General features: G+C 43.2%; 1 gene segment (V, D, J or C); it reads left to right on the top strand.

Annotated features, from left to right (window-relative positions):
• Window positions 1–7801: 7801 nt before the first annotated feature.
• Window positions 7802–50791, top strand: LOC144671271 (Ig kappa chain C region, A allele-like). The segment is given in 5 exon segments: window positions 7802–7944; window positions 45164–45514; window positions 45836–45856; window positions 47540–47646; window positions 50009–50791. Coding segments are annotated over 5 exon segments (549 nt in total).
• Window positions 50792–68449: the final 17658 nt, after the last annotated feature.

Genomic DNA, 68449 nt, shown 5'->3' with positions numbered 1-68449 from the left:
ATCCAGACTTGGAAATATATCGCCGTTGCTTCACTGTCGCTGTGTCAAAATCCTGGAATCCCCTCCCTAACAGCTCTGTGGGTGTACCTGCAGGACATGGACTGCAGCGGTTCAAGAAGGCAGCTCGCTACCACCTTCTCAAGGACATTACGGAATGGGCAATAAATGCTGGCCCAGCAGGCGAAGCCCATATCCCGTAAACGAATATATAAACATAACTGTCTACAAGAAGGACTGCAGCAACTCAACAACTCTTCTTATGCAGCACATTCCAAACCTTCGAGCTCTAACACCTAACAGGACAAGGGCAGCAGACGCAAGGCGACACCACCACCTGCAAGTTCCCCCCCAAGTCACACGGTATCCTGACTTGGAATTGTACGCCGTTGTTCACTGATTCTGGGTCAAAAATCCGGAACTCCCTTCCCAATTGCTGTGGCGTACGGACATCGCATGGACTGCAGCGGTTCAACGATGCGACTCACCACGGCCATTTTTCAAAGACAATGAGCGATTGGGAACAAATGCTGGACTTGCCAGCGACGCTTTAGTCTGAGAAAAGAATAAAGAAAATCAATGATTGGGTAAAATAAAATGGACTATATATTCTGCTCTATGCAGAGCAATAAGAGCCACTAATCTTGTTCTAACATTTGAGGATTTGCACCCAGATGGAATTTTGCAGGTTTTCCATTGATGTTCGATGGTTGCCGCACGTCCTGGTAGGAAATGAGCACAGCGCCTTTATTTCCAATGTGAATGAAGCACAACATTCACGTTTATCGCCGCAAGTGTAACTTGTAATTATCTTAACCGTTTCTGGCCCTTTCTGTTTCCAGAATCATGGTTTGTTATTTTATTGATATCGATCCATTTTCCTGCTCTCTTTCCCTTAAGATTATGTCATTACATTCTGAGAATTAAAATGTTACATGGATATTCAGATGTTAAGGAAGCCGCGATCATTTATGAACATATGAAGTGAAGGGTTACAGGAGACTGATCGTACCATCATGCCTATACCCGCACTTCCAAAGAGCATTCCCCCGTTCCCTTTGGAAGGTTTCCATTGAAGCGGCTTCCACCCACCGCCCCCCGGTCAGAGTCTACTCCAGTGTCATAACCATGCGCTGAGGAGGATTCTGCACGGCGGTCACTCTGATTCTTTTGCCAATTCCCTTTAATCGGTGCCCTCTGGTAACCGACCCTTTACCAGTTGATACAGTTTCTCAATATTTTATCATCAAAACACTCCAAGGCTTTGAACAGGTCTTTCAAATCTCCTCGCTGCTCGAAGATGAACAATTCTACACAAATAGTTCATCTTTAATCTCTTCTGTATATCACCGATCATTCATGCAGTGCAAAGGCGGGACATCTCTCCAGATAACTCTCTCTCTGGAACACCTGCCCCGACGGCGGGTTGAGCTCATGTTGAAGACAGTTAAAACACTTGTCTAACACATTCTTGCTGCCTTTTGAATAGTTTTCAAAGCGAAGTGAAGAATTTAACCCTTAATGGCTCCTTTAGCAGATTAGAAATGAAACTGCGTCTGCCGCAAACAAGGGAGCATTTTGACGCTTTTACAAGAATCATGGAATCATACAAAACCGATCAAGACCATTCAGCCCATGGAATTTAGCCCGGTTGTTGGAAAGAGGAATCCAGTTTATCCCACATCATCCTCCTCCCACATTGCATTTCTTCATGTTACCCATTCGGCACATCCCCCTATTCCTTTTCTCTCTCATGCTTTTGTCCAGCTTTCCTTTAAATGCATCTATGCTGTTCACCTTAATCGGCTCCCATGGCAGCAACTTCTACATTGTCCCCATGCTCTGGGTAAAGACACTGCTTCTGAATTCCCTACTACATTTCTTAGTAATTATCTTACATTGATGACGGCGAGTTTACATCTTCCCTATTCAATTGCGGACATCTCCTGCTCATTCCCAAATTCCCTCCATTTAGGTTCCTCTTCAAGATTTTATTTAGTGCCCTTTTGAAACTTATTGCTGAATCTGCTTTCATCGCACTGTCAGGCAGTTCATTCTCCACGATATAACTCACTGATTTTAACAGATTCTCCTATCTAACACTTCGGTACTTTTGCCAATGTTCCTGAACATATGTTGCCTGTCAAAACATCTGTGCCTGATCATCCACTCCCGGAAACGGCCTGTCATAAATAAAGTAAGATACTAGGATGCTGCAAATCTGAAATGAAAACAGAAGAAGTTGCAAATGCTCAGCAGGCCAGGCAACATCTGTGACGAGAAACAAAGTTAACGTGTCAGGTCGGACGATGCCAGAACTGCTGAATATTTCTAGTATTTTCTCACACTCAGGAAATGGCAAGTCTCGTTCTAGTCGCCAATGAGACAGGAAATCAAATTGGCCCCTCCCATCCGTCTATTTTACATTCGGGACATGGGGACAGCGAATCCAACTCAGTGCTCAGAACTTCAGATATTCTACAGTAAAACGGCGCAGTAAATTTCACGCAGTAAATACACGGACCTTTTACCATCCGGAGGTGTCTGTGCCTCAGCTCTGGTTCCTGTTTCTGGTGTTGGCGGGTAAGGTGGGGTTGAACGGAGAGTGTCAATGATCCTCACTGTTATTTCTTCGTATGTACCCCTTTGGAATAAAGAACCCCTTCCCCACCCCACCCGAACCCCGCCCATACCCGGGGATTCATTCATACGCTTTGAAGATGTGGAATCTCTGCTTCTGCTTAGAGGCAAAAGCCTGACACTCTTCGGCACTGTCTCTTTTTCTCTCTCCCTCTCTCTATTCTTCTCATCGCTTTCTGGTTCTGTGCCCATATCTGTTTCCCTCGCTCTCCTTATCTCACTCTCCCCAATTCTTTTTGTTATTGGTTTTTCATCTCATCGTGTTTCTCCCTTTATCTGTCTCTGTCCGTCTCATCATCTCTCTCTCTCCCTCTATCTGTCTACCTCTCTCTCTGTCTATGTTTCTCGAACATTATCTGTCTTTCTTTATACAGTTTCACCACTCTCTCTCTCTCTCTCTCATTCACCCCGCCCTATCCTTCAGGCTCACTTCTTGTGCTATTTCAAGAAGTGGCAAAATTAACATCTCTGTCTTTTCACAGTCGGTTTTACAGATGCTGAGGCCGTGCAGATCCAACAGACTCCCGCTTACATATCCGGTTCCCCAGGCACTCCAGTCAGTATCGAGTGCCTTTACACAGAAGCAAGTGCTGGCAGTTATTTCTACTGGTACCGATGGCACCCTGACCGTGAGCCTGAGAATCTTTTCTATTCCAACACCGATAGCAGGGTCACTCCCTCCGATAAGATGGATGGTTTCCCCGCGAGAAGACCCGTCAAGATCCACTTTCCCTGGATTCCTCCGGCCTGCGAGTGCGTCCGTCCGTCCGTCCGTCCGTCCGTCCGTCCGTCTTTCTATCTATCTATCTATCTATCTATCTATCTATCTATCTATCTATCTATCTATCTATCTATCTATCTATCTATCTATCTATCTATCTATCTATCTATCTATCTATCTATCTATCTATCTATCTATCTATCTATCTATCTATCTATCTATCTATCTATCTATCTATCTATCTATCTATCTATCTATCTATCTATCTATCTATCTATCTATCTATCTATCTATCTATCTATCTATCTATCTATCTATCTATCTATCCATCTATCCATCTATCTATCTATCTATCTATCTATCTATCTATCTATCTATCTATCTATCTATCTATCTATCTATCTATCTATCTATCTATCTATCTATCTATCTATCTATCTATCTATCTATCTATCTATCTATCTATCTATCTATCTATCTATCTATCTATCTATCTATCTATCTATCTATCTATCTATCTATCTACCTATCTATCTACCTATCTATCTACCTATATATTTACTATTTACCTATATATCTTCCAGAGATTGGTTAGAACACACTCGGAGACATGTGCATCATTCATGTCTCCATGTACCTAGGTTACAGCACATTCGGAGTGTTGTACACAAATCGGGTCCCAATGTGCATTGGTGAGACCACAGTAGGCTTAATGCACAGAATTCAGGCCTCCACGTGCCTTGGTTAGACCACAGTCGGAGAGATGTACATAATTCAGGTCTCCATATGCCATGGCGTGATGCTATCCGGACAACAGTGCACAATCTTGGCCTCAATATAGCAAGATGAGACTATCTTTGGAGCAATTTGCCGAAGTGCTGGCTTTTTTCTTCCTTGAGTAGACCACATTTAAAGGATGTTCTGGCCCATAAACTCAGTAAAGCCGGAATAAGCTGGGATCTTTCTCTCTACCCAAGGAAACAGCGAAGGGTGACAGGTAAAATTCGGTAACATTCTTAACAAATTCGATGGGATATACTTAGAGAAGATACTTGCACTTGTGGGGCAAGTTCAGAACTAAGAACCATAAATAACAGGTAGTCATTAATCAAGTCAAGAAGTAATTAAGGGACAATGATGAAAGCGTGGAACTCGCTACGACAGGGATGTGGTTGAGTTGAATAGCTCAAGTGCAGTCAAAGAGAAGCTGGATAAACAGAGGGGAAAGGAAATAAAAGGAGGTGCTTATAAGTGAGATGAAGTGGGGCAGAAAGACTTGATTAAATCTGTCCGTCCAAATGGCCTAATTTCGCTTTATATGCGAATCCCTGCAACAACCGTCAGCATCCGACGCAATGCAGCAAATTGGAAACCGAATGTAACCCCTGGAAGGACTTGAAAGTAAGCCTCTCATTAGTTAAACTGCGAATATCCCAGGGCCTTATGGGGGCATATCATAGCCACCAGTGGGCGATGCAGAGCCATGTCAACGTGCGTCCCTCGGTTTTGATGTGAAGTGTTAAAAAATTGAGGAATTGTTTCCTCCAGCTCCAGCCATTAGCTTTCGGAAGCATGGCAAGGCCTCAAGCAAAGAAGGAAAGGATGTTCTCCAGACCGGCCCGCCTCCGAAATGACATGGGAGCCAACGAGGAAGGAAAGAAAGATTAGCCCCACCCGCCTGAACATTCACAATGTTGGAGGAGGCAACTATAAATTCCACCCCGCGTCCAGAAAATTGAAGTATTGAAAAAACAGTGCTCAGTGAACTCACACGATAAAAAGGGGTATTTCTCTCTCCGGTGATGGCTGGGGCTGAGCTCTGGGTTGTGCTGCTGGTGATAACGGGTAAGCTGGACCTGGATGTTGAGGATATGGAGATAAAAACAAAAATACCTGGAAAAACTCAGCAGGTCTGACAGCATCTGCGGAGAGGAACACAGAATAACGTTTCGAGTCCGTATGACTCTTCACCAGAACTAAGGAAAAATAGAAACGTGGTGAAATATAAGCTGGTTTAGGGCTGTGTGGGGGAGGGAGGGGTGATGGTGGTGGGGCGACAGGTAGAGCTGGATAGAGGGCCAGTGATAGGTGGAGATTGCCAAAAGATGTCATACACTAAAGGACAAAGGGGTGTTGGCGGTGATGATATTAGCTAAGAAATGTGCTAATGCCGATGGAATATGGTGGTGTCTGTGTGTATGTTTAAGTGGGTGTGCTTCTCACTCTCTGCCGTTCTCTGTCTCTCACTTTCGCTTTTTCTCTATTTCTTTCACTTTCCATCTCCTTTTTTCCCTCTCGCCCATTATATATCTCTGCGCTTCCCGCTCACCCATCTTTATCATCCTCCCTCGCGTCTTGCGCACCAGTATTTCTCAAAAGCGCGTTTCTATGTAAATATTTTCCCTGGATTTGCGTGCCTCTCTCACTCTCCTTCTCTGTTTTACAGATATGGCGGCCGTGCTGATCTACCAGGCTCCCGCTTCCATATACAGTTCCCCGGGCACTCAAGTCAACATCGAGTGTCTTTGCAAAGAAGCAGATGTTAGCAGCAATTTTTACTTGTACCGATGACACCCTGACCGTGAACCTCAGGACCTTTTCTATACCAACGTCGCTGGCATGGCGAGGAGGGCGGTTTCACCGCGAGGGCACCCAACAACCGCTTCTTTTATCCGGAGTCCACCGGCTTGCGGGAGGATCAATCGGCCGTGTATTATTGTGCCGGAGTTTTCACTGTGACCCAGAAGAGTTCAACAAAAATCCTAAAGGGGTCAAAATGAAACTGTAGGAGGTAGAAATCTATTTCTGTCCGTAAGTGCTTTTGTGTGTCTCTCTCTTTGTCTCTTTATCAATCTATCTTTGTGTGTATGCATACATGTCTGTATGCACCCATCAATCTCTAGTTCTGCCTATACATTACTGCCCCTGTAGTTTTCAGTGGGTGGTACATCATCTTTGTTATATTATTGATATCGATTGATCATCTTGTTCTCTTTTCCTTCAGATTATGTCATTACATTTTCAGGATTCAAATGTTACACGGATGTTCTCATGTTCTTCTCGTTAAGGAAGCCGCGATCATTTAAGAACATATGAAGTGAAGGGCTACAGGAGACTAATCGTACCATCATGCCTATACCCGCTCTTCCAAGAACTTTCCTCCGTTCCCATTTGAACTTTTATATTGAAGCTGCTTCCACCCACCACCCCCCGGTCAGAGTCTATTTCCGTGTGATAACGATGCGCTGAGGAGGATTCTACTCATCGGTCACTCTGATTCTTTTGCCAATTCCCTTCAATCGGTGCCGCCTTGTTACCGACCCTTTATCTGTGGATACTAATTCTTCATATTTAATCATCAAAACACTTCATGGTTTTGAACACGCCTTTCAAATCCGCTCACTGCTCTAAGGGGAACAAATCTATAGAAATAGGAAATAGTTAATCTTTAAATCGTTTAGAATGTCCCCGAACATTCATAGAGCGCAAAGGCGGGACATCTCTCCAGATAACTCTCTCTCTGGGACACCTGCCCCGACTGCGGTTTGAGCTCATGTTGAAGACTGTTAATGCACCTGTCTAACACATTCTTGCTGCCTTTTGAAGTGTTTTCAAAGCGAAGTGAAAAATTTAACCCTCAATGGATCGTTTAGCAGATTAGAAATGAAACTGCGTCTGCCGCAAACAAGGGAGCATTTTGACGCTTTTACAAGAATCATGGAATCATACAAAACCGATCAAGACCATTCAGCCCATGGAATTTAGCCCGGTTGTTGGAAAGAGGCATCCAGTTAATCTCACACACCCTCTTCCCACATTACATTTTTTCATGTTACCCTATCGGCACATCCTCCTATTCCTTTTCTCTCTCATGCTTTTGTCCAGCTTTCCTTTAAATGCATCTATGCTGCTCGCCTTAATCTGCTCCTGTTGTAGCAACTTCTACATTGTGCCCAGACTCTCGGTATAGAGGCTGCTTCTGAATTCCCTATTATATTTCTTATTGCTTATCTTATATTGATTACGGCGAGTTGACATCTCCCCTATTGAATTTCGCCCATCTCCTGTCAGGCAGCTCATTATTCACGATATAACTTAGTGATTTAAGCAAATTCTCCTGATCTGACCCTTTGGTACTCTTGTCCCCTGCCAAAACTTTTGTTCCTTATTAGCCACGCCCGGAAACGACCAGTAATAAAATAAACAAGATACTCAGATGCTGCAAATCTAAAATGAAAACAGAAAAAGTTGCAAGTACTCAGCAGGCCAAGCACCTGTGAAGAAAAACACAATTAACACGTCAGGCCAGACGATGCCTGAACTGTAGAATATCTCTAGCAATTTCTCACGCTCAGGAAATGACAAGTCAAGTCCTGGAAGCCAATGAAGCAGAAAAGCAAATTGGCCCCTCCCACCCGACTATTTAACATTCGGGACATGGGGACAGCGAATCACACTCAGTGCTCAGAACTTCATATATTCGATAATAAAGCGGCGCAGTAAATTTCACGCAGTAAATACACGGATCTTTCACCGTCCGGAGATGTCTGCGCCTCAGCTCCGGTTCCTGTTTCTGGTGTTACCGGGTAAGGTGGAGTTGAACGGTGAGGTGTCAGTAATCCTCACTGTTATTGCTTTGGAATTAAACCCCCCCCCCCACCCTCCCCCGACCCCCTTCACCACCGCATCCGTAGCGGACCCCCACCTGGGGGTTTGTTCATACGCCTTGAAGAGACAGAATGTCTGCATCTGTTTAGATGCCAAAATCTGCCTGTAACTGTCTCTTTCTCTCTCTGTCTCTATTCCCCTCATCGCTTTCTCGTTCTGTGCTCGCCCGTTTCCCTCACTCTCCTTATCGCACTCTAAACATGTCTTTTTGTTGTTGGTTTTTCAACTTTTTGTGTTTCTCCCTCTGCCTGTGTCTCTCCGTCTCAATATTTTTCTCTCTGTCTCCTTATCTGCCTATATCTCTTTCTCTCTGCCGACGTTTATCGCACTTTAACTTTATATATTTTAACCATTTTCTCTCATTCACTCCGGCTTATCGTTCACGCTCACTTATTGTGCTATTTCAAGAAGTGGCAAAATTAACTTCTCTGTCTTTTCACAGTCGGCTTTACAGAGATGGCGGCCGTGCTGATCCAACAGACTCCCGCTTACATTACCGGTTCCCCGGGCACTCCAGTCCGCATCGAGTGCCTTTACACAGAAGCAAGTGCTGGCAGCTATTTCTACTGGTACCGATGGCACCCTGGCCGTGAGCCTGAGAATCTTTTCTATTCCAACGGTGTTGACATGGTCATCCCTTCCGACGAAGTGGACAGTTTCAGGGCGAGAAGACCCGACAACACCCACTTTTACCTGGATTCCTCCGGCCTGCGGGCGAATCACTCGGCTATGTATTATTGCGCCTGGAGTAAACACAGCGACTCACAGAGACGAAAGAGCTCAACAAAAACCCCAACGCGGCCAGAATATAAGTGTAGAAGATAGAACTACCTTCCCGTTTCTTCTTATCTGTCTGTTTGCCCGTATGTCTTATTTATCTATCTGTCTGTCTGTCTGTCTGTCTGTCTGTCTGTCTGTCTGTCTGTCTGTCTGTCTGTCTGTCTGTCTGTCTGTCTGTCTATCTGTCTATCTGTCTATCTATCTATCTATCTATCTATCTATCTATCTATCTATCTATCTATCTATCTATCTATCTATCTATCTATCTATCTATCTATCTATCTATCTATCTATCTATCTATCTATCTATCTATCTATCTATCTATCTATCTATCTATCTATCTATCTATCTATCTATCTATCTATCTATCTATCTATCTATCTATCTATCTATCTATCTATCTATCTGTCTATCTGTCTGTCTGTCTGTCTGTCTGTCTGTCTGTCTGTCTGTCTGTCTGTCTGTCTGTCTATCTATCTATCTATCTATCTATCTATCTATCTATCTATCTATCTATCTATCTATCTATCTATCTATCTATCTATCTATCTATCTATCTATCTATCTATCTATCTATCTATCTATCTATCTATCTATCTATCTATCTATCTATCTATCTATCTCTGTCTGCCTATGTGTCTCCATGTGTCACTGGGTGTCTCCATGCCTGTCTATCTACCTGTCTATCTTTATATCCAGCTGAGTATCTATCGATCTGCGACATGTATCTGTCATCAATCCATTTCTCTCCTCTTCTCTCAATACCGATTTACAATCTAAAGTTAGATATCACATTGCAACATTTACATAAGTGACATAAATCATGTTTTGTTGTTTTATTGATGTTGATTCATCTTGTTGCTCGCTTTCATTTCAGAGGATGACGATGCATTTTTAATTATTAAAAATTCTGCATCACCGCCGTGATGCTCTTGCCGTTAATGTAGCCTCTATATTTTAACCACACACTACAAGGTAGGATAAATTGATTATTGGTGTTAAGGAATTAAACATAGCTCCGGATTGTGCCAGTGGACATTTCCCACGATCACCATAACCATCCGAATAAGTGGTTATCTCATCCGATATTCGCGCTATTGCACTAGCGATGAGGTATGTGCAGATTATCATGGAATTATGGAAGGATGTGGTACGGGGGTTGGGGTAGCTATTTTCTTCTTCCTGCCGGTATTGGCTCTTCGAAAGAGTCATGAAGCGAGTTACGATTCTATGACCACACCCCGCTAGCACTAAAATCACTCCCCATCATCAATGTTTTGCCAATTAAACGTTTCTGTTGAATCTGCGTCCACCAATCTTTCATGCAGTGCGTTCCAGGTGATAACAGTTCGCTGTGGAGATTGATGATCTGCCACTCTGCAAAATTAGCCAATTACCGTACGCCCGCAGCCTGTGGTTTCTTATCATTCCTGACGGCAGTTCGAACATCTGTTGAAAACAGTGAACCAAGATACTCAATTGGACACTCGGTTCCTCGTAGAGAGTTTTCAAAACATCGAGGGGCTCATTCCGGAGAAGTATTCAACCCTTTAATTCTCCGTCAGAACTCGGGGAATTAATCCATTTTGTCCGAAAAAAGAGCACTTTTAACGCGTCAAATAGCATTATGCAATGATAAAGCACGGAACAAGGCTATTCGGACCAACTGAGCCGGGGTCCGTCCGCTTGAACGATCTATCCAGTTGGTCCCACGTGATCCTCCTCTCAGTTCTCTTCATAACACCGCATCAGTCACTCTTCAGGTTTCTTTCACTCATCCCCTTATCCACCTTCCCCTCAAATCCATCTATGCTATTCACCTCAACGCACTGCCAGTGGTAGTGGGTTTCACATTCACACCACGCTACGAGTACAGAGATTGTTTCTGAATTCGCTATTAGATTGATTAACGGGTATCTTATATGAACAACTCCCAATCGTATGGCCTGCTCATTCCGAACCGCCTGGCATTTAGCTGCCCCTTCAAATTTTCCTCCAATTCCCTTCTAAAACTTGCAGTTGAATCGACATCTGTGACCTATCAGGCTATTCACTCTGTGTTATAATAACTCAGTGGCTTAAAAATATTCTCTTGATCTAACTCTTGCAGGTGCTCCTGTCAATGAAACCAATTTCTCCTTAAGTTCTCCAACAGAAGTGCATCTAATGTTATATAGTCCCATTAGCTTGCTCTGTCAATCTCTACCATATAACTGAAGTGCATCAACTTTGACAGCGTTCTGGGAAATCTCTCTTCAGCCTCGTTGCTGCAAGATTACAACTTTCTCTAATTTCTCCTCATAACTGACGTCACTCATTCCTGGGATCATTCAATGTTAACTGAACGAACCAAGATCTGGCTTGAATGGATAACATACAGCGACACTTCAGTCCGGAACTGAGGGACAGCTATATTTTCGGAGGGACACGATTGGAGGAGAGCTGCACTGTCGGAATAATTAAAGCGAGCCTTTGGCTTCCCTCCCACAGGCAAAGCTGCGAAGAACAACAGCGTTCTGCTAGTATCCAGATTAATATTTCTCCTGAACCAAATTCACTAGAAACTGGTTATTTGCTAACTGTCACTTTGCTGTAGTGATAGCAATTAGATTTAGTGATAGAGTTAGGTTTGTAGATACAAATTGGCTGCGGCGTTTTATGAAATACAAAAAGTGGCTGCACTTCAATAAGTCCATCGCTGGAGAAAGCATTGTTCGTCCCGAGGTCATGGAATCCGCCACAGAAATGTCTGCAGGAAGGAACCATTCGGGATATCACGCTCTGGAATGGACAGCCCGCCAGCAGAAGCTCCTTGTTTATAAGCTATATGCATTTGGCAGCGGGCGCTCAGTATGAAGAGGGTTTCAAGAGAGGATTTGTTATTTCGAGGGTTATAGAAAATAAGAAATTTACCATGAAGATCGACAGCGTTAAACGCATGGACCAGGCGGTATATTTTTGTGCTGCTGCTGATATGCAACAGCGGCTCATAGTTATTAACAACTGAGGCAAAACCTCTTCACACAGGCTGATCTCATACTAATGTAATGATACAACGGATTCAGGGAGCTGTACTCAGAACGCATTGGATTATTACAGTGCTTTATAACCTTAAAACCTTCTGGTGAAGACACGATAGCGGGCGATAAATGCAAACTGCTTCCTGACAAATCCAACATGGGATTCAGGAGAAACGTATTTAGCAGTGACTGCTGCGAAGGTAGAAAATGGACAAACGTGCCAGGCGCTTTTCGGGGAAACCTGGATCAGCAAACGAGTGTGACAAGTATGGAAGGATCTGCTGATAGAGAAATGAGGAAAGTGTTGGAGGAGAATCCCGTGGAGCATAAATAACTGAGGGCCCGAATGGCCAGATCTGCGAGACATATTACGTACAATTCTATGGACCCAGCATCAACATCTGAAGGGGAGGAAGGAGGATCAATTTCAGAGCGCTCACATCCCAAGGGCAAAAAAGGAAAGAATCAGCCACCAACCAGTTGGAAGGTGGTGGTTGGGGACCTGATTGTCAGGGATACAGAGACGCACTTGCTTTACTGTTCACATGAGACTCGTGCTCTTCGCTTGTTGTGTGATGCAACACCGCAAGCAACAGTCAGTCCATTGCGCCTGTGCCAACTCTTTGAAAGATCCATCCACATAGAACTATCTGTTACAGCGCAGGAGGCCATTAGACCCATGCTGGCTCGCTGCAGCATTAGCTCAGTTAGTCCCACTTCCCCTACCGTTTGCCCACATATTCGGAGAGGCCGTGCCATAGTGGTATAGTCACTGTGCTAGTACTCCAGTGTCGCCGGGTAGCACTCTGGGGTCCCGCGGGCGAATCACAACAAAAAAAGCTTGGAGCTAAAAGTCTGATAATGGCAACAAAACCATTGCCATTTTTTTGTTAAAACTCATCTGCTTCACTGCTGCCCTTTAGGGAAGGGATCCCGCAGCCGTGGTCTGGTCTACATGTGACTCCAGACCCACAGCAATATGATTGACTTCTAAATGCCCTCTGGACAACATGGATGGGCAATAAATGCTGATCTGGACAGCGACGCCAACATCCCATCAACGAATAAAAAAATCAATTCAAGTTCCTGCCAAATGCTCTTTTGAAAACCACGATTGGATCAGCTTCCACCACATTCTCAGGCCGGGCATTTCAGAGGCTAGCCACCCTGCGTTAAAAAAAGCCTTTTCTCGTGTCGCTGTTGCCGCTTGCATTTAATCGGTGTCCTGTGGTTATCGCATGGATAAAAGGCATGAAGGTACGGTAGGTATTATTTGCGGTTGGCACAAACGTAGGTAGGGAAGTAATTTGTCAAGAGTCTATAAAGAGATATAGAAAGGTGAATGTGCAGAAAATTAGCAGAATGAGTATAATGTGAGAAAATGTGAATTTAACCACTTTGGCAGGATGAGTGGAAAATCAGTTTATTACGTGAATAGAGAGAGCCTGCAGAGCTCTCCAGTACACAGAGATCTGGGTGTCCTGGTACACGAATCACAAACAATTGGTGTGCAGGTACAGTAAGTGATTAGGAAGGGAAATGGCATTTGGGGGTTATTGAACAAAGAAGAACAAAGAACAAAGAAAAGTACAGCACAGGAACGGGCCCTTCGGCCCTCCAAGCCTGCGCCGATCACATTGCCCGTCAACTAAAACATTTTGCACTTCCGGGGTAAATATCCCTCTATTCCCATCCTATTCGTGTATTTGTCAAGCTGCCTCTTTAACACCACTATCGTACCTTCTTCCACCACCTCCTCTGGCAGCGAATTCCAGACACTCACTACACTCTGCGTAACAAACTTGTCCCGCACATCACCTTTATAGTTTTCTCTTTATAGATTTATAAATTCGAAAATTGCAAGGCGAATCGAGTATGAAAGTAGGGAGGTTATGCTGCAGAGTGTTTAGTCCGTGTAATCCTCTTCCTCATAGAGCAGTGTAGGCTGCTCATGGACCAATTTGTGATCAGGAAGTAAATAAAGGACAATTGAGCGCTGGGGGTGGGGAGGGGGGTGGGGGTGGTTTGTGGGGGCGGGGGGTGTTGGGGGTGGCGGGGGAAGTGCAGACAGGAAAGTGTAGGCCGACAACCAGATCAGCCATGATATTATCAAATGGCGGAGCAGGCTCAAAGGGCTGAATGCGCAGTTTATACTGCCCCTCATCATTGATTCCAATAACTTGCCCACCACCGAAGATTGGTGTATAATTTTCTGGTCTGTCCCTTGTACCCTTTTTAAATATTGGTAAAATGTTCGCAGACCTCCAATTCTATGGGACGTCCCCTGTATCTAGTGAGGATTCGAAAATGACCTTCAAAGCACCCGCTATTTCGTCCCTGGCTTCCTCTAACAGCCTGGGATGCAATCCATCTGGCCCTGGTGACTTATCCACCTTCAGGGATAGCAGTCCCTTTGGTGCTTCTTCTCTCACTATGCTTATTGTATCTAATATTTCACACTCCTCCTCATTAACTAGAATGTCTGCAGCATCCCTCTCCTTCGTGAAGACGGAGTCAAAGTACTAATTGAGAAACCTGCCCACATCTTCAGCGTCAATGCACAAGTTACCGTGTACATCTCTGATAGGCCGTACCCTTTCCTTGGTTATCCTCTTGCTCTTAATGCACTGGTGAAACATATGTGGGCCTTCTTGATTTTACCAGCCAATATTCTTTCGTATCATCTTTCCTAATTTCCGTTTTTCTTCACCACTGTACTTTCTACGCTGCTCTATCCTGCATTAAGCTCTTTCTTTCTGCTTTGTCTTCGAGATGTTTCGAGATAGCCAGTGGGCTCTAGGTTTGGCAGCAGCACCCTTTTTCTTTGGAAGACTTGTCTGCATGTGCCCATAAAATCTCGTTTTTTAACGCCTTCCACTGATTTGACACGCTTTCCCTCCTAGTAGCCGTATACAGTCCACTCTCACCAGTTCAACCTCTCAGCTTTGTAAAATTTTCCTTCCCCCATTTAGAACTGTTACTCCTGTTCTTCCTTTGCCATTTTCCATAATGGTGCTAAATCTAACTTTATTATGGTCACTGTCTCCACTCACTCACTCTATATGAGTGTGCATTCAATATCCAGTGACAACTTTAATACTTTCCAAAATAGAGGAAATAGTCCCTGGAAAAAAACAGAGAATCTTACAAGGCAGAGGAAGCAATTCGGCCCATCGTGTTTGTGCCCGCTTTTTCAAAGTTATACTCATTTCATCTCACTCTAATATGCATTCCCCAAAGGGCGCAATTCTTTCACTCATATTTCGAAATCGCTTTTCGGAACTAAAGCATAGTCTGATTACACCACCCTTTCAAGCAGTAGGTTGGCTGATTGCAATAACTTGATCTTCACGCCTCTCCTCCCAACTTTTCCGAATCACCTTCAATCCGAGTCCTCTGTTTTCCGACCCTGGAAACAGTTCCTGCGTATTCACTCCATCAAAATCCTTCATGAATTTGAACACCTCCATCAAAGCTCCTCAATACATTCCCTGTTCCGAGGAAGGCAGGCCAAATTTCTACATTTCTACTCCCACTGTGGTATGATGGAAACTTCTTATTTCAGTATGTCTGGTGTGGCTTTCCACTCGACAGCCCGCTGAGTTGCTGAGTGGACAAAGGAGGTTTTTCCGAAATCTTCGATACCCACCTCACTTCAGATATCTCTGCATAAAGCGTTACATTTTAACCCTTCCAATCATTGTGAACAGCTCCAACTCTTGCAATAGGTTGCATATTACAGGACAACCCCGTGCGCTTATTTTTCTTACATTCACATAAAGGAAAGAGCCACTCCCTTTGGATGAGCACGGGAGAAGATCTGCCGGGTGCTTTTGCAATGACGTCACTTCCGCCCTTGCGCAGGGGCAATACGACTGCAGTGTTGGAGAGCGCGGCGAAGCTGCAAGTGTGAAAGGACATTTAAAACCCTGCACCATGCTGTTCACCTAGATCTACTGCGGGTGCTGCTTCCAGTTTACTGTTCTCTACTCATAGGGCCATTCGTGCCCGGCTGAATCTGCTTTAAACAACATAAATTATTTTTGCTGCAGAAACGCTTATTATCAGTTAGGTAATTTAAAGCATTTGTTCTTGTTTTCCGCAGTGGATTGTTTTGTTCTTAGACGTGCCTTTTCTGAAAGGCTGGTTGAAGCAGACTTGGATGAATTCCTGAATGGGGGAGATTTGCAGAATTTTGATCAAATGCCTAATTGAAAATCTTCTTCAAAGATTTGGCACAGGCACGATTACCGAATGGCCTCCTTCTGAGCAGTATCATTCTACGCTTCAATAAATGCCTTCCTTTTCAGACTAATTGCTCCTTTTTATTTAAAGAAAATGTATCCTTGTCTTTTGCATCCCCATTAACAGAACGTTGGAAGGTCCTCGACAGTCGATCCGGGCATATTGCGGATGTCAGTGAGCCGAACAAATGATTCTCGCTTCAGGGTGCAAGGAATTTCAATCGAGGCAGGGTGACCGCAGTGCAATGTGGGGAGCCGGCAAACCTTTGTCCTTCCCCATGCAATCGGCACTGAGCTCACGGGACAGAAATTTGGCGCCACTGCTGTTGTGCTCAGCGGATACTGAAAGTTAAGAGATGGCCGTTACGTGTATTGGCTCAGCGAGCTAATCGACAGTGCTGTGCATTGCGTGTTTCGGAAGAAATTCTTTCTCTATCCTTACGGTGGCAATTAATCTTTGATTCTTTGTGTTTCTCATGCTCCTCCTTTGCGGGCTACAGGGATGGTCTCGTTTCACTGCGGTGGAGCCGGTTGTCAGTTGTGGAGGGAAATACACTTTCCAGATTGACACCGGGGGTAACTATCTGTATTGGTGTCGCCAGCACAACAGAGCAGCTTTGAAACTCGTAGTGACCTCGGTTGGCACGTCATAGGTCACGTCTGCAGAGGGCTTCAAGGATTGGTTTAAAGTCACCAGACCCAACTTGAAGCCCTGCAGCATGTAAGTACTGAGCGTGGAGCCGACGGACACAGCATTGTATTACTGAACTGCTACGGATCTCAGAGACACAAGGTGTAGGACTTGTTCAAAACTATATCACTCTGGAATAGTGAACCAAAAAATCGGAAAACTCAAGTAATCCGCGTACAGAAACACACCTGTTCATTGATTAAGCTTTGCCCGTTATCCAATAGACCATTGAGTATTTTAATTAATCTAATAAATCCTCAGCCCCTCCTGACAGACAGTTCAAAATCCAAGTCTCCACTTCAGCATTATCGAAAGCAGAGGAAATAGACCCCAGCGAATCATAAAGGGAAAAGGGAGGCAAATCTGTCCAGCGTGCCTGTGTCATTATTTTGAAAGAGCTGCTTATTTTATTTCACTCGAATACTCTTTCCTCAAGGGGCGGCAAAAATATCCCGTTCAAATATTTTTCTAAACCCCGTTTGTAACCTCGTTTGCCTTTTTTCTATTCCCTCCACCTTTTCAGGTACTGCATTACGGATTGTAATAACACGATGACTGAAAAACAAAACTATTCAATAACATTTTCTTTGATGAATCACCAATAGTCAGTGCCCTCTCTTTGCCAATGCTTCTGTCTCTGGAAACAGTTTCCACTTATATATCCCATTAAAACACTTCATTGTTTTGATGGTCTCCATCTCATGTCCTCTTAATCTCATCCTTTTTAAAAATTCATTCACGGGATGTGGGTTTCGCAGGCTGAGAGAGCATTTATTGCCGAGAAGGTGGTGGTGATCTGCCTTCTTGAAGCGCTGCAGTCCATGTGGTCACAGTGCTGTTAGGGAGGAAGTTTCAGGATTTTTACCCAGTGACACTGAAGGAACGACGATATATTTTCAAGTGCCATGAAGATATTAATGTATCTAATGTTATTATAACTTATTTTTAAACTGGACTTGTAGTGGAGTCTGGCGGTTTGAGTGTGAGTGTCTTAATTGGATTAAAGCCAGCTAGTCTGGGTGCTTTGATGTATTGTAGTTTTGAGATGTTAAACAGTAAGGTCGGGGGGACATTTGCATTTTGTTGAATAAACCATTCAAATACTGGGGTGAAATCTTGCCCCTAGCTAAGGGACACCGAGCAATATGGTTACATTACGAATAAAATTCTTTCTGTGAATTAGGTTTTATTGTTAGAAGAGGTGGAGTTCAAAGGGCCTGGTGATACAATGAGAATTTACATTCAAAGGGAAGGCTAGGTGTATACAGAAGAGTTTTGTGTGTGGGTCAGAGGCATGTGAGACCTAAGCCGCCTGTAAGCCAACAACTGTCTGCGGGGGAACAAATTGAAAGGAACATAATTTTGAATTCGTAAAATAAAATGTGCTTTGCCTGGAGTCTGATTACGCCTATAGGTTATTGTTGCCTTGGAGGAGATAACCTGGAGTGATTAATTTGGGGATTTGTTTAATAGATATTATGGTAGTAATTTGCAGACTTGTGTCTGTGTTTAATACCTTGTTAAATTAATAAATATTTAATTTAATTTCTGTAAAAACCTCTTCACAGAATCACAGAGTGCAGAAGAGGCCCTTCTACCCATCGAGTCTGTGCCGACATGTGAGAAACACCTGACCTTCCTACCTAATCCCATTTACCAGCACTTGGCCCATAGCGTTGAATATTATGACGTGCCAAGTGCTCATCCAGATATGGTTTAAAGCATGTGAGGCATCCCGCCTCCACCACCCTCCCAGGCAGCCCGTTCCGGACAGTCACCACCCTCTGGGTAAAAAAGCTTTCCTCACATCCCCCCTAAACCTCCTGCCCCTCACCGGCTGATGGTCCCATTGTTCCCCCTCCCCCCGAAATGATTGGCTGGTGGTCTGTTTGTTCCCCGCAATTATTGGCTAATGGCTCCATTATTTCCCCCCCTCCAATGATTGACTGATACTGCCAGTGTCCCCAAATGATTGGCTGCTGACTCGTTTGTTCCACTCAATGATTGGCTGCTGGTACCATTGCCCCGCCCACTCCCCCCAAATGATTGGCTAATAACTCTCCCATTGTTCCTCTCCCCGTGGTCGGTTGTTGGTCCCATTGTTCCACTCCACTTGATCCCTCTTGAGGCATGATGGCTTTCATTCCTGAATTCAGAGCTGCATCTCAAACATACCAATTGAAAATGTAGGTTATTACAGTTCTTTAAAGTTTCCCTCTGGGGTTTTAAATAACACAGCCTTTACCAACTGCTGTGTCATAACACAAGTCAGGATGGTGAGCGACTTGGAGGGGAACGTCCAGGTGGTCGTGTTCCCATCCATCTGCTGCACTTGTCCTTCTAGATGGCAGTGGCTATGGGTCTGGAAGGTGCAGTCGAAAGAGCCTTGGTGAATTCTTGCAGTGCAACTTGTAGATGGTGCACATTGCTGCTACTGTGCGTCACTGGTGGAGGGAGTGAATGTTTGTGGATGTGGTGCCAATCAAGCAGGCTGCTTTGTCTAAAGCAGTTATACTTAGCACAGAGGAAGAAGCTTGAAGTTGTTGCGAGTCAATCATGTCAATCCCAGGACATTGCTTCTAGAGCACCACAGCGTGGTGTCCAAGGCACAAACACCTTCAGCTGCTTCAACAATGAGCTTCCTTTTAGCGTAAGGTCAGAAGTGGGAATGTTCGCTGATGATTGCACAATGTTAACCACCATTTGAGATTGCTCAGATACTGAAGCTGTCCCTGCCCACATAAAGCAAGGCTTGGACAATATTCAGGCTCTGGCTGATCAGTAGAAAATAACATCCACGCCACGAAAATGCCTGACAATCACCAGCTCTAACAAGAGATATTCGAACCATCGTCCCTTGGCATTCGGTGCCTTTACTACCTCTGACCCCCCACTATCAACATCCTGGAGGTTGCCATTGAATAGAACCTCAACAATACTCAAGAAGCTCGAGACCGTCCAGGACAAAGAAACCTGTTCTTGCTACCCCATCCATCATTCAAAAATTCACCCCATCATCTGCGAATGCACAGTGGCACTGGTTTGTATCATCTATATAATGCAGTGCAGCAACTCATCAAAGCTCCTTCGGCAGCACCTTCCAGTAATTTCCTAGGCCTACAATCTTCAGATGCTTATCAATGACCTTCCTTCCTTCATAAGGTCAGGAGTGGGGATGATCCCTGATGATTGCACAATGTTCAGCACCATTTGCGACTCCCCAGATAAGGAAGCAGCTCATGTCAAAACGCAGATGGACCTGGGCAATATCCAGGCTTCAGCTGACAAGTGGTTAATAACTTTCACGCCACGCAAATGCCAGGCAATGACCATGTCCAACGAGAGAGGATCTAAACTTCACCCCTTTATATTCAATGGAATTACCATCGCTGAATTCCCCACTCTTAACAGCCTTGAGTCGCCTTTGACCAAAAGCTGAACTGGACTGGCCATATAAATACTGTGGCCACAAGAGCAGGTCAGAGGCTAGGAATATTGCGGCGAGTAACTCACCTCCTGACTCTGCAAAGCCTGTCCACCATGTACAATTCATAAGTCAGGAGTGTGATCAAATATTCCACACTTGCATGGATAATGCAGCTGCCACAACACCCAAAAAGCTTGACAGCGTCCAGTTCAAAGCAGCCCGCTTGGTTGGCACCCAATCCACAAACATTCACTCCCTCCACCACCCATGCACAGTCGCAGCAGTGTACACAATCTACAATATTCACAGCAGGAATTCAGTACTGCTCCTCAGACAACACCTTCCAATCCCACGACAATTACCATCTAGAAGGACAAGGGTAGCAGACCCATGGGAACACCACTACCTGTAAGTTCTGCTCCAAGCCACTTACCATCCTGACTTGGAAATATATCGCCATTACTTCAGTTTCGCTCGGTCAAAATTCTGCAAACCCCTTGCTAATCGCACTGTGGGTATACCTACATCACAGTGGTTAAAGAAGGAGGCTCACCACCACATTCTCAAGGGCAATTAGGGATGGGCAATAAATGTGGGCGTCCAGCAACGCTGACACCCAGTGGAAGAATAAATATAAAATAACATGGGAGGAGGCCTCATTTGAAAGCTCCTACAAAAAGCCGGCAGGGGCAGGATTAGTCCAAGGGCCACCCTCTGAGCTGTGTCAATCTATGGCTCTGTAAGTGCTTCGGGAGTTTGGGCTGAAAATGTTTCTCTTTTCTTACTGTGGAAGATCATTTTTGATCTTACTTCTTCCCTATGTTCCCCTGTAAATGCTGACAGACATTGCGGAGCCAGGAGATGACTTACCGGCCGCAGAATTCCCAGCCTGTGACCTGCTTGTGTTTCCACAGTATTTATATGGCTGATCCAGTTCAGTTGGTTTTCAAATGTTAATCCCAGGGTGTTGACAGTTGTGGATTCTGCAATGCAGATGCCATTAAATGCCGAGAGGAGATGGTTAGACTCTGTCTTGTTGGCGATGGACATTGCCTGGCACTTGTGTGGCTCGAATGTTCGTTGTCACTTATGAGACCAAGCCTGGATATTGACAGGTCTTGCTGCATATGCAGGAGACCTGCTTCTCTATATGAGGACTTGGAATGGTATTGAACACTGATCATCAGCGAACGCCCCCACTTCTGACCTTATGATGGAAGGAAGATCATTGTTGAAATAGCTGAAGATGGTTGGGTCCAGGGCACTATCCTGAGGATCTCCTGCAGTGATGTCTTACGACCGATGCGATTGACCACCAACAACCTCAACCATCTTCATTTGTGCTAGGTATGACTCCAACCAATTCACAGTGACTTCAATTTTGTTAGGACTTTTTGATTCCATCCTCTTCCTTCAGGTACCATACCCTCAGTGGACGTTAGCGCCCATGGACTTCCATTGGATTGGTCAATGTTTATGCTTGGCAAAGTCCTGCAGTGGTTTGCCGTTGCCTCCTGCAGAATTACCGATCAAGGAACACGCCAACCCTTGCCGCCTGCCATCAAGCATTTTGGCAAGATTTACAGGTTGATAATCGACCTGTTCGGCCATGCTATGAACTTACCTTCTGTGGCCACCTTGATGCCATACTAGATCGAATTCTGCCATGATAACAAAGGCAGTGACTCGCATTTCACCTCTTGAGTTCAGTTCTTTTTTCCATGTTTGGACAAAGGCTGTAATAAAGTCAGGAGCTGAGTGGCCTTAGTGGAACCCAAAATGAACACTAGTGAGCAGGCCATTAGTGTGTAACTGTAGCTTGATAGCATTGTCGACAAACCCTTCCATGAATTAGTTGCTCATTGAGGCTAGACCAATGGAAAGATACATTGTCAGATTGGATTTGTGCTGCTATCTGTGGACATGGCATGCACGGGCAATTTTCCACATTATTGGCATATGTCTGGATAGTAGCGTACTGGAACAGCTTGACTTGGGGTGCAGCTAGTTAAAGGGCACAATTTTCTCCACTCCTGCCGGGATGCTGTCGGGGCGCATAGCCTTCACAGTATCTGATGCCTTAGTCCTTTCTTTATATCGTGTGGAGTGAATCGAAGTGGCTGAAGGTTAGCAAGTGTGATGTTTAGGAACTCAGGAAGAGGCTGAGATGCATCATCAAATCGGCACTTCTGGCTGAATATGATTGCAAATGCTTCAACATTGTCTCTTACACTGATCTGCTGGGCTCCCAATCATTGACAATGGGGATATTTGTGGGGCCTCCTGCAACAATTAGTTGTTGAATTGTGCGCTATCATTCACAACCGGTTGGGACAGGATTGCAGAGCTTAGATCTGGCCTGTAGGTTATGGGGTAAGTTTCACTTTTGGGATTCAAGTAGTCTGTCTTGTAGCTCCACCAGGTTGACACCTCATTTTGAGGTATGCCTGGCGCTGCTCCTGGCATATTCTTGTGCAGTCTGCATTGAAACTGGTTTGATCCCTTGGCTTGATGGTCCTGCTAAAGCGAGATATAACTCTTTGAAAGAGCTGACTTAGTCACGATTGGCTGAATGACTTCCTTGTGCTGTATTATTCTTGAGCTCATGTCTATTGGAAAATGCAGAGAAATATGCTGGAATCCTAGTTCTTTAGACTTTTCCTGATGTTGCTGCATTAACTAAATCCTGTATCGATGCAGGATTTGATCCTGGGTGAAGGGAATGTCTTATGCAGAAATGAGCAGGTTGGGTGTATACTCATTAGAGAGTAGAAGCTTGAGATCTTCTTGAAACATATAAGATTCTGAGACAGCACTACAGGGCAGATGCTGAGAGGATATTTTCCTTTGTGTGGTAAGCCAGAATAGCGTGGCACAGCTTCAAGATATGGGGGCTCATTGAAAATGCAATGAAGTGGAATTTCATCTCTCAGAGGACCGTTGATCTTTGGGATGACCATGCCCAGCAAGCTGTGGAGGCTGGGTCATTGGATGTATATAGGGCTGAGTAAGACTTATTTTTGATCTACGTGGAAGTTAAGTGTTTTGGGGTGTTTGTGGGAAAGTGGATTTAAGGCCACCATCTGGTGAGCCATGATTCTGCTGAATGCCTGAGCAGGCCCGTGGTGATGAATGGCCTATCCTGCTCCTACTTCTTATGATATTATGATTTTATGAGAATTGAGGTAGATGTAATAGCTGCATTGGTGGACAGCCTTCAAATTTCTAGAGATGCTGGAATGGTTCATACAGATTGGAAGATGGCAAATGTAACCTCAAGGGGTTAAATCATGATTTAAGAAAGGGAGGAGAGAGAAAACGGCATATTAGCATGGCATCATCTGGTGCTATTCTAGAATCTATAACAAAGGATATGATAACAAGTCACTTAGAAAATAATGGTCGCATTGGGAAGAGTCAACATGGATTAAAAATGGGAAATCATGTTCAACAAACCTGTTGGAGTTATTTGAGGATGTAACTGGCAGAATAGATGAGGGAGAACAGATGGATGTGGTATATTCAGGTTTTCAGAAAACCTTTGATATGATCCTACACAAGAGGTTAGTAAACAAAATTAAAGCAAATGGAACTGGAGGGAATATACTGACATGGATTGAGAACTAGTTAATGGAACGAAAACTGAGAGCTGGAATGAATGCGTCATTTCCAAGTTGGCCGGCTGTGGCTAGCTGAGTAAGAGGAGACCATAAGACATAGCAGCAGAAGTAGACCATTCGGCCCTTCGAGTCTGCTCCGCCATTCAGTTAGATCATGTTTGATATTATAATCCTCTACTCCACTTTCATGCCTTTTCCCCATATCCCTTGATTCCCTTACTGATTAAAAATTCTATCTTTATCAGCCTTGAATATACTTAACGACCTAGTCTCTACAGGCCCTCTGTGGTAAAGAATTCCACAGGTTGACTGCGCTCTGAGAGAAGAAATTCCTCCTCATCTCTGCTTTAAGTAGCCGCCCTCTTACTTTGAGACTATGCCCTCTGGTCCTAGGCTCCCCCACAAGTGGAAACAACCTCTCAGCATTTACATTCTCGAGCCCCTAAGAATTTTATATGTTTCAATAAGGTCACTCCAATAAGTACAGGCCCAACCTACTCAACCTCTCCTCATAAGAAAATATGAGAAAATATGATCCACAAGGATCAGTGCTTTGGCCCCAGCTATTCGCAATCTATATCAATGATTTAGATCTGGGGATTAAAGGTAATGTTTCCAAGTTCCCAGATGAGAGAAAACTAGATGAAAGTGTGAGTTGTGGGGAGGATGCAAAGACGCTTCAAGAGGATTTAGAGAGGCTAAGCGAGTGGGCACACATTTGGCAGATGGAATACAATGTGGAGAAATGTGAAAATATCCACTTTAGTAGGAAAGATTGAAACACGCACTGTTTCTTAAATGGTGAGAGGCTGGCAAGTGTTGAACTCCAAAGGGACCTGGCTGCCCTGGTTCACGATTCATTGAAAGCTAACATGCAGGTGCAGCAAAGCAATTAATAAGGCAAATGGTATGTTGGCCTTCATTACAAAAGGATTTGATTACGAGAGTAAAGATGTCTTATTGCAATTATATAGAAGCCCTTAGTGAGGCTACACCTGGAGTATGTGTGCGGTCTTGGTCTCCTCACCTATGGAAAGGTATAATTGCCATACAGGGAGTGCAACAAGTTTCACTAAATTAATTATTGGGATTGCCATAAGAGGAACGATTAAATAAGCTGAACATTTCTTCTGTGGAGTTTAGAATAATGAGGGGTTACCTCGTTCAAACATACAACATTCTTACAGGACCTCGACAGGGTAGATGCAGGAAGGATGTTTCCCCTGGCTGGGGCGGGGGTCTAGAACCAGGGGACGCAGTCTCAGAATAAGGAGCAGGTCATTTAGGACAGAGAAGAGGAGGAACTTCTTCACTCAGAGAACCTTTGGTGATTCTTTTGAATTCTCTTCCCCAGAGGGCTGTTGATTTTCAGTCGTTGAGCATGTTCAAGAAGGGAATCGATAGATTTCTACATATTAATAATATCAAAGGACATGGGGATAGTGCAGGAAAATGGTTTTGAAGTCGAAGATCAGTCATTGAATGGCGGAGCGGGGTCGAAGGGCTGAATGGCCTACTCCTCCTCCTGTTTCTTATGAGGTCCCACCACAATACATTCATTCTGAAAATTGCTCTTTATACTCATGAAGACTTCTGGCTAATCTGGGGAAATTTCTCTTTTCTATTGATAAAGCTCGAATTGTCCATTATATTTTCAGAATTTATATTCCGCATTTTCTCCATTAGCATCGTCGCTTTCCTTTCCTGCACCGCCCCTTAACTGTATTTTGTCACGTACTTTGCCTAACTAAAGCAGTGTAGGAGCTCCGAGGCACTGGAAGCTTAATTTCAATTTTAATGCTGCACTAATATCGAAGGGCCCAATGAGTGAACCAAGACGATCACTGGTGTCACGATGAACCTTAAGAGTAAATTGTTGCGAATTTATCTCAGATTTCGAGCCTCATAGTTAATTTGTCAACTGTTCAAACCCCAAGCCAATCCTGCACTCAGTTCAGCGCCGTAGTGTGGCTTCCGCCATTCTGGGAGCCCCTCTCCCCATTTAGGAAGACAGGAATTGTTAAACCAAGAAAGATAACGATGCATTACCTTCACCTACTGCTACCTTAGTAGTCCAATTAAAAAATAATAATGGTGTTGCTATCTGATCGTACACCACGGATGCTTATGGGTTATCTTCCTGGGCTAGTGCTCTAGAAGTCTGCAATAATGATCTTGGGTAGGAGTTCAAATCCCACCACAACATCTTGTGAAGTTAAATGCAGTTAATTCAGTAAAATGTTATGAATGCCAGTATCAGCAATGGCGACCATCAAGTGACAGGATTGGCACAAAGAACGTCACCTGGCTCATTAATTTCCCTTTGGAAAGGAACGCTATCGCCGTTATCATGTTTGGCCTTCACTTGACTCCAAATTGATCAGGCATGTGAGAGACACGTGATTCCTAACTGCTCCGAGTTATGTGCTAGCATACCACTCAGTTTTATTCAAGAAAGCAGCTTCCTACCACCTTCTCAAGAGTGATTAGAGATAACCAATAGATGTTACGATGAACCTGAAGTACAAAATACTGTCAATCTCACGCCCACACCCCATGAGTGAATAAAAGCGAAAGAAGCTTTCTCTATCAATTGGCGCTGTAACATATCGAGGCATGAGACGATGAAAGTGTCAAACGGCAAAAATCTTTTCAAACCAGAGGCCCAACGTCACTCAAACATGCTGCACATGTTACATGCAATGACTTAGCTTAATCATCTACTGCAGTACGAGGTGTTCCTTTCTGAAAGGAGTCTTTCAAATTTGTATTAATATTATCTACACTCATCATCTTCCCTGGGAGTCTATTGGGAAGTATTCGTGGTCTCTCCGGGAAGAAGACGAATTGTAGGCATCACCGACCTTTTCAGATAATCACCATGCTATCATTGGCACAAGAGGAAATAATTCTTTGGCGTTCTGGCAAGATTGATTATATATGCGGTGTGCTCAATCTTTCTTCTAAGATAACCCCTTCATCCCAGAAACCAACCTGGTGAACCTTACCTAAACAGCCTCCAATGCAAGTATATCCCTCCTTAAACAAGCAGACCATAACTGTACACAGCACTGTAGGTTCAGTCTCAGCAATGCCCTGCAGAGTTGGCTCAGAGTTGAAGATAAGTTATTATTGTCAAACTATGAATGTGACTTTATTCCGTCATATAGAGCTGAATGATCCAGAGAGAACAAATGTAATGGGGATTTCAATTATCCAATTCTGCTCCCTCCAACTCCACCAGAGGGCGCACGTCACAAACCGGTTCTGCTGGCAAAAATGAATTTTCTATATCTGACTGCATTCCACTTGCAGTATTGGGCTCTAGTGAGAGTTATGTCATCACCTGCTGGTAAAGTAACAAGAATAAAATTCTATCGGCGTCTCCTTTATTAAATCTTTATTTTAAGGCATGACCGTGTCTTACTTCTCTAATTTCTACAGCGCTTTTAACACATTCTGTACGCCCTATTGCTCACATACAATGAAATACTTTTTTGAAATGCATTCGCTGTTGTAATTTAGGAAACATAGAAGCCAATTGCTGAACTAGAAACTCCCACAAAAGACAACTTGATAGTGACAAGACGACCTGTTGCAGTGAATATTTAATAAATATCGTCCCAGGATCCCGGCTTTAATGCATTGAATCTTCTTCGAAATGGCGGCCTTGGTTTATTTTCAATCTGAAGATGGGACTTCGGTTTAACATCTTAGTCACAAGAAAGTTACCCAGTCCTATGCCTTCCCAAAGTGCAGCATCTCCCTCTGTACTGCGCTTGGAGTATCAGCTTTGATTGTATGCTCAGATCTCTGCGGTGTTCCTTGAACCCACAAATCGCTGAGTGAAACGTGAGGCACTAGCCAGTGAACCACCGCTGCCATAGAAAGACACATCTGAGGAAGTGATCAGCCATACAGGGTGGTTTGAGGTGCTCTCATATTCGCATTGTAAATACTATAATTTCCGTTTGACACCCTCAGCATGTTACAGACTAACCAATAAACCGAGTCGGGAACCAATTTTCTGATGAAGTACCAGAGGATAATGGGGTTAATGTAGTGTACATAGACTTCTAAAAGTAGTGGTAGACCTATCTAAGGACGGGCCCTTTGCTTTTTTCTCCATGCCTGGCGGCCTTATCTATTCAGTTCCTCACTGGAGCACTTTAAATTTCAAATAACCAAAGACCCGTCTTGGCCTGAAACCCTCTAGTTTTCATTTACTAACATTCTTCAGCAAGTTCTCATACCTTATAATATGGCCTGTCCAACCTTGTTACCTTTTCATTATGATATTCACTAACGATCTTCTCGCTTCATCATGCTGAGAACTTTTTCATTGTTCGTGTGTTTCTCTCTAACTGACACACTCCGTCCTGCTCTAGGGCCTCATTTCACAGCTTATAGCACTTAGAAGCCCGCTTTTCTCAAGATCCACATTTCAGCCCCGTTCAGCAAGACGCAGAAAAACGTAATAATGATAATTCATTGCTTAACACCTCTACCCATTGATAAGCTGCGCAAATGTTTGTAGAACACATTCTTTGTCATCGCTATTCCAGCTCCAATTTATTTATGAAAAGACGCTTCCCAGGTGCTTACGTTACCATTGATCTTGACCTCTACGTTCTCATAATTATTTCTTCAAAACCTCATAACGCTCGTATTTTATGTTAATTTTCATTCCACCAGCTTTCACAACTTCTTTCATTTTATCCATTATTATCTGCAGATCATCTGCTAAGCTAGCCACGAGGGCCTGTTGGTCTGTAAAATTCACCACCTTGACCAATTGACCTCCTATTTTGAATACACTCTGTACTTCCAAAAGGTGTTACATGAAATGTCACATATAAACCTTATGATCAAAGTTCAATCCCATGGATTAAAAGGGACAGTGGGAGCATCTGAACGACGTTGGCAGCGTGACAGGAAACAGGGAGAATGTAGCGAACGGAATCAAAACTGAAAATGCTGGAAACGCTCAGCAGATCCGGAATCTTCTTTGGAGAGAGAAAATAGAGTCAACATTTTCCAAGCCTTTGACCTTTCATCAGAACCTTTCATTTGACCTCAAACCTTGACTGTGTTTCTCTCTGCACGGATGCTGTCTGATTTGTTGAATATTCCCAGCATTTTCTGCTTTTATTTCAGTATCCGCAGTGCTTTACTTTTGTATCGCTGGGGCAAAAAGCTGTTGGATACCGGCATTTCACCGCACATTTCTATACCGTCTTATTTTGCTGTGCCATTTGCGAAGAAATAACCGCAAGCGTCACTGGCATCATTTTGACAGCGTTCCCAGGCCCTTGTTGAAATATGTTTCGACCCTCCTTGTCGCAAGCGTGATTTCTGAGGAGGAATACGGCATCTCCCTTTATCTAACCTAAATCCCCGTTAAATGCGAAAAAGACAGTAAACATAATATTCTGCTGCCAACAGTCTCATAGAGCTAAACACATCGGGTTCATGTTCACAAGTCTACCAGGGCTCCTATTCACAGACCTACGGACCAACTAAATTAAACAACAACAACTTGCATTGATATAGCGTTGTGAACCTATGTAGTCAAAACGTCGCAACGAGGGTAATTCAGCCAACACTTGACACCGCGTCTCATGAGTGAATATTAATCATCCGAATCTTGCTAAAGTTTGAGCAGGATCTTAATGGTGGATGGGGAGGTGGAGACTTTTCAGGAGGAGATTGGAGGACTCAGGCTGCTGGCAGAGGAAGCAAAGGTCGGAAATGAAGAAACTACAAATATTATTGAAGCATTAGCGCCACTAACGGCCTATGGTTCGGAAATGCACCTAACTTCTTTATATAGCTGCGGCCCGATTAAATGTCAGTAAACTTTAAGCAAGCAACTTAGATGTTTTATAGTAATTCGCTCATGGAATGCGGACGTAGTTGGCGAGGCTAGCATTTATTGCCCATCCCCAATTGCCCTTGAGAGGGTGGTGGTGAGCTGCCTTCTTGAATCGTTACAGTCCATGTAGAGTAGGTACACCCACAGTGCTGTTAGGGAGGGAGTTACAAGATTTTGACCCAGGGACATTGAAGGGACGGCGATATATTTCCAAGTCAGAATGGTGAGTGACTTGCCGTTCTCGAATTGTGCATTTCGAACGTGACAAATCATGTGCAAACGTAGCTCAACAGGTTCCCATAAACCAGTTGGAGAGCTTCCACTCGTTAGGGGAGGTGTGTCCATTAGATTATTAACTCTGGATTAGTTGCTAGTTCGATCGCCTTTAGTCAAATGTTGCCAGAAACAGTTAACGCTCCAGTTAGTGCCAGTCCGGATGGGGCTTCTCACTTTTGAATGGGCAGTACTGAGTGAGCGCTGAGCCGTTTGAGGAGCTGTCCAGAAGGACCTTTCGAAGGGTCAGTGCTGAGGGAGCGCTGCACTGTCGTAGGGTCAATGCTGAGAGAGCGCTGACCTATGAGAGAGTCAGTACTGAGGGAGCGCTGCACTGTAGGAGGGCCAGTATTGAAGGAGCGCTGCACTGTAGGAGGGTCAGTGCTAAGGGAATGCTGCACTGTCGGAGGGTCAATGCTGAGGGAGAGCTGCACTGTCAGACTGTCACCCCTGAGGGAGCGCTGCTTTGTAAGAGGATCAGTGCTAATGGAATGCTGCACTGTCGGAGGGTTAGTACTGAGGGAACACTGCACTGTTGGCGGTGCAGTTCTAAGGAGCTCCGCACTATCGGGGCTGCTTTCTTTTGGATAACACGCTACAGCGTTTGTGTTTTCGGGTTAGGACATAATGAATCCCGTGGGCAACGCTGGACGGAAAGCAGGAGGCGGGGGTGGGGGGAGAAGGAAGGTGGTGAGGGTTCCGCCAGGTGTCCTGAGCCAGTAGTAGTCGCTGGTCTTCATTCTCTCTCCTTCATTCCCTCTCCCCCTCAACAAATCATTCAATCTCTTTCTCCCTCATGTCTTTATTCAGCTTTCCCCTTTAAATGCATCTAAGATATTCGTTTCAATCAATCCTTGCGGTAGCGAGTTGCACATTCTCAACGCTCTTGGGTAGACAAGTTTCTCATGAATTTTCACTTGCAATAATAGACGCCTATTTTATATTTACAGTCCTAGATCCGCCACAAATGGAAGCATCTTCTATACATCTACCCTATCGGAAAGCCACATAATTACAAATAACTCTATTAGCTCACAACCCTTTTTTGGGGAGTTCGGGTCTGCTCTGTTTCTCCTGATAAGCATAACATCTCCTTGTAAATACTACCAGCACCCCTCCACATCTCCTTGCAAAATTGATACCATAATTGACCACATCACTCTAAATGTGGATCCAGATTGCATGCACGTTTAACACAAGTGCTCATAAGTTTATTTTGCCCGGGGGACATTTGGAAGCAACAATAGATTCATACTATGAGCCGTAATCGCTAAAGAGCAAAAGAGCACTTACTTTAGTGAGTTCACACTCACCTTCCTTTGCAAACAGTTTGGTTTAATTTCTTCATTCAAAGTCTTCATTATTTGATGAACGCTTCTTGGAACCTATTCAACCCGAAACCTCGCGCTATGTTTAGCTGTACATTAAGCAGCTAAACAATAGAATGGCAGATCTCGCGATATTTTAGTTCAGGGACAGGTGCGTTGTGAAGCGGGACATTTTGAAGAGAAATGAACAGAAATGAGAACTGCGCCGCACATCAGCAGGACACCTTGGCAACCAGCGGGCTCTCAATTTTGCAGATATGGGATCCTGAGTGACAGAGTATCCATGATTTACTGTATAACCTACTTGTGTCTGTTTGCGGGAAGGTGCCGTTACTTACTGAGATCCAGCACGTTGTAGGTATGATGAAAAGAGTGCCGGAGGGGCGAGGAGGGGACGGAAGAATGGTGGGATAAAGGGATCCAGACAGTTAGAAAGAAAGAAAGAAAAGGTGAATCGAAGAGAGGAAGTTTCCATGGCTGATGCCTGCCTCCTGTTCCTATGTAACAGCTCAAGAGATGAATTGCCTCCTAATCCTTTCCAAGAGGGCTAAGAGGCTGAATAACCGCCAGCTATTCCTATGTACGAGCCTCAATAGGTGGACTGGCCTGCCCTGGTTCCAATATAACAGGCTCATGACGGTCTGAGTGACCTCTTGCTGTTTCTGTGTAATAGGTCCAAGGGGGTGAATGGGCCTTTTTCTGTTTCTGTGTAACCGGCTCGAGGGGCTGAATGACCTCCTCTAGTTCCTTTGTAACAGGGCTGAGTGGCCTTAATGGGGCTCCTTCTGTTCCTAAGTAACTGGTGCAAAGAGATGAATGGCCTCTTCCTGCTCCTGCACCAGAAGATCCAGGGGATGAATGGCCATCAGTTATTCCTGTGTAAGAAGCCCGAGGCGCTGCATAACGTTCTACCACGTTCCAAAGATCTTACCAACTTTCAAAACCTCAATCACCTCAATCTCAAATCACGTTACGGGATGAGGAGGTGGGGCTTTGCACCGTTTGAGCTCTTTTTGTATGGGTATAAATTACCGTGGGGACAGGGGGGACACAGTGATACAATACAATTCAGTCTCTGTACAAAAACCTCAAGGCACACGCCTGTCGGAAAATCAGCAGAAAGGCGGTGACAATGGAATTAAAGACTTGACATTTCATGGGGGGTAATGGAGGGAGCATCATCAAGGGCATTGGGATTGCCCACCGAGGGCATTTTTATGTAAAATGAAAAGTTTTGCGTCATTTGTGAAAAAAACCGGGTACTCTTCAACCTCACATCTCTTCAGTGCCCTGGCAGATATTTATCTCTCAACCAACATAAAACAATGACCTGGTCATTCATCACACTGCTTTTGATGCGATGTCAGGTGAAATTAGGCTCCTGCGTCTACCTATAGTAATCACTTGATAACAATATTTCTTTGGGCGTCCTGGTGCCTTGATCGGCCCTGCAGTAATGTCTAAGAGACGATGTTTCAACGGTGTTGATGTAAACCGACCTGCTGATGTTCTGGGACAGCAGCCTACTTCGGGAGAGGTACCAAACTAACGGTACTAGGTAAGAAAATAAACTTATTTTTTTCTCCAAGTACATGCACAGCGCTGTATATTCCAGGGTTCCTGCCAGTCTGGACCGTTTAAAATTCAGGCGCATGTTAGATCACCAGCGAGAAACGTGCCTATTGTGAATGCATCTATTTGCGCTTTGGTTCAATAGTTAATCCCTGGGGCGGAGCTAATATTCCTGTTTATTTACAAAGGACACCTGTTTCATTCGCCAGCAATAATAAGTCGTTCTATGTAAAGTCAGAATACTTGGAGATGGCTGCACCAATTGGTTCAATATGAGAGTGGTGAATCGACCATTCAATGAATACAAATATCACCCGTGACTAATTGATAATTGCACTCTTAAAGGATGTTGTAGAATTTATAGATCAAAATATGATCCATAGAGATCAGAATTTAACCTTGCTGGTCGAGACAGAATCCATAGGCCAGAACTAAAACATTCACAGGTTAACATGGAATCATGTAGACTAGAATGGGCTCCATGGAATTGATAATGGATTCATGAAGATTGGATACATGCCAAATGGAAAGCAATAACCGTTTAAAGGCTTTTTGTGAGGATGGGGTGTCACCGTGCGACAGATGTGAATTACTTCGGGCAAGGAACCAAACTAACAGTTCTGGGTGAGCCAGTGTCTCTTTTATTTATAGTTTATCTGCCAGGCAGTGATGAATAAGATGCTTAATTGTATAAATCATGTCCCATGAACCATGTCCACTTGCCGCGTGAATGTTTGCCTATTAACGGCGCAAGCTCTCGCACTTGGGAAGGGACAACCCAGGGGCCTGTTCATGACTAAGGATTCAGCATTGTGCAGGGAGAAGTTTACTTCGGCGACGGGACAAAGTTAATAGTTTTGGGTAAGGCGACTCTGTTCCTTCTATTGACCAAAATATATGTCAATATGCGTTTAAAAACCGCGAGGGTTTATGTTTGGATATTAGAGATATAAAGCTCGGGGCTGGTTACATAAACTGAACTTCCATTCCTTTGAATACACAACATGTATTTAACATAATCAAGGCGTTTAAGGCAATTAAATAAGTTGGTTGAATGGGCTGAGGGGAGCTGCTTGCTCTGGCCGGGGGGAGCCCGGAACAGTTTAAATTAGAACCAGACCGTTCAAGTGTTATGTCGGACAGTTCCTCTTCATAAAGCAGCCAGTGGGAATCAGAAAATTACTTCCCAAAAAGCTGTTGAGAATGTTTAGGGTTTGAAAACAACTAACTCTGTACAGATAGAATGTAGGTAAGCGGAAGTACTGAGGGTGACTGAACCGAGACTGGATGATGGGGTTAAGATAGATCAGCCATTATATAATTGAATGATGGAACAGGTTTGAAGGGCTGAATAACTGCCTAATGCCCCCTGTTCCTACGTCCCTTAATGGTCATTAACATCGCAGAAGATCCATTAAAATAGACATCAGATACCTGGCTTGAGGGGGATTTTTGCTATAGCCCTGTACCATTGTGCTCTTCTTATGAAGCTTATTTCGGAAGTGGGACAAAACTGGTCGTTTTCGGTAAGTGAATACATTCCTAATACTGGAGAAAGTTGTTGCAATTCACGAATTCATGAGGGGTGGGAGAGGGAGTGAAAATATAGGTAATATCGGTGAATTAATTTCAACATTTCAGCTTACTAAGGCGGACTCGCGACCGTTGCATTCGCTTCACTGTGGGAAATGAGTCTGAGAGAGAACAGAAGGCAGGATCTCTCAAGTATGCAGAACAAACAACAATATAGATGTAAGCAGAATGGCTTGGTCAATGAGAGCAGAACAGTAAACAGAGGCCACATCTATCAAACTAAAAATGTCAGATTCAACTGTTCTTTACACAGTTCTATTCTACCTAATATAAAGTAAGCAGCAGAGGCATTAGACACAGTTGAAATATTAACAAGGCTGATGGGAGAACTGAGGGGTAATAACCATCAGGAGAGATTGAACGGTCTGGAGTTGAGGGGTGACCTGATAAAGATTAGAATGATAGAAGGGGTATCGATAGGGCAGATGCAGAGAAGAGGTTTCCACTTGTGGGGAGACCAGATGTAAGGCGGGGGTGTGGGTGTGGGAAGGGGGAGGGGGGGGGGGGGAGTCGGGGCGAAGGGGGAGGGGTGGTATCAATGTAAGATAGCCCTTAATAAATCCAATCTGGAATTCTGGAGAAACGTTTTTCCCCAGAGAATGGGGTAACACAGGGTTGAGGTGAATAGCGTAGATGCGTTTAAAGGAGAAACTGTATAAAGACATGGGCGAGAAAGGAATAGAACCTTATGGAAACTCGACATGCTTCTACATATTCCCCATTGACCTGTAACGGTAATGAAATAATACCGTTTAGAGGCCATGTATTTTAAAGTTACTAACCGAAATCGATGGTGTTCTTGAGCTATGGTATCTGTGCACCCTGAGGCGTTCAAGGGTTGAATGAACTTTCCTCCTTAAACAAAATGATACCGTGGTTAAAAGAGTCAAATTTTGAGGCTCCTTAAACTAGATTTGTAGTATATTAAGTATCGGTGATTAAGGGGTGATCCAATTGTTGTGTTTAAGTTGATTATCGGATTCAATGGGGGTAGATAGCAATCAGCTATTTGCTCTGGTGTGGCGGGTGCTGAACAGAGGGGTGAAATCCTTAAATTAGAGCCAGACCGTGCAGGAGTGATGTCAGGAAGCATTTTTATTTTCACAAAAAGTCGAGTGGAATTCTAAAAATATCTCTACTAGAAAGTTGATAAGATTGGAGGAATTGGGGAGGGTGTTATCAATTGAAAAATTCAAATTTCTGATTCATTTATCGTTGTTAGGCAAGAATATTAATGGTTATGCATCGGCATAGTTAGGGTACAGTTAAGCCATGATCTAATTTAATTTTGGAACAAACTCCATCAACCAAACGGCCTCCTCTTGTTTCAATAAGGCCATATTCCATTACTCCTATGTTCCCATGTTCCTTTGATCCTATGTTCCTCTGTGTTCCGTTGTTACACATAATCCCCTAGGAACACGAATCACAGATAGGTAAGATGTTTTATAACAGGCATTAACCGTTGTGCTCTGCTGCCATCTATTATTTTGGAGCTGGGACCAAAGTGACTGTTTCAGGTAAGTTATGTTTACATAAGTATAAATTTATATATGTGAATGCATCGTTTTATCAAATATCTATCTGCCTGTCTGCCTATCCGTCTATCTATTTATCTACCTCGCTACCTGTCTGTTTGTTTGTCTGTCTATCTACCTGTCTGTCTGTCTATCTATCTATCTATCTATCTATCTATCTATCTTGTCTATCTACCTGCTTGTCTGAACATCTGTCCATCATCGCTGTGTTTTGGTATTGTTGTTTAGTATAGTGCAGGCGGATACGACCCTCTGAATTTCGGGGAAGGGTCGAAGTTAACAATTTTAGGTGAGTGCGATTTATTTTTTTCAATGAAGCAAGAATCGTGTGTTTGAAGCAGAGGTAAATGCCTAATTGAGGAATACAGGGGAAATCTTGTACCACTGTCAGGAGTGTGGCCTTAGGGCATGACATACAGGGGCAAATATAGATGGACAAGTAGTATTGAGAATGCATTTAATTTCAATTGGAAACCTCTTGGTTAGTTCATGAGTTTTCCTTAGCTTATGGTTATCTCATGTGAACTAAAGGCGGCTATCAAAGATCAATGAGTTGGGCAGCGGGTTTTTCCAAAAGAAAAACAGAATTACCTGGAAAAACTCAGCAGGTCTGGCAGCATCGGTGGAGAAGAAAAGAGTTGACGTTTCGAGTCCAACATGACCCATATGAGCGGGTTTTGCCAGGTCACTGGTGAGGATAATTTTTGTGAAGTGACATGATGGTGTGTGAATGCTGGTAATGAACCCTTGCACTTTGGAGATGGCACTAAGTTAACTGTTTTAGGTAAGTGAGCTGTGGATGAAGATGTATCAATATTTTTATCTCAATGAGCATTGAAACACACGATTAATTTATTCTAATGAATTTAAAGAAAGGGGGGACAATATGAAATTTGGAAAAAGAATAAAGATTGTATTAAAGAATTAATAAATACAGTAACTATCTGAACGTAAGAAAAAAAGATAGGTGTGGTTGAAGGGAGAGCGAGAGAGGAATTGGCAACCATATACATAGAACCAATGTAAGAACATAATGAATAAGAGCAGGAGAAAGCCATTCGGCCCCTCCAGCCTGATCAGAAAGATTATGTCTGACCTGATCTTGACTCAATCCCACCTTACGCTGTGTTCCCCATAACCCTTGACTTCCCTATAGTTCAAAATGTGTCTAATTCGGTCTTGAATGTATTCAGTGGTTCATCTTCCCAAGCTCTCTGAGGTAGAGAATGACAAAGATTTGTGACTCTGCAAGAAAATAAATTCCTCCTCATGTTCGTTTCAAATGGGTAACCGCTCATTCTGGAACGATTCCCCCAGAGTTCTAGATTCCACAAGAGAACAAACACCCTCTCACCCTCGCCCCTGTCAGGCCCTAATCCAAACCGTCTATGATTTATTAAAATCTCCTCTCATCTCTCCAAACTCCAGATCCAGATACGGTGGGAGGATGGGAAATTAGAGAGATAAAACTGTAGGGGTTAAAGACGACGAGAAAATGTATAGCAAAGAAGAAGAAGAAGAAGAAGAGCAGTAGGGCGGAATATAACGCAATACAAAATGATCAAATTGTATTCATGAACGAACTTGTACAGAGTTAAAGAGGCACTAGTTTTCTTACAACCGTTTAACATAGTGTCAGGAAACTATGATTATACATTTGGCGATGGTTCAAAACTTGTGATTTTGGGTAAGTTATATTGAATTGACTTGGCACTTGTGATAAAAGTGGTATCAGAGAGAATAATTTCAAGAGGACTTATAAAACAGGATGATTACGGAAAAAGATCACACAAAATGGGATTTTAATTATTGGAATTTAGATGGTTAAGGGGCGATTTCGAGATATTTAGGGGAAATGATAGGGTAGATAGAGAGAAACTAGTTCCATTGATTGGGTATTCGAGGACTCGGGGGGCTGATCGAAAACCTGGAGCCAGACCTTCACCAGGAGTGAAATTGGCAAACACTTCCACACGCAAAGGATATCGAAACTGGAAAAGCTGGAACTGTACTCCTTAGAAGAGAATAGGATTAGGGATGTTTTGACCGAGGCCTCGGAAATAACGAGAGTGTTGGGTAGATGAAACAATCAGAACAGCTTCCATTGGCAAAAGGGTCTGTAACCAAAGGGATCACATTTTAGGTCATTGGAAATATATCGCCATTCCTTTACTGTCGCTTGTTCAAAATCCTGGAACTCGTTCTCTGCCAGAATTATCAGTTTATCTAAGCCACATGGACTGCAGCGGTTCAAGAAGGCAGCTCATTACCACCTTCTCAAGGGCAAGTAAGGATGGGCAATAATTGTTGGGCTAGCCAGCGAAGCCGAGAACTTGTGAAAGAATGGAAAAAGGCGTAATTGGCGAAATGCTTGAAGGGAAACGATTTCCTCTAGCCAGCAGGTCAGTTCCCTACGGTTATATATGTAAAAGCTTTGGGAAATTGAAAATTAGGAGATCCTTTTGAACTCAGAGTTGCGAGAATTTTGGGGAGCTTTATCTGAAGAGGAGTTGAAAACTGACTCTATGAATAGGTTCGAGTGCGATTTGTACGAACTTAGAATCATAGGAACACGAGAGTTGGATTTAACCCCTCGAGTCTGTTCCACCATTTAGAAGGATCATGGCTGATTTCCGCCCTAAGTCCCAATACCCGCTTTTGCCCCACATTCCTGAATAATTTCTGTTTACAAAAAAAAATCAACCTCAGATTGAAGGTTGTCAACTGATAATGGATCAATTGTCTTTTGCGGAAGGGACATCCTAACTTGTTCTATCCTTTGCTTGTAGAAGTGTTTCCAATTTCATTCCTGAAAGGTCTATCTCTATTTGTTAGATAATGACCCCGAGTAACAGGGTACACAATCTGGGAAATAGTTTCTCTCCATCTCCCCTATCAGTTCCCCACAGTATTTTGAAAGAAACCCCTCAACTTTCTAAATTCCAATTAATAAAACCCCATTTCCTTTAAACTTTCCTCGTGATACATCCATTGAATTCCAGATGTGATCTGGTAAATCAGCTGCACTCCTACGAAGGCCAATAAGCAGTGATGATTGAGAGGCAGGGTGAAATTGAATGATATCAGATACAGAAAGAGACATAATGCAAAGGAAAGAACGATTGTGCTGAGGGGGAGAGAGGGAGAGAGCGAGAAAGAGAGAGACAGAGAGAGAGAGAGAGAGAGATAGAAGAGACATAAAGGAAAAACAATGAAAAATGTAAACATTTAAAAAGTCACCATGTTAACACCTCTAAGAACAATTTACCAGGTGTAGTAATGAAATATCATTCTTAATAATTGTTACATTTCTGGGCCAGCGGGGTTGATTATCATTGTGTTGAGAATTGTCAGGTCGTTAAAACGGTAAACACTTTGTTATTATAGACTTACCGTTATGTTCGGTGTGGCATCAGTGTTGGTTTAAACCGTTTGATAGTCTAATGCAATGGCCTAATACTCTCCAATATTCCAATCATCAATGGGAATATCATAAATCGCTATGTACTTTGGAAAGTATATCGATATATTTCAAGTCTAATAAGCGGGAAAATGCCCTGGGATATCTAACGTAGGGTATCAGAATATAAAGTCCTTCTAGATTTTGGCTGATTTCCCATCCAGTGGAAAAATTCATACTAAGAGGACAACATTTTTAAATTAGTGTTAGGCCATTTGGAAGTGAAATCAGGAAACACTTTTTCACAGAAATGTAGATAGAAATCACTCTGCGGTTGCCCTACCACCCCGGAAAAAGACAGTGGGTGCTCAGGGTCAAGTGGAACTTTCAAGTTTGAGACGGATAGATTTATGATGGGCGAGAGTATCAAGGAATATGGAGAAAAGTGGAGCAGGCTGAAGAGTCTGAATACCCCCTTGCTTGGTTCAATAGGCTGCTTGAGGTAACAGTTTTGTAAAGGTGTGCAGCATGGGGCTGCACAAACAAAAATCCATGATATTTTTCTCAAGGGGCCAAAGTTACAGTTTCGGGTGGGTAAATGTAAAATACATTGCTGGTTTAAACCATTTGATACACAATTGCTATATTCTTCAAAAGCCAGTTTCTTTCCCATGTCCCACTTTTCAATGAAAATATCTTGAATCTCATTACGCCTTGCAAGATTTATAAAACATTCAAGTGGCATCAGACCAGCAGGGAAATGCACTGCAAAGTTTAAAAGAGATGTTATGGTAGACATGTCGTCTTATTTTTGGCTTATTGTTTTGAAATTTGGGGATATTTCTGAGATTTTTCCTTGGGAGAACTATTGGTTAAAGTAGAATCCAGGATAGAGGAGGCTGTAAGGACTGAACATAATTGTCTATTCTGAAGCCACCCTTTATGGTCTTCTGACCAAAACCAGGCAATTATGCATCTGTTTTTATTCTTATATTGAGCAATCCCATTCATGAACAACGTTGTGAAGTTTGATAATATTAAGATCCTGATACTGAGATCTCCTAAAGTGAATGTCCATTGTTTGTAATTGCAGAAAATTGCAAGGCCTAGTTGTTCTTGTTAGAAAAGAAATAGACCAATTCGCTGTTAGGTTATAGAACCTTACCACACGCAAAAAAGGTTTTCGGCCCATCTTATTGGAGCCGGCTCTTTGAAAGAGTTATCCATTTAGTCGAACTGATCCTGTTCTTTCCACATACCTGCGTAATTTTCTCCTCTTTGAGTATCATCCAATCCTCTGTTGAAATTTAACATTTAACCTGTTTCCAGTACCTTTTCAGGTTACGCATTCCATATCAGAATAACTAGCTGCTTAAAGAAATAACTCCTCATCAAAGCTTCCGCTCTTTTATCAATTAAATTCAATCTATGTTCTCTGGTTGCAAAAACTCTGGCTGGTGGAAATATCTTCTCCATAATCTACTCCAGCAAACCCCTCCATGGCTTTGAACGAGTCCGCTAATTCTCCCCTTAACCTCCTCCCGGACAACAACCTTATCTTCTCCGGCCCCTTTACATTACTGAACTCCCCCATCCACCATTTTAGTAAATCTCATTTACACACTTTCCAATGCCTTGCCACCTTTCCGAAAGTGTGGTGTTTAGAAATTGGTGCAAGACTCCAGCTGAGGCCTAAATGAGTCTTACCACTGGTCTGCAGCATTGTGTTCATCTGAGAGCTCGATTTATTCCTTTGGCCCTGGGACTAAGCTGTCAGTTCTAGACGGGTGAACAAGAATGTATCTTAATGTTTAACCTTTAATTTGTTACAAGTGTCCATTCCTTGTTTCATAATTGGTTGAAAGCTCACAAACGGAAACAAAGGCTGGGTAGCTTGGAGTAAATTTGAATTGCAAGATGAAGAATTTACAATGACAATGTTATTAAATAGGCAGGTTACAAGATTTCTCAACATGCACCTTTTCGAATCCACCTTTCATCATCGTAACCACCCATATCAGGTCGTTCTCAGTCAAGATAATTAGAAATATACATGGAGACCAGAATTGGGACCAGTTTTTGGTGTTCATATATCTGAGCAAATTTATGTTTGAAGCATTGTGCACAGTTCTAGTGTCCATATATCTGTGCTGCAAGTCTAGACAAGACACTATAAAAGTTTACCATAATTTCACTGCTTTCAATTGCCCTCCATTTGGAATTGAATAGGCTAGGGAAGGCCAGATGAATCTAGGCATTGCTGTTAGTCAAATAAACTTGTTCAGTGGAGACAGATAAAAACATATTCTGCAATGATATGGCCCCAGCAATTTTGATATTGCGATTTTACTCTGGATCAAACTTACCTCTCTATTTCGGCATTAGCAAAACACCGTACTTGGGTATTATTTTTATACTTTCAAGGGATATGGGCATCGCTGTCAAGGCCAGCATTTGTTGCCCATTCCTTATTTCCTTTGAACTGAGCGGCTTGCTAGGTAGATTTCTTCCATAAAGGATATTAGTGTACCAGATGGGTTTTTACAACAATCGATGATAGCTTCATGGTCACCATTGCTGAGATTCGCTTTATACTCCAGGTTTATTAATTGAATTTAAATTCCACCAGCTTCCATGGGGGGATTTGAATCCATGTCCCCAGAGCATTAGCCTGGGCCATTGGATTACTAGTCGAGGGACACTCACAATAAGTCACCACCTCCCAATTACACATGTAAAATTGAATAATTTACTCTTCCAATAGTCAGTCACACCGCATTTATTTTTGTTAATTTGACAACAGAGAGTCAATGTTTAACAAGTACTCATTATTTAAAATAAAATAAACTCAGCAATGAAGGGCTGCTGTCGCGTTGACAATAGATGCAAAGCCTTGTCAACAATTTTCAAAAAGAGCCAGAATCCCGGATTGTCTGCTCTCATCAACCATAAGAAGCAGATGACCAGGAGGTGACAATTCACCCCTTGGCCCTGTTCTATCATTCAGTTAGATCAGAGCTGATCTGAATTTTAGCTCCATCTAGCCATGTTTGTTTCTGTTAGCATTAATGCTCTTACCCAACAAAAGCATTGCGTGCAATAATCAAAGATTAGTCAAGGATTTAAAATATAAGATATTGGAGGGAAAACACCCCTTGTCTCTCTTAATGAAAATAATTACATTGAATAATCAAGGATTTGGGGTTAAACCTCTGATGAACCATAATTTAATGCCTTGATTTCAAGCCAGAGATCAGTAGCAAGAACCAAATAGCTTAAAAATTTCACTCTCTATTCTAAATTAATAAAGAGGGTGAGTTATGTACTAGGATTATGGAAATCACTGGCATTCATTTCTCATCCTCTTATTGCCCCGAGGAGGTCTACTGGGCATGCTCTTTGAATCACTGGTAGCTGGTTTAGACACAAGTGAATGGCTTCTTCAGAGAATAGTTATGAGTCAAGCACGTTGGTTTGAACTGGACTCACAAATAGGTGAGGACTGAGTAGGGATCTCAGGTTACCGTCCATAAAACAGATTAATGAACCAATTGGGTTGTTAATGACAGCCCGACAACTTCAGCACAGAAGGTTTTCATTCAGCCCATCATATCTCTGTCAGTTCACTGGAAGAGTTATCCAATTAGTGTTATCTGAAAGCTTTCAGCATCAGTTTGCAACATCGTCCTTTGTCAAAATAAGTGCAATCGGTTTGAAAGTCATTGTCAAACCTGCTTCTGCCAATGGCCTAGATGAAACATTTCCAGTCATACCTATTCACTCATAAAAATAAAAGTCACCTCCTCACCCCTGGGGTATTTTGGTAATGATAGTGCCTCCTGTGGTCATCAACTCATCTGCCAGCAGAAGCAACTTGTAGGTTTTTACTCGATGAAAATCCTTCACATTTTTGAACGCGTCTATTAAATCTCCCCTTAACCTTCTCTGTTCTGAGGAGAACAACGCCAGCTTCTCCAGTCTGCCCACAATGATGGAAGCCCCTCATCCCTGGTACTGTCCTGGTAGATTTACTCGGAGCCCTCTCCAATGCCTTGACATCCTTTACCAAGTGTGCTACCCAGATATGGAAATAATTCTCTAGCTAAGTTATTTCCAATTAGATGATTTAAACACCAGAAATGGCATTCCGGTAGTTACTTCCCCCACAAATAAACATGTATGAGGTGAAAGCAATGAATCGATTCGTAGTCGTAATGCAGCGACTGTTAACTGTGTTGCAATAACGCAAATTATTTTTATTGAGATGAAGCTAAACTTTCAGTGCCAGCTGGGTTATTATAATGTCACACCGGTTATTTGCTGCTTTTTGAAACTTACATTTCTGGCGCTAAGCGATTAGACAACTATAGAGTTTTAGGAATGTTAGAGTTGTCAAGAGGTGAGGGCGGACAATGATTTCGAACTTTAGGTTTGTAGTTTATCAGAGACTGAATATTGTGAATTTAAAAGGTTTCTGCACTCATCCTATTCTGGCTACTTCGTCAGTTCCCCATTCCATTCTCTCTACCACTGGCTGTTTTTCCTTCAGCTGCCTTCACCCTAATCTCCGAAATTCTCTCCTTGAAACTCTCTCTCTCCCTCTGCTCCCTCATTTCTGTCATCCATTAAGAAGCTTCTCATAAGCCGCATAATTTATCATATTTTGGCCATATGCACCTTATATGTCTCGACTTCAATTATTTGTCCGAGTTGCGCTTCTACTGAGCACCTTCGAAGGTTTTGTACTGCAACAGCGGTGCGAAATAAATTAAGTACTGGTTGGGCTTCGGCTTGAGTGTTATATCCAATTCTTGGCCACCATGCATTAAGAAGGATATCAAGGCGTTAGCGAGGCTGCGGGGGAGGGTCATGAGATTGGCACCAGGGCTGCGGGGCTTCGGTTATGTGGAGGGGCGAGTGGAGCTACATTTATTCTCCTTACGGCAGCGAAGCTGAAGTGGGGATTGGTGATGTTGTTCCATTTGTAATGGTATTATAATAAAGTTTTACAGTTGTGGGTAATTTGCGGCCAATCAGTTGAAAGTGTCTTGAGTACGAGGAACGGGAGAAGATGCCCGTCTGCTTGTTAAATGTGCATACATATTAATTACATAGAATTTACAGCCTATAAATAGGCCATTCGGCCCAATCTTGCACCACCCGGACCTCCTCCCATCCCTACTCATCTTTGACATTTATTTCGAGAGGACTAGAATATAAAAGCAGGGATGTGCTGCTGAGGCTTTATAAGGCTCTTGTCAGACCACATTTAGAATATTGTGAGCAATTTTGGGCCCCGTATCTCAGGAAGGATGTGCTGGCCCTGGAGAGGGTCCAGAGGAAGTTCACGAGAATGATCCCAGGAATAAAAGGCTTAACATATGAGGATCGTTTGAGGACTCTGGGTCTATACTCGATGGAGTTTAGAAGGATGAGGGGAGATCTGATTGACACTTACAGAATACTGAAAGGCCTGGATAGAGTGGACGTGGGGAAGGTGTTTCCATTAGTAGGAGAGCAGAATTACATTTCACTTAGTGATCTAATTACCAACTCACATCATTTCTGGTCAAAAAGTACAAAGCACTCATATCTTGCAAACTGATTCGGTGGTTTATTGTGACGGGTGGCATGTTAGTTAGGAAGCAGGTTTGCTCTGAACTTAGCATTAACTTAATTGTTCTAAGATTGAAACGTTATATTGTTTAAACTCCTCGGACTGTTTTCATCCTCATCCATGTTCTCTCCATTTAGTTTTGTTTAATTCCCACACAGATAACAGTACAAACATTAGGAATGCCAACGTTTCTGTCTTTGAACCCTCCCCTGAAGAAATTAAGGAGAAGAGGAAAGCGACTGTGGTTTGCCTTGTTACTGACTTCTACCCCGACAACATCGAGATCCGTTGGTTGGTCGACGACATGGAGAAGAAGGCCAACGACACAAGCATTCAGACCGACCTCAATTCCATCCCAATGGATGGGGGGCAATCATTCAGCATCAGCAGTCGCCTGAGGCTCGATGTCCAAGATTGGATCCGGTTTAAGACAATTAAGTGCGCAGTGAAGCATTATACTAATGCATCAGAAGCTCAGAAATCTGATTACACGCTACACATCAAAGCTGGTAGGTCATTAAAATGGCCCATGCCATTCCATTTTAGCTTCAAAGGAAGCAAGATCTTGCACTTATATAGTGCCCGTGCCCTTCTCAATGAATGAGTAACCACATAGATGAATCTGTAAATCAATAAATGACTAAATAAATCATTCAAAAAATACATGGAACATGTAAATGTACTCGGAAATAATGTTAAAAACAGTATTAACACGACTGTCATAATGTATCAGGCTGAGTGCTACGTACAACCGTGATCATCTGCAAATACACACTGATTTCATAAAGCATCTGGTGCTAAATGGTTGCTTTTATTTTCATTTCTTTCAGCAATCTGCGGTGTAAGCAAAGGTAAGCCTCCATATCCTTCTATCTGCTTCTGGGCAATTCGCTTTGGGAAAAATAGAGGGTCCTTAAGAGGGCGCAAAGGAGACTAACCAAAATGTTTTCAGGGATGGGGGTTTTAGCTATAAGGTTGGGAAAGCTGGGATTGCTCTCCTTGGAAGAAAGGAGGATTGAGGGAAGATTTGTTGCAGGTGTACAAGATTATGATAGATTTAGATAATGTAGACAAAGAAAGACTGTCCCATTACCTGATGGCACAAAGACGAGGGGGCACAGATTTAAAGTTTTGGGCAAGAGATGTAGGAGTAATGCGAGAAAGAGCTTTTCTTTTCATACAGAGAAAGGCAATGAACTGAAATGGCCATGATTGTGTTGGAAGCGAAGATAATCAATGATTTCAAAAGGAAATTGGATGGACAGTTGAAAGAAAAGAAGTTGCAGGGCTACAGAGATAGAGCAGGGGAATGGAGTTAACGGAACAGCTCTACAGAGACGGCGTAGGCTGGACGAGACGAACGGCCTTCTGTTATGCCATAATAAGGCTATGGCTTTAAATAGTCAAAGCGCATAAATTGTAATTCTGGAATTAATACCGTATCGGGTATTGCGTGCATACAGTCATTTCAACATTTGGAAACACTTGCTTTCCATTAAAAACAGAACTGCAATTGGCTCAGAGTTTATTAGAAAACCCATGTCGGGAGAGCAATGTAGCTGGGCTTTTCAGACAATGATGGCCCACTGAATTAGTATCGAGGTCTCCTGGACTCAATTCATAGAAATAAACGTTCGCTGTAATGAGGGAAAAGAAAGGCCGGGCGGTGGATACAGGGAGTCGAGTGGAAGTACATCTATCTTAAAACTTAAATTTCCTCCTGTGAGAGCATAGTTTGAATGTAGCGCAGAAACAAGAAGAGAAGTTCCGCTCTCTGGAGAAGGGGAGTTTTATGTAGTGCCTTTCAGGAACGCATTATATCCCGAAACTCTTTGCAGCCAATGAAGTACATTGAAATTTAAGTCAGTACTATAATGTAGGGATCGCAGAAATTAGTTTTCACGTAGCAACAACCCACAAAAAGCAAGGAGATATATGACCAGATAATTTGTTATTTGTGACGTCGGTTAAGGAACAGGCTGAGGCCCAGGGCATACTAGAGAACACAATGCTGCTGCCGGTTCATTTACATCCGCCTCAGAGGGCATCAGCTCATCGAGTTAAGGCCTTGTCTGAAAAATGGTTCGTCCAATCGTGCAGTGTTTCCGCTCTACTGACACTGGGACTTTTGGTCTGGATTATGGGGCTCTGGAGTGGGGTTTGAGCGCATATTTTGGCCCCGAAGGGAGAAATCTCCCCACTGAGTTATGGCTTACACAAGCTCCCACCCATATAATCCTGAGCTACCAATTCAGATACTGCTTCTTCTTTGGGGGTTGGCGGTGGAAATGTTAGCATGATCCCCACAAGTGATAGGAGTGTTCATAATTGGACATGGCACATCATTGGAGTAGCCTTGTTATAGTGCGGTAGGGCGTAGAGAAACTTCTCGCATCACAGGAGAACATTATGTTTTTACAACTCAACTCTTAGGCTGGGATCCTGAAATGAAGATATGTTTCATTTCCTAACAATAGAATTCCTTACTTCTAGAGAACAGGAATTCCAAATTGTTCCTTATATTTACTTCACAGAAGCGAAAATGCAAAGCATGGGAACGGCAAAATTGACGTACATGATCCTGATCTGCAAAAGCATCTTTTATGGACTATTCGTCTCAGTACTTGCTTGGAAAACCAAGGTCAGATTAAACTAACGAAATGTATTAAAATATGCATTCCAAAAGTGAAGCTGGGTTCTTTATGGTGCCCAAACCAGGAACAAAAATGTTTTTCCTTCGGTCGTTGGGTCCCTATACTTTGACCGAATCCCATGCTACAGATTTTCTGCAGCAAAATTGCACTCCACGTTCATGATAACTGTTTTACATGATTTTACATGACGCCAATGGAGAAACCCATCTATTCATTCAGAGAATTACAATTACGTTATAGGACAGAAATAGCCCATTCGGCCCTAATTCTGCCTGCTGCTGTTTATGCGTCATATTAGCCCAACCTCACTTAATTTAACCTTACCACCATGACCTTCTGTTACTGCGTACATCTATTTGCTTATCCACCTTCTGCCATGGCAACATCTATGATATTCGCCTCAATAACTCGAAATGGTGGCAAGTTCCACATTCTAACTGGCCCCTGGGTAAAAACATGTTTCCGTTGAATTCACTGTTGGATGTGCAGTGAATATCTTATATTAGAGGCTCCTAGTGTTGGATTCTTATTCTAGAGCACTCGAATGAAAAAACAAAACTTCCATTTCACTCCAATTGCCCACGACAGTATGTAAAAAAACGGAATTGAATATATTTAGTTCTGTTGTGATTCCTGATTTTCTTTTACAAATAAATGCAGTTTTCTGCTTTTGACAACGCTTTGGGTTTAAGATCAAGAAAGCTTGACCAGGATTGTATGAGTCATAACTACTATTACTGATTTTGTCAGGACAGTGATGTCAAGTCATTGAACAGCATGAAAAGGAGATTTCCTTGAAAGGTGTCAGGGATGCAGGAGGCCTGTTATTGTATGAAAAGTGGATTGTGCTCCTTAGAGCAGGGAAGTGTAAGGGGACATTTCACAGAAGTGTTCAAAATCATGAACAGAGTCAGTGGTGTAAATGAGGAGATAAAAGCAAAATGCTGTTGATGCTGGAGATCTTAAATAAAACAGAAAATGCTGGAAAAACTCAGGGAGCGCCTTTGAAGAGAGACAGAAAGTTAACCTTTCGACTCCAATATGACTCTTCTTTGGAATGGAAGAGAAGTAGGGGTGTGATTCATTTTAAGCTATTGAAAATGGGGAGGGTCAGTTGGATAAAATGGCAAGGTCAGAAGGTTAGAATGCGGGGGAGATCAAATGACAGCTATGTCATGGAACAAAGGCAAAGAGGGTGGTAATGGCATAGTAAAGGAACAAAGCATTGGCCTAGAGTAGGTGTTAATAGCAAAATAAATGTCAGAGCTACCTGAAAGCAAGGCATGAGAACAAAGATACAGGCTGGCACTCGGGGAAACTACAAAATAGTGGACAGGGTTCATGGTCTGAAGTTGTTGAACTGAAAGTTGAGTCCGGAAGTCTGTAACTTGTCTAATCGGAAGATGGGGTGTTGTTCCTCAAGCTTGCGTTAGGCTTTACTGGAACATTGCAACAGGCCAATGACAGGAATGTGAGCATGAGAGCAAAATGGTGAACTGAAAAGGCAAGAGACCGGGATGTCAGGGTCCTGCTCGAGAATTGAGCTAAGGTGTTCCATAAAACGGTCATCCAGTCGGCGACCTGTCTCCCCAGTGCCATGAAGAACGCACTGTGAGCAGCGAATACAATAGACTAGATTGAAAGAAGCACAAGTAAATCATTGCTTAATCTGAAAGGAGTGAGGAGGGAGAAAGTAACGGGCCAGGTGTTACACCTCCGGTGATTGCATGGGAAGTTGCCTTGGGAAAGGGATGAGGTGTTGGGCGTGATAGAAGAGTGGACCAGAGGGAACAGTCCTTCAGAATGCTTAAAGGAAAGGGGAAGGGAGGATGTGTCTAGTGGTGGCACGCTGCTGGAGTTGGTGAAGATAATACATTGAATGCGGAGGCTGGCGGTGTGGAAAGAGAGGTTCTGGGTGGGGTGGGGAAGGGTGAGGGCAGGAGTGCAGAAATGGCTCGGACACGATTGAGGACCTTGTGTAAGTAAGAGGACACTGATTCCAGTGGTAGATGGATCGGTAAACAGAGTGCAGAGGTGTAAAATAATTGACCAAAGAACCAAAGGAGGAGCTGGGGGTGGGGGCATTTTTATGCAGCGAGTTGTCATGATTTGGAACTCACAGACAGAAAGGGCAATAGAAACAGATTCACTAGTAACTTTCAAAATGCCGCTGGATGTATAAGTGTTGCGATCAGGATAAGTGCTATGGGGAGACAGCTGGGAATTGGGATTAATTGGATATCCCTTTCGAAATTCCAGTAAGTTGGCAGAATGGCCTCCTTCTGTGCTGTATGATTCTGGTTTTAAAATGATTAAAAGGCCGACTGTATTTTTTTTATTGTGCACCAGACATCTTACAGCAAAAGATTTGACTGATCATCACAAGCTTTGAGCGGATAAACGGTGGAAAACACGTGAGATGGAGAAGAGAAATATGAATACTGCGAATATCTAGGGGGTGAATTTTGCCCGATCAACTCCCGCCACACCGATATAAAGATAGGCGCATAGTTGCCGCGGGAGATTAATGGATGAAATGTACGCCCTGTTCTAGCTTTTCGGCTGGAATAAATCAGTTCATAATCTTGAGATTGCTATAAATTCCTGGTGCCTGAACAGGTTAAGCTTTGAGAAATTCACAACAATTTTTTCTAGACTATTTGCTTATTCATTGTTATTCTGTGTCCTTTGAATCTTTATAAAGAATTATAGGATCTATCAGCACAAACGGAAGCCATTTGGCCCATTGTGCAAATGCTTGCTGTTTGAAAAAAGGTCAGCCATTCGTTCCACTTAATTCCAAGGCGAACAATTACAGCTTCTCTAATCTCCCCACGAAACAAAATCTCCTTTGCCAGTCTAGTAAAGCTGTGCATATTGCTAAGTAGCGAAAGGTACATTGTAACTTAAATCCTGTTTGGTGCACATATCAACGTACTTTACTCTTGTATATGAATGCACAACTCTTATTGTTAGTTTTAGAATTCACTTCAGATATTGTGGATGGGGACTGGGCTCACATTATTTGTCATGGGCTTCTCAGTGCATCCTGTATTGACAGGTGACTTCTGTTTTTTTTTACATTTCTTTCTATTTGTTCATTGTTTAAGAAATAAATAGAATATTTCTACAAAGAAACCCGTTTCTTTTCATCGTTATTTCAGCATTTCCCCAAGCGCCATGCTTTTTAAAAGACAAACATTTGCACATGGACATTTTATAGGTGTTTGTTGAATATGACTATCAAAGGATATCGAGCAAAGGTGGGGAATGGGTTTAAGAAGCTGATCAGCCACTGTCTAATTCAATGTCGGATCAGGTGCTGGGGATTTAATCGCATCATCCTGTTCCTATGTAATATGCACCAGAGGGATATACCGTCTCCTCCTGTCACTATGCAACAGACTCGAGGATGTTGAAAGAACTCCTCTCCAGAGCAACAGTTCTTGTGGGCTGTAGGGCCTCCTGCCAATCTTATCCAATAGGCCTAGTGGGCTGAGTAGATTCCCAGTTCTGTGACAGGTTCGAGTCGGCCGCTCGTTTTCCTTGTGTTGCAGTACATGATTCTGGGTGCCAACCATTGGACAACTACCTTTGGGCGGGAGTTTTTTTTAAATTAAATAATGGGATGTGGGCAACGCTGGCAAGGCCAGCATACTATACGTATTCCTAATTGCCCTCACCTACTTGAATACAACAGAATGGTTTGCTAGGCCATTTCGCGGGGCAATTATGCGTCAACCGAAAGATTGTGGGCCTGAAGTCACATGGAGGCCAGACTGTGTAAAGATGGTATAATCCCTCCCAGCCGGATTGGATTTTACAAGTATCCAGTAGATTAAAGGTCACCATTACTGATGATAGATTTTGTTCCATGTTCTCAGGCTTGATTTAAGTTCCCCAGCTGCAGTAATAGGAGTTGAATTTATATCTCTGGATTTTTGGCCCAAGGCCACTCCTAAAACTCTGCTACGATAGCCCTCACATGAAATTTCACCAAGAATCCTTTCTGTCGGTTCCTGGTTTGGACAATTTCATTCTCAGATTTGGCACAAAGGTCAAAGCACCGCTTCTTTGTAAGTGCTTTGCTGCAAACGGGCAGTTGCGCTTACTGTCACTAAGGGAATTGTGATATGGTAGCCATCACAGAGACGAGGTTGAGGGAGTGGCAAGACTGGGAGCTCAACATTCCGGGATATAGAACCTTCAGGCGAAACAGGGGAGGGCGCAAAAGAGGAGGAGGCATCACATTATTAGTTAAGGAGTCAGTGACTGTAGTAAGGAGATATGATATCTTGGAGGGAGCATGGAATGAAGCTTTGTGGGTAGAATTTAGGAATAAAAAAGGGGCAGCCACATTGTTACGTGTTTATTATAGAGCCCCAGATAGACAGTGGGAAATTGAGGAGCAAATATGTGCACAATTCGCAGAGGTGTGTAAAAACAATAACAATAGGGTAATTATACTAAGTGATTTCAACTCTCCCAACATTAATGGGGATAGGCATATTGTTAAGGGCTTGGATGGAATAGATTTCTTGATATGTGTACAGTAAAACTTCGTAGGTCAATATGTAGAGGGTCTAACAAGGGGAGATGCAGTGCTAGATCTAATTCTGGAGAATGAAGCCAGACTGGTGGCTGAGGAGGTGGTGGGGAACATTTTATTGATAGTGAACACAACGTGGTGCAATCTATGCTTGTTATGGGCAAAGAAATTGACAAGTTGAAAAAAAAAATGTTTTGAACGGGGGGAGAGCAGATTCTAGTAAAATAAGGCAGGATCTGGCCAAGGTAGACTGGGAATAGATACTTGTGGGTAAATCTACAGAGAAGCAGTGGGGGGCGTTCAAAGAGGAAATGAGGATGGCACAGGCTCAACATGTTCCCTCTCGCTTGATAGGAATGATTAACAAGCCCAGAGAACCATGGATTATCAGAGATATTCAGGACACGATGAGAAAGAAAAGAGAGGCTTTTAGCAGGTACAAAGGGTGCAAATCAGCAGAGTCATTAGTGGAGTACAGAAAGTGCAGCGTGGAGCTTAAGAAAACAATAAGAGGAGCAAAGAGGGGATATGAGAGACCTCTGCCTGGTAAAACTAAGGAAAACCCCAATAACTTCTGTAAGTATATCAATGGGAAAAGGATAACCAGGGAAGGAGTAGGGCCTATTCGGGACCAAGAGTGCAATCTATCGGTGGAGCCAAAGGACATTGGTAGATTGTTGAACGAATACTTCACATCCGTCTTCACCCAAGAGAATGAGGATGAATGTATGGAACTCGGGGAGAGAGACTGCAAGGTTCTTCAGCAAATTGATATAGGGAGTGACAAGGTATTGGAGGTGTTGGCAGGCTTAAAAGTGGACAAATCTCCAGGTCCGGATGATTTGTGTCCCGGACTGCTGAGGGAGGGAAGGGAGGAGATAGCAGGGGTTCTGACCCAAATTTTTAATTCCTCTCTGGACACGAGGGAGGATCCAAGGATATTGGAAAACAGCTGATGCGTTTCCGCTATTTAAGAAGGGTCAAAGAACAAAGAACAAATAAAAATACAGCACAGTAGCACAGTAGAGAGAAGCCAGGGAACTAAAGGCCAGTGAGTCTCACGTCAGTGGTAACGAAGCTGTTGGAGAAAATCCTGAAGGAGAGAATCTATCTCCAATTGGAGAGGCAAGGTTTGATCAGGCATAGTCAGCATGGCTTTGTCAGAGGGAGGTCATGCCTAACAAATTTGAGTGAATTTTTTGAGGAGGTGACTAGATATATAGATGATGGTAATGCAGTTGAAATAGTTTATGTGGATTTCAGCAAAGCCTTTGACAATGTCCCACATGGGAGACTTATAAAGAAGGCAAATGCACATGGAATACAATGTAATTTGATAAAATGGATTCAAAATTGGCTTAGCTGTAGGAGACAGAGGGTGAGGACAGAAGGCTGATTTTGTGACTGGAAGCCAATGTCCAGTGGCGTACCACAGGGATCTGTGCTGGGTCCCCTATTATTCGTTGTAAATATAAACGACATAGATGACCATGTCGGGGGCAGGATTAGTAAATTTGAGGATGACAACAAAGATTGGCCGGGTGGTTAACAGTGAGATTGAATGTCTTGGGCTACAGGAAGATATAGACGAGATGGTCAAATGGGCAGATAAGTGGCAGATGGAATTTAACACTGAAAAGTGTGAAGTGATACACTTTGGAAGTAATAACTTGGCATGGGAGTATTCAATGAACGGCATGACATTAGGAATTTCTGAGGAACAATGGGAACTTGGCGTGTGTATCCATAGATCCCTGCAGGCGGAGGGGCATTTTAGTGAGCTGATGAAAATGGCATATGGGACACTTGCCTTTTTCAATCGAGGCATAGATTACAAAAGTAGGGAGATCATGTTGGAGTTGTATAGAACCTTAGTGAGGCCACAACTGGAGTACTGTGTGCAGTTCTGGTTGCCACATTATAGGAAGGACGTGATTGTACTGGAAGGGGTGCAGAGGAGATTAACCAGGACGTTGCCTGGGATGAAACATTTAAACTAAAAAGAGAGGTTGGATAGACTTGGCTTACTTTCGTTGGAGCAGAGGAGACTGAGGGGCGACCTGATCGAGGTGTACAAGATTGTGAGGGGCATGGACAGGCTGGATAGGGAGCAGCTGTTCCCCTTAATTGAAGGGTCAGTTACGAGGGGACACAAGTTCAAGGCGAGGGGAGGGAGGTTTAGGGGGAATGTGAGGAAATCTTTTTTACCCAGAGGGGGATGCCGGTCTGGAATGCGCTGCCTGGGCGGATGGTGGTGGCAGGTTACCTCACATCCTTTAAAAAGTACCTGGATGTGCACTTGGCACGTCATAACATTCCAGGCTATTGGTTAAGTGCTGGTAAATGAGATTTGTCATGTAGGTCAGGTGTTTCTCACGTGTCGGTGCAGGCTTGATGGGCTCAAGGGCCTCTTCTGCACTGTTTGATTCTATTATTCTGTGAGTGTCTAAGTAGGAGATTAGGAATGTCGGCACAGCTGGTGTCCATCTTTTATCCCATGGGAGTGCTGAGCCATACTGTTGAGGGAAGGATAGAGCCAGCCACCTCTGCGTATAACCACGCCATGCCTAACCTCCATATACCGGAACCTCGGAACAGGAGAAGCTGTTTGGCCTCCAGAGGCTGTTTGAAGATACGATGAGAGCTTGGCTGATATGAGACCTAAATCCACAGAAATCCACAGAAATATCAATACAGAAAGAGACAGAAGGCTCATCAGCTCGATACCAGTGGTTCTGCTGGATCCAATCTCTTCATCTCCCTTTCATGTCACCACATGAGCATATCCTTCTATTCCTTCATTTTCAGCGTATCCAGATTCCCCTTAAATACATCTATGAATTTTCTTCTCAAGCAACACCCTGCGAAAGTGTGTTCCACATTCTCAGCTCTCGCTGACTCAATAGTGTCTCCTGAATCTCGTTAGATTAATTAGTGGCTATCTTATGTTTAGGGCCTCTCTTTCCAAGAAATGGAAATATCGTCCCCACATCTACTCGATAGAACCCCTTCGTAATAATGTAAACTATGTAATATAAACAGATTTTCATGAGATGCAGACATTGAGAGAGACTTTTGTTATCACATTGAATGATGAACATATGCATCAGTATATTCTTTAAACCGGTTTGGTAAAGTTGCAAGCACAGCATGTTTAGGGAACTCGGTACACTCTATTAGGGACAGTATCTCCTTCTGTCCTTCTATTCCACCGTTTCTCTCCCTGCTTGGCTCTATATGCCTCTGTTCCAACTTATTTCCTCTCTTTCCCACAAGTTCTCTCTCCCTATAAACCTCCGTGCTCTCTTTTCCTAAGACCTGCTCCTTACTGTCTTTCTATCCACCCCACATTCACTTCTCTCGCTTCCTGTCCATCTCGTCTCTTTGTTTTTTCTTGCTCTTTGTCTCTCTTCTCTCTATCTATGTGCCTATACATCGATTGTGCCATCTCTCTCCATCTCTTTCTCGTCTCTCCCACCCTTTCTCATTTTTCTCTAACTGCTGCCTCTTTAATTGTCCTTCTTTCTCCATGCTTCTCTGCAGTTCTCTCTGACCTTTTGACTTTTACTCCGTCTTCCTAAACCCTATCCATATCTATTTAACCCTCCCTCTCTCACACTCTCCTTCTGCCTCGCTCACTCTAATTCTGTGTGTGTTTGTCTGTCTTTCTCCCCCTCTCCATTTCCTGCCCTCGCTGCCTATTTACCTATCTCTGTATCAGCTTTCCTTCCCCTGCTTTCGCTTTCTCTCTCTGCCTCTTTCTGTCTCTCTCTCACCCGTCTCTCTGCCTTTGACCCTATAGCTTTCGGCCTTTCCCACTCTTTTATTCTCTCCCTTGTCTTTCTACCTTTATCTTTCTCTCTCCCTCTCTCGCTTTCACTCTCACCGAATTCGATCTCTCATCTCTCTCTTCCTCTTTTCCAACACTGTTACACACCCCAAACCGATTATTAACTTCAACGAGCACCCTACATACAAAAATGTCAACAGTTGCAATAGAAGAAATCAACGCGGAAAGGCAGACTTGATCAGGAGTTTACTATATCTTATAGTGTGGCGAAAATTTAATTTTAATTTTGTTAAAGGATTCAGCTGCATGAGTACAAAAACCGACCAGAAAGCGACAATGTAATTTGACTTTAAAATCCACGCCTATTGTTATTTCCGTCGGTTGATCAGACAGGAAAGTACTGACTCAAAACAAGACACGAACTGGGGGAGAAAAAGCATTGAGCAGCTGCACGGAAAAATGTCAAACGGAAGCGGTGGGATGCAGCTTTGAGCTAACAGACGTGGCAAAGAGTTTCTAAAGTAGGTCATGGGCCCGAGTTTCACTCTGCGGTTTAACGGAATGTGCCACCTGTAGCCGAGGTACTCTTGAGTTTGGAGGATAGCTGGCTGAGATGTTGCCCTCTCATTTCCTCCTGGGTGATAAATTGTCTCTGAGCGCCTGCACCTGCCGCCCCTTTGCAAATGAATGTGGCTGCTGGGCACGTTGTAACTGAACTTCCGCATTTTTGCATTTTGTTTTGATGTAATTGTGCTCCCTGTCTTCAGCTCTTTGCTTCCATTTGCCTTTCTAACTTTCATTGTCAACGCTTTCCTTTCTGATTCTTTCAACCTTTCTTTCGTGCAATCAAGCTTTCCTTCTTTCTATCTTTCTTTGCTTCTCTCATGCTTTTTTTATTTTTTCATTCCTGTTATTCTTTCTTTCTCTCTCATTCATTATTTTCTTCTTTCCTTTCTGCCGTTCTTTCCACTTTTCTTTCTTACTTATTCCTACTTTTTTCTTGCGCTCTTCCTTTCCCCCTCACTTACCCACTACTAATTGCCCTTCAACTGAGTGGCTGGCCGAGCCATTTCATTGGGTAGTTAAGAGTTAGCCACATTACTTTGGGCCTGGAGTCACATCTATCAACAACAATTGTCCTTCCCTAAAGAGGAAGAAATGAGCCAGATGGGATTTTACAACAACTGATGATAGTTACATCGTCACTATTTATTCCAGATTTATTTATTGAATTTGAATTCCACCAGCTACTGTCTCTACCATGCCTCCTTGGGTGTCTGCATTGCTAGTCTAGTGGCGTTATCATTACACCACCGCCCCTTCCCTTTATCCAAACAAACTCGCTTTAGTTCACTCTGTCATTCTTTCATCCCTCCTTTCTTACTGCAGCTCAAGATGAACAGACATGATTAATAGAGTTAAGATTTCCAGTTAGGCATGACTGTTCTTCGAATGTTCTGAAAAGTCATTTTGGATTTGAAACATTAACTCTGTTTCTCTCGCCACAGATGTTGCCAGCTTTTCCAGGGATTTTTTTAAATTTCAGATCTCCAGTATTTGTCGTATTTTGTGTTTATGATTCAATGTGAACTCTGGTGCTGACTGCTTCCTGTTATGTTATAGGCACAGTTCCTGAGATCAGATAGGTAGATAGATAGACATACAGATGGGTAATAAGAGGGCCCATAGTTAATGTCTTTGCCAAAATAGTGAGACGTGACATGCAGAAATTACATAGCGAGACGTCGTGATCTGGATGCATTCTCTGGAAGGTTGTCAGTAGTAGTTTGAATAGTCACTTTAAAAAGGGTATTTGGTATTTACTTAAAAGGGAAAACATTTGTAGGATTATGTGTTAACAGCAGGCGATGGGGAAGTGGGACAAATGGAGTAACACTTTCAAGGAGAAAACACATGCACGACAGGCCTAGTGACTGCCTTCTGTTCCGTGCTGAAATAATCTGTGACTGTTGGAAGGTTAGAAAGAAACAAGAGTTGTGATACACTTGCTATTCGCGTCTAAGCAATAATTAGGGTTTGGTGGGATTTGATTTCTTATGGTTATTCAGCCTGTGACATTTAGGGAACCAGTCATCGTATGAAATGATCCAACTTATGCACACGCGTGCAAACATGATAACTTTATTATTGCATTGTTAGGCTTTCAAACTGTCAATCAACTAGCAACAGCATCACCGGAAGGCAAAGCCACATTCAAACAGGCAACGGCCATTCAGCCCCTTGAGTGTCTTCAGCCATTCAATGACATCATGGTTAATCTCCATCTAACTCCATCTACGTGTCTCCGACCAAGAGGCTTAAAATTTTCCCTCACAAAAAATTCACAATATTGGTTTTAACATTGGTGTAGACACCAACACCACCAACCTCTCCCGCACCCCGCACGCACCCCAGCCTCAACATCTTGTATCAACAAGTCAGTTCCAGATTTCCAATCACCTTTGTGTCCGGTGCCTCCTGACAGAACCCCCAGACAGCCTAGATCGAATTCTAAGGGTAGGTCCCCTTGTTCTGGATGTCCCTACCAGAGAAAGAGTTTTTCTCTCTGTCTACCTTAGCAAACAATTTAATCGTTTTAAATACCTCGATTTGATCACTCCTAAATCTTCTGCCCTCGACGGAATAGAAAACTGGGAATGAAAGTGATTTGGGCGTTATATTTTCTTCCCTCTAATATTTGATTGTAAATTTTGATTGTAAATATTTTCAGACACTCCCACCAGAGCACATTTCCGGGTCGATGTCTTAGAACCACAAAATGTTACAGCACAGACGAAGGTCATTTGGCAAATCCGTGCCTGCTCCTTCGTAGAGCCTATCTACACTGCCTAATTCAATCAATCGCCTCAAATAGCTGCACATTTTGTTTCGATAGTCTTGTGGAAAAAAATTGTCAAAAACTACAGAAACATTATTAAATAGTGCAGAGATAAAGAGACAGAAAACAAACAGTCAGGGTGTGCGGTTATCAGAGTGTAGCTGCCAATTTTTAAATAGGACAAAATATGCACCAAGAAAGATAACAGCCTGGTGTTTGTGTTTAAAGACATGATAGTCAGAGCATCACACATCACCTGCAGGGAACCACAGACACTGTATTTTCCACTAGCATGGCTGAGGCATGAAAACAGGTTAAAGTGCGAGATAGCAGAGCCGTTATATGACTAGCCTAATAGTCCCGAGTGAAGCACCTCGAGATATGAGTTCAAATCCCACCATAATAGATAATTAAATAAATCTTCTTTCTTTAGTCTATGTGCACCTTGCGTGATGCAATGCTCTTTTGGCGGACTTCAGACTCTCATTTATTGTGAATATCCTGTAGTTCCTCGTTTCCCCTTTCGACTCTGAATATATTTCCTACAATTTCTGGTAACGATTTAAGCCTCGGTTCTGCTGTGTTTTCCTGTGCTGTGCGTTGTCTTTCGACCCAGCATCTTTCGTGTATTTCCAGCAGTTTCTGCTTTCCCAGGTAGACCCTATGTAATTGTGTATGCCCTGCACTGAGGCAGCGTACTGCAATGTTTTGTAAAGATCAAAAATGATTGAAAATACAAAGCATCATTAGAATAGTTCACTTCTTAAAATGTTCAATGCCGAGTTACAAGGGAGGGAAGTGGTGCCTGGAAGAGTGAAGGATAAAGAAATAGAAAAAAATGATGTTGGCTTAAATGGGTAAAGAAAGGAGGGATCTTAACTCGCTAAATGTCACTGTTAATGTGGCAATTATTGCCTATGCTTAATTGCTCTTGACAAGCCGGTAGTGAGTTGCCATCCTAAAGTGTTGCAGTTCAAGTGGTGTAGACACACCCACAGTCCTGCTAGGAAGAGAATTGCGGCTTCCTGATCCAGTGGGAGTGAATGAACGACAATATAGCTTCTAATCGGGATGGTGGAGAACTTGAAGGGGAAGTTTCGCTGGTCGCGTTCCCATGCGCATCTTACCCTTGCCTTTCTAGCTGGTGGTGGAACGTTTGAGAGCTGCTATCCAAAGAGCCTTGGCGAATTACTTCGAATCCTTATTGTGGATGGTACACACTGCTTCCACTGTGAGCCAGATGTGGAAGGAGTTAATGATTCAGGAGGTGGATGAGGTGCCGATCAAGCGGGCTGTTATGTCCTGGTTGGTGTCGAGTTCCTTGAGTATTGTTAGAGTTGCAATCACCCAGGCAAATGTAGAGCATTCCATCACACTCCTGACTTTCTTTATTCTTTCACGGGATCTGGGAGCCACTGGCTAGGCCAGCATTTATTGTCCATTCCTAATTGCCCTTGAGAAGATTGTGGTGACATGCCTTCTTCAACCGCTGAAGTTCATGTGGTATAGCTACACCCACAGTGCTGTTTAGGGAGACAGTTCCAGGATTTTGACCCAGTGACAGTGAAGGAACGGCGATATAATTCCAAATAAGGATGGTGAGTGACTTTGGGGTGAACTTGGAGGTGGTGGTGTTGCTATGTATCTACTGCCCTTGTCCTTCTAGATGGCAGTGGTCGTGGGTTTGAAAGGTGCTGCCTAAGGAGCCTGCAGTGCATCTTGTAGATGGTACACGCTGCTGCTATTGTGCATCGGTGGTGGAGGGAGGGGGTGTTTGTGGATGTGGTGCCAATCAAATGGGCTGCTTTGTCCTGGATGGTGTCGAGCTTCTTGAGTGATGTTGGAGCTGCACTCATCCATGCAAGTATGGAATATTCGATCACACCCCTGACTTGTCCTTTGTAGATGGTGCGCAGGTCCTGGGGAGTCAGAATGTGAGTTACTGGCCACAGGGTTCCTAGCCTCTGAACTGCTTATGTATTCACAGTATTTATATGGCTAGTCAAGTTCAGTTTCTGGTCAATGGATACCTGCAGGATGTTAATAGCTGGTGATTCAGTGATGGTAATGCCATTGAATGCCAAGGGAAGATGGCTGGATTCTCTCTTGTTGAAAAGGTCATTGTCAGGCATTTGTGTGGCGCGAATGTTGCTTGCCCCTTGTCAGCCCAAGCCTTGATCTTGTCCAGGTTTGTTGCATATGGGCATGGGTTGCTCCAGTGTCTGAGTAGTCGTGAATGGTGCTGACCATTGTGCAATCATCAGCGAACACCCCACATTCTGACATTATGATGGAAGTAAGACTATTGATGAAGAAGCTGAAGATGATTGGCGTGAGGACACTACCTGAGGAAATCCTGCAGTGATGTCCTGGAGCTGAGATGACTGACCTGCAACATCCACAACCATCTTCCTTTGTGCTAGATATGACTCCGACCAGTGGAGAGTGTTCCCCATGATTCGCATTGACTCCAGTTTTGCTAGGGCTCCTTGATACCACACTCGTTCAAATGCTGCATTGATGTCAAGGGCAGTCACTCTCACCTCACCTCTTGAGTTCAGCTCTTTTGTGCATGTTTGGACTCAGACTGTAATGAAGTCAGGAGCTGATACGCCCTGGCGGAACCCAAGCTGAACGTCAGTGAGCATGTTAATGTGGAGTATGTGCCATTTGATAGCACTGTCGACAACACTTTACATCATTTTTCTGATGATCAAGAGTAGGCTGATGAGGCAGTAATTGGCCAGGATGGGTTTGTCTTGCTTCTTGTGGACAGGACATACCTGGGGAGTTTTGCCGGTGTTGCAGCTGTACTGGGGCAGCTTGGCTTAGGGTGCAGATAGTTCTGGAACACATATCTTCAGTAATATTGCTGGAATGTTGTCAGGGTTCATGACTATTTCAGTATCCAGTGCCCTCAGCCGCTTCTTGATATCGTGGCGAGCGTATGGAATTGGCTGAAGACTGGCATTTGTGATGCTGGGATCAACAACTCGGCACTTCTGGCTGTATATTGTTGTAAATGCTTCATCCTAATCTTTTGCACTGATGTGTTAGACTCCCCGATCATTGAGGACGGGGATATTAGTGCAGACTCCTCCTCAAGTGAGTTGTTTAAATGTTTACCAATATCCATGACCGGATGTGGCAGGGCTGCAGAGCTTTGATCTGATAAGTTGGTTGTGGCATCGCTTAGATCTGTCTATCTTGCGCTGCTTCTGCTGTTTGGTATGTAAGTAGTCCTGCGTTTTAGCTTCATCAGGTTGATACCTCATTTTTAGGTATGCCTCGTGCTGCTCCTGGCATGCCCTCCTGCACTGTTCATTGAACCAGGGTTGATCCCGCAGCTTGAAGCTAATGGTAGGGTGGGGGCCATGAGGTTACAAATTGTAGTTGTAGACAATTCTGCTGCTGCTCATGGCCCATATCACCTTTTGGATGCTTAGTTTTGAGGTGCTAGATCTGTTCAAAATCTATTCCATTTAGCATGTTGGTAGTGCCGCACAACCTGAAGGAGGTTACCCTCAATGTGAAGACGGGACTTCACTCCCACAGGTGTGGGTGGTGGTCACGCCTACCGATGCTGACATGGATGGATGCATCTGTGATAGGTAGATTGGTGAAGACCAGGTCAAGTGGGTTTTCCCCTTTTGTTGGTTCCCTTGCCACCTGTTGCAGACACAGTCGAGCAGCTATGCCATTTAGGACTCGGCGAGCTCAGTCAGTAGTGGTGGTACCGAGCCATCCTTGGTAAGGGATATTTAATTCCCTCACCCAGAGTGCATTCTACGCACTTGCCATCCTCAATGCTTCCTCCATGTGGTGCTCAACATTGAGGAGTAATAATTAATCAACAAAGGGGATGTGGGAGATGGTAGTCAGGAGGATGTTACCTTGTCCATGTTTCACCTGATGCCATGAGACTTCATGGGATCCAAAGTGAATGGTGAATGTTAAAGACTCCCAGGGCAACTCCCAGCACTGCCCCCACCCCCCAACCTCAGCTGATGAGTCAGTACTCCTCCATGTTGAACACCACATGTGCGTTGTAGGTGGTGGGCAGGCTTTGGGAGATGAATTATTTGGCACACGATTTCCAGCCTCTGACCCGCTCCTGTAGGCACGATATTTATATGGCTGGTTCAATTAGGTTTCCTGTAATGGCAACGTGGCCGTTGTTGATTGTTGGGCATTCAGTAATGGTCATGCCAGTGAACGTCATGGGGGACGGTTAGATTGTGTCTTGTTGAAATGACCATTCCTGTGCACAGTTCTTCAAGTTGTAAATCTATCAATAACAAATAGGATTCTTTTTATTCATCCACGGGATGTGGGCTTCGCTGGCTGAGCCAACATTTATTGTCCATCCCTAGTTGCCCTTCAGAAGGTGATGGTGAGCTGCCTTCTTGTTGCGTGGGAGCTGCACTCATCCAGGCAAGTGGACAATATTCCATCATACTCCTGACTTGTGCCTTGTATATGGTGGACAGGCATTGGGGAATCAGGAGGTGTGATAGTCGTCGCAGGATTCCTAGCCTCTGACCTGCTCTTGTAGCCATAGCGTTTATATGGATAGCCCAGTTCAGTTTCTGGTCAATGGTAACCTCCAAGATGTTGATACTGGGGGAATTCAGTGATGATAATGCCAATGAACGTCAAAGGCCGAGGGTTGGATTCTCTCATGTTGGAACTGGTTATTGGAGATTGGTCATTTGTCTGGTGTGAATGTTACTTGGCACTTGTCAGCCCTAGCCTGGATGTTGTCCAGGTCTTGCTGCATTATTATATGTAATAACATCTAGAGACATGTCTCAATTGCTTCCTCTTTATTTCACATTTTTACTTTGAAGCATTTGTTGTGAAGAATGTCATTTTGCTGATGCACTGGCCCCAACATCAGTTAAAAAATAATACTTGCACCAAATTCCCTGAAAACTATAATGGAAAGAGCAACCGAAGGAAAATGATTGAGTCAGCAATTGAATATTTTTAAGCATTGCACGAGGAGACTTTGTAACAAGAGAAAACAGTTTTAAGATACTTAAAAATGACAAAGGGCAATAGGAAGAAATATTTTTTGACGCAGCCAGGTGTGATCTGGACCGCGCTGCCTGGAAGGATGGAGAAAGCAGACCCAATAAGAACTTTTAGAGGGACTTTAATATTGTTTTGAATGCAGAAAGTTTATCAGGATTGTCAGGACGGAGCAGGAGAGAGAACTGAGGGAATGTTGTACAATGCAGAATGCCACCTTTTAACTCGGATCAAATTACTGAGTACAGTTCATCATTCCAGCTCTCTGTCTCTGCGCTTATCTCTCTCCCTCTCTTTTGCCTGCCATTTGTTTTCCATCTCTGTTCCTCTCTCTCCCTCTCTTTCACACTCTCTGCCTCTCCTGCACTCTCTTTCTGTCCCTATGTCCCTAACGCTCCTTCCCTACTTACCAGCACTTTTTCTTTTTTTGTTTCTTTATTTGTCACTCCCTCTTTATTTTCCTTTATTTCTATTTCTCTGTGTTTTCCTTTCTCATTACTTATCGCATGTTCTCTCTGTTTGTCTCGATATCCCTCGTCCTATATCTTTCTTTCTATCTCTTTTTTACAGCCACTCTCTTAGCCCCTCCCTCTCACTTTTCCTATCCGCGCGTCTTTCTGCCTATGCAGCCCTCTCTCTCTCTCTTTCTCTCTATCTGTCGTAGCCTCTCTTTGTTTCTCTTTCTCTCTATTTGTCCTTCTCTCTTTCTCTCTTTGTCTCTCGTGGTCTTTCTGTTTTTTTTGTCTCTATCGCCGCCTCTCTTTTATTCTCTCTCTCCCTCAATTTCTCTCTTTCTCTCCATTTATCTATGCTCTTTCTCCCCACCTGACTCTCTCTAAATCTATCCCTCATAATCTGTTCCACATTTGGAGATGGGGGAAATTAAGAGACCCCTAATGAAGGACTGCAGGGGCCCCATGCCTGGATTCACAGTCAATTCTAATTAGGGCCTGAACACCTGGAGAGATTTTACCTTTGGGAACAAAGGAATGGCGTTGATTCTTCATTTGAGTAAAGCCTTATAACCTCACCTTCGGCACTGCATGGTGAAGGTAGGCATGTAAAAGAAATTCCCTAGAGAGGCATAAAGTGGAGGTTGTTTTGTGATACCTGCTGCTTCTGTACCCGCTCCACTGAAAGGCAGACACAAAGGCCCCAAAATGCGACTTGTTGCAGGTACGCTGAGTCACAGCAACAACTGCATTTACATCCCATATGCTTCCCATGAATGTAAGACATCCAAAAATTGACCCACACTAAGACAGGTGATAAAACATGTGATCGATCCGAGGGAACATTAAACTAGTGGAGACAACAGACGTTTTGAGAGAGGACTCAGCTTTCAGAAACTGCAGAGCTCAGGGAACACTATCAGGGAGATGTAATAATTCTCATAACGCTATTGGAATTTAGTGTAAAAGTGAGTAATATTAGGACATATCAATGTGCGTACACGTGTCTGTGTGCCTATAGGTGTCTCTGTGTGTGGGTGAGATTTAATTGAATTACAGTCTGGATGCTTTGATGTAAGAAGAAGAGTTAGTTTGAAATGTTAATTAGGTAAACATGGGGAAGTTTAGAAACATAGGTGTCAATGAAACATTTGCATTTTAAATAAACCAGACGAGATTGTTTTCAAAAGAAGGAGCGAAATATATCACCTAGCCAGGTGAAGTTTAGAAAGAATGTATTTATTTTTCGCAAAGATTATTGGTAAAACATAGTGCTATGTGTGCCTTTTATTATCAGGAACATGATGTCCAAAAACATAGTGAAACAATGGATATTTGCATTCAAAGGGGAAGATATGTATTAAGTAGTGAAGGCTGTATGTAAGGGTAGGCATTTTAATATTTACAAGTGTGAAAAGCCTTCAGCATCTACGCCTCAAGCTGCTGTCTTCAAAGGGCTGAAGTTAAGAAAACTGACTTTAAATTCGAATTGTTCAGGGTTTCATTGCCTGGGCCTTTTAAAATCTATGTGTAGTATTATTGCCTTAACGAAAGTGTAACTGGGAGCTAGATTGATTAGGAGATTTAGAGGTTATCATAGTAGTAATTTGTAGATCTATCTATATATTTAAAGTAATTTCTTCTATTAATAAATGTTTAACCTGGTTTTGTAAAACCTATAAGACTTGGTGGTCTTATTACTAATGAATTGAAGGCATGCATCTCGAAATTTATACAATCTGAAAACCAAGTTGTGGCAGCTGTTTCAAGATTCTCTTTGGGTTTTGAACAACTCAGCATTTGCTATCGACTGTGTCATAGCAATACATAAACATAAGTACATAAAGGTGAGGAAACTGTAGTGGTGATGTTAGGAATGGCATTAAACAGGAAACTAGAGATGTATGCAATAAAGGAACATCTGTAATTATGGGTGACTTTAAAATGCATATTGATTGGGCAAATCAAATTATTGGAAAACCGTAAAGGAGGAATTCCTGGAGTGTATACGGAATGTTTTTCTGGACTAATACGTTGAGGATACAACTAGAGAATAGGTCATCCTAGGCTGGGTATTGTGTAATGAGAAAGGAAGAATTGGCAATCTAGTTGTGCGAGGCCCCTTCGGGATGAGCGACCATAATATGATAGAATTCTTCATCAAGATGTAGAGAGACGTAGTTGATTCTGAGACTAGGGCCCCAAATCTTAATGATAATTGAAACTACGATGGTATGAGGCGCGAGTTGTCTATGATGGATTGGGAAACGTTATTTAAAGGGATGACCGTGGATAGGCAATGGCAAACATTCAGAGAACACATGGGCGAACTGTAACAATTGTTTATTCCTGTCTGGTGCAAAATTAAACCAGGAAAGGTGGCTAAACCATGGCTTACAAAGGAAATTAGAGATAGCATTAGATCCAATGAACAGGCATACAAATTGGCCAGAAAAACAGCAGACCTGAGGATTGGGACCAGTTTATAATTCAGAAAAGGAGGACCAAGGGATTGATTAAGAAGGGGAAAATAGGGTACGAGAGTAAGCTTGCAGGGAACAACTGACTGTAAAAGTTTCTATAGGTATGTGAAGAGACAAATATTGGAGAAGTCAAATGTAGGTCCCTTACAGTCAGAAACAGGGGAACTTATAATGGGAAACACAGAAATGATATGGCCAACTAAATACAATCTGTCTTCACAAAGTAAGACACAAATAACATGCCAGAACTGTTGGAGAACACAGGGTTTTGTGAGAGGGGGGAAGTGAAAGAAATCAGCATTAGTAGGGAAATAGTGTTGGGGAAATTGATGGGATTGAACGCCGATAAATCCCCAAGTCCCGATAATCTACATCCCAGAGCACTTAAGGAAGTGACCCTAGAAAAAGTGGATGCATTGTTGGTCATATTCCAAGATTCTCTAGACTCTGGAACAGTTTCTACTCATTGGAGAGTGGCAAATGTAACCCCACTATTTAAAAAGAGAGATAGAGAGAAAACAGGGAATTATACACCAGTCAGTCTGATATCAGTAGTGGAGAAAATTCTAGGGTCCATTATAAAAGATTTAATAGCTGAGCACGTCGAAAACAGTTGCAGAAGCGGACCGAGTCAGCATTAATGTATGAAAGGGAAATCATAGCTGACAAAGCTACTGGAATTTTTCGAGGATATAACTAGTAGAGTTGATGAGAGTGAGCCAGTGGTGTGATTTATTTGGACTTTCAGAAGGCTTTCGACAAAGTCCCACATAAGAGATTGGCGTGTAAAATTAAAGCACATGGGATTGGGGGTAGTGTATTGAGATGGATAGAAAACTGGTTGGCAGACAGGAAACAAAGGGTAGGAATGGACGTGTCTTTTTCCAAATGGCAGGCAGTGACCAGTGGGTTACTGCTTGGACTGGTGCTGGGACCCCAGTTATTCACAATATATATTAATTATTTAGATGAGGGAACTAATGTAATGTCTCCAAATTTATAGATGACACAAAGCTGGGTGGGAGCGTGAGCTGTGAGGAGGATGCAGAGATGCTTCAGTGTGATTTGGACAAGCTGAGTGAGTGGGCAAATGCATGGCAGATGCAGTATAATGTGGTTAAATGCGAGGTTATCCACTTAGGTTGCAAAAACAGGAAGGCAGATTATTATCTGAATTTCTATAAATTGAGAGAGGGGAATGTGCAACGAGACCTGCGTGTTCTCGTACACCAGTCGCTGAAGGTAAGCATGCAGGTGCAGTAGGCGGCAAAGAAGGAAATGGTATGTTGGCCTTCATAGCCAGACCATTCGAGAACAGGAACAGGGATGTCAGGCTGCAAATGCACAGGGCCTTGGTGAGACCACACCTGGAATATTGTGTGCAATTTTGGCCTCCTGATCTGAGGGAGGATGCACTTGCTATCGAGGGGGTGTAGTGAAGGTTTGCCCGACTGATTCCTGGAATGGCGGGACTGACATATGAGGAGAGATTGAGTCTATTAGGATTATATTCGCTGGAGTTCAGAAGAATGAGGGGGTATCTCATAGAAACCCATACAATTCTAACAGGACTAGACAGCCTAGATGTAGGAAGGATGTTCCCGATGGTGGGGGTGTCCAGGACCAGAGGTCACAGTCTGAGG

Source organism: Cetorhinus maximus, chromosome 32 (assembly GCF_964194155.1).
Source record: "Cetorhinus maximus chromosome 32, sCetMax3.hap1.1, whole genome shotgun sequence".
In the NCBI taxonomy this organism is placed as follows: domain Eukaryota; kingdom Metazoa; phylum Chordata; class Chondrichthyes; order Lamniformes; family Cetorhinidae; genus Cetorhinus; species Cetorhinus maximus.
This window is presented reverse-complemented; position numbering and strand designations above follow the sequence as displayed.